The 71,455-nt window shown below is 43.2% G+C and overlaps 1 protein-coding gene and 1 long non-coding RNA gene across 5 annotated transcripts; both read left to right on the top strand.

Annotated features, from left to right (window-relative positions):
- SMAD2 (SMAD family member 2) lies at window positions 7,368-49,446 on the top strand. 2 transcript variants are annotated; one of them, XM_021380815.1, is made up of 11 exons: window positions 7,368-7,517; window positions 15,799-16,087; window positions 34,848-34,937; window positions 36,073-36,266; window positions 36,886-37,020; window positions 41,212-41,286; window positions 41,760-41,813; window positions 42,417-42,629; window positions 43,753-43,890; window positions 44,059-44,203; window positions 47,508-49,446. In XM_021380815.1, exons 2-11 carry the CDS (start codon window positions 15,852-15,854, stop codon window positions 47,629-47,631), a joined length of 1,404 nt encoding a protein of 467 aa, XP_021236490.1. In that variant the 5' UTR covers window positions 7,368-7,517; window positions 15,799-15,851; the 3' UTR covers window positions 47,632-49,446. The 2 variants fall into 2 exon arrangements, with proteins under 2 accessions (XP_021236490.1, XP_021236491.1); XM_021380816.1 differs by lacking the exon at window positions 34,848-34,937.
- On the top strand, window positions 56,529-71,314 carry LOC110390286. Of its 3 annotated transcripts, none has more exons than XR_002433666.1 (4): window positions 56,529-56,688; window positions 65,235-65,635; window positions 67,798-68,466; window positions 70,426-71,314. It is a non-coding gene; the product is annotated as an uncharacterized LOC110390286 (long non-coding RNA). The 3 variants fall into 3 exon arrangements; XR_002433665.1 differs by lacking the exon at window positions 56,529-56,688 and adding an exon at window positions 63,562-63,725; XR_002433664.1 differs by lacking the exon at window positions 56,529-56,688 and having other exon boundaries at window positions 65,110-65,635.

Raw genomic sequence — 71,455 nt, forward strand, 5'->3', positions numbered from 1 at the left:
CTTTTTTGGGTGACCCAATAGCCCCACCACCATTTCCAGCTGAGGCCATTATGGAGCTATGTCATATTGTGGAGTCAAACCAGCTGCTGTGCTCAAAGGAAGGCAGAAAGTCAGGAGGGGGAAGGAAATGGCTGGACTCTTTCCTGGCCATGGTTTTATCTGTCTGGAATTGTAAATTGTAAAGATGATGACTGAAAGAGGATTCACAAGGAAAATATTCTCCCCTATCATTTTGTTAACTCTGTGAGCTGACAGCACATCTCCATGACTGGACAGCCTTGTGGCAAGGCTGACAGTCGTCTGTCGGGGACACAGGGGGGTGAGATGCTACACGCACCTCTACTCTAGATCCAGGGGGAAAACAATGTCAGCAGCAAAAGGATGAGGAGACAGCAGCCAGAGAGGGGTGATCAGACAGCAGCCCAATCCACCATGTGTCATTTTTTGGGGCACCACTAGGACAAGGCAATTCCTACATGAAGTCCATCAGCAGAGGCATTAGGATACGTGCCGGGTATTGCCTTTTGCAGGATGACACCAGATTCAAGGCATGTCTCTGTCTTTCTTAAGAGTGGACTGAGTTCAGACTGATTTTCCCTCCCCAGACAGTGCAGTCACCCGTAATGCCGAGTGTTCTGCATTGCAAAATCCAGCCTATCAGCCCTGAATTCTGCCTAGAGCACCTGGAACGCCTAAGCTGTTGAAGTCAATCAGCTGGGTTCTGCTTCTTAATTATAGATATCCTGGTAAGGATCTTCCAGACAAGCTGCCAGGGAGCTGTGGGTGCCCAAGGCTATGGATGGGGTCCTGGGCATCCTGAGCTGGTGAAGGGCACCTAGCCCACAGCAGGAGTGGGGCTGGGGGGGCTTTGAGGTCCCTTCCAACCCAAATGTTCCTTGGTTCTCCTGCCTCCTTTAGCTTCAAAAGGGCTTTTATTTTCTCTCATTTTTGGCCCAAATGCAAGCTGAGCTTCACAAGATTTAATACTAATTATTGCACCCACTTCACGATCCTTCAAGGCTTTGCATTCTCAGGCCACTCAAGAGGATCACCTGAGGCTTCTTGTGGTCAAAATGGTCAGTCTCTGCTCTGCAAAAGCACTAACATCTATCACCTGTATTACAGAAATGAATCGCAGAATCATTTGAGTTTGAAGGAAAACTTGCCTTAAACTTGTCAAAACTTGCTTTCAATCCTTACTTTGTGCAAGATACTTGCATTAATGATGTAAAGGAAGGGACGAGGTCCTTGGAACACTTCTGATATCATGTTCTGCTGAGTCTGATGTCCAAACTACTCTTGTTGCTTTAACCTTCAAGCCAGAGGCTGGGCAGCAAGGCATTGCCTCTCAGGGTTGGCACTGTTTGCCTCCAGGCACTGCTGATTACAAACTGCTGCAGACCACTTTTTGTGTAGACTTGGAAACTGATTTATCTTGGAATGAACACATACTGCACTATTACTGCTTTATCGGGGGGTGGACCCAATGATCTCTCGAGGTCCCTTCCAACTCCTGCAGTTCTGTGGTTGTGTGATTACTGGGCATTAATCTCTTTGATTTTTTTTTCTTGCTCTTTTGCAGCCCACTGCTTTGATTTCAGTTGGTGCTTCTATTGACTTGGAGTTCATCCTCCCTGTTCTCTTGTAGCTCTTCCTTGCTTTGCTCCCTGCTGTGACACATAACAACAGCCTGATCAAGTTCTGAATCTGCCTTTTGCAGGCTATGTTCTCTGCTTATCTTATCTCTGGTGCTTAAAACTCCATGATCTGTAATATGTATGCCTGCAGTTGTGTCTAACTTGCAAGAAGAGGCTAACTTGGGTTGACTGCAGTTGGGGATTTGGTTTGGTCACATATCATCAGAAGACACAACACTATTTCCATCCTCACTGCCAGTATTACTTGCATTTAAGATCTCATTATTATCTGTCCTTTCTTCACCTGTAAATACCAAAGTCTGAAAACTGAGAATCTGTCCTCACCTGTGGCTGTAAGCTGTTAGGTTTTCCTACTGCCACTTTTCTTAGATGTTGACACATTTCCTTTATAGAGCAATCTGCAAAGTGCAGTAAGGGCAGTCACTCCAATGGGTGTTAAGATGGCTGTTGCAAGAAATCAAGGGTGCACATCTCAACTTTCAGACGTGGGATTGCATTTTGAAAAGCAGTGACTTTAAAAAGGATTTATGGATCACTGTCAAAAGCAATGCGAGCAATACATTCCTTTTTCTTTCTTTCTTTCTTTCTTTCTTTTTTTGTAACAGACAAGAGAGGAAGGAGACAAATGAATAAAAGTAGAATCCTAAAATCACAGAATCACTGAATCATGAAAGCTGAAAAGACTTCCGAGATCCCCAAGCCCAACCCCAAGGACACTAAACCATGTCCCCAGGTGCCACATCTCCACTGTTCTTGAACACCTCCAGGGGCTGCAACTCCACCACCTCCCAGGGCAGCCTGTGCCAGTGCATTACCACTCTTGAGAGAAAAAAATTGTTCCTAATATCCAGCCTGAACCTCTCCAGGTGCAACTTATGGCCATTACCACTTGTCCTAAAAAGAGAAGTGTTATAATACAGTATAAGTATTTAAATATAAGTTTAAGTGTCTGTACTTTAAAAAAGACATTGCAGAAGTAAAGAGGATTTGGAATAAATGTCAAAGTCTGGAAACTTTCCTTGCAATGAGAGACCAAAGAAACACAGCCTCATTCATTTATTTAAGAAAACCACTGAGATGTAATTCACTCTCACTTGTCAAATCCTTATATGCAATGGAGATGTCTACTTATGGACACAAGTCTAGCAAAATGAAACCTCCCCACGAGGTACAATGAGCTCTAATGGCATAAATTTGAAGCTAAACAGATTCCTTGCAGATAAACAAGAAAGGCTCTTGCTTTCATGCCAGGTTGGTGGATTTCTCCCACCTCAGGCTCATGGATGGAGCTGAGCTGCCTTCTCCATAGCTGATGGGCAGTAGCTCCGAGCTAAGAGATTGTGAGCTTGAAAAAAAGGGATTCTATTGAGAAAATGATTTTAAAATAAGTAACGTAGATGAGATGATTGTAATGGTCTGTCTGCATCATAAATTTGAAGATTCTGGTAAAATGTTGACTTTTAACCTCTTAGTGCCTTAAATCCTGCAGCTAGAACATGGCATCAGGACAACATACTTCGCCATATGGGAGAGAAGTTTGTATGTGTTGTTAGAAAGGTACTTTGTAAGTAAAACAAGACAACATTTACTTCTGCAGACAGTAGATTTCCCTTTCCCCAGTTGAAGAAATCAGACTGACCCTCGCAGTGCAGAGCCAAGGGATGGAGGCTCAGCTGTTCCTTTCCCCATGAAATAGAAGCCATTGGTTGCGTTCAGGTGTTGTGAGAAGGGTGGAAGTTTTTGCATCAGTTATTTACTCATCATGATAAATGCTGAGTTCTGAAATAAACAAAATGACATTTTTGTAATGACAAACTCCCAGTATATTTCTAAAGCCCTGTTTTTTATTATGGCCGTATTTTTATTTTGTGATGCCTTCACCTGCCTAACAGTAATGTATGTTTTGTATCTCTAAATAAAAATAAGCAAGGGAGATTTTTGCAGCTTCTCTGAATGCTTACTTTATCTGAGCTATTCATCAAAATAACAGCAGCTATTAAGTGATATTGCTCTAAATCACCAGTTTTTGAATTTACAAATATTCAAAATTTGCAACTAAATATTGGCAAGACCAATAATAACATAACGAAAACTTCTATCTCAAAGGAGTCTAGATACTTCATAAACTAATAGAGAAAATATATGGAGAAATCACTTCCAACTCCGCTACTGAGGTTGCACAGATGGTGTAGAAAAGTGGGGTAAATCTCATTGAGACTAATCTATACAAACATATGCTTAATTAGCATAGTGCATCTCACACAGGGTAAAACAGAAGCAGACTGTATTGCAATAACCGATCACAGCATAAATTGGTTTATTTTGATCCTTCCTAGGGAGGCACCAACTATTTTTTTTTTTAATTGTGCAAATTTCACTGTAATGATGAATTAATTTCAGTTTACTGGAAAATGAAAACAGAAGGAATGGGAATGGTAAAAAAATTAATCAGAAGAACGATTGCATTTATGCTGAATTATATTCTTTTGACTGATCCCACTGCCTTCAACAGACCCATTCACTATGCATATTTAAGCATGTACACAAATCCTTGCTGGACTGAGTCCTGCCATTAATTCGGAAACAAAGCCATTGTCCCCCAAGCCTACTCTCAATTACTCTTGTTTATTTAAGTCAATAAAGATAAACGAGTGTAAATCTTTCTGTAAACAAGGCTATTTCACTTTAACGATGGCTTACTTGGGGTTAGCATAAATGTGTTTCTAATCAACTCCAGCTAATCCAAACTGAAGGACACAGGCAGGTAAATGGTGTTGTATTTGGGATAATAGGAAATGATGGACGAGCAATCTGAGAAAAAACAGAAATGTTGACAACACAAAGCATGTCAGATCTACACAGATCAGATAGGCAAAGGAAAGAAATGCTATTTGCAACTGCTATGGGCAGCTGAGAGCAGACAGGCCCTCGCTAGCAGGGTGAATGAGAGAATCATGGAATCACTAAGGTTGGAAAGACCTACATGATCACCAAGCCTAACCTCAACCCATGCCCACTGACCATGTCCCCACGTGCCACATCTCCATGGCTCTGCAACACCTCCAGGGATGGTGACCCCACCACCTTCTGAGGCAGCCTGTGCCAATGCCTGACCGCTCTTTCAGAGAAGAAACTGTTTGCAATATCCAACGTGAACCTCCCCTGGTGCAACTTAAGGCCATAATTAAACTGTTTTGAGTTCAAGCAGTGGAAGAAGTTCCTTGGCAGCGGCAGACCACACCTACAGTTAGGTGTAAAGCTGGGGCTTTGAAGCCAAGAAACTGCCATGTGTTGAGATGACCAATTTTAAGGTATGTGTAATGTCCGTGATTGCATCTGAACTACCAAGCCTCTGTAACTTTCCTGTATCAGGACCTTACTGCCTTGACCATATGGAATTCCTGACCCATTTCAGGGCACAGCAAAGCAAACTGGCACTGGGTGTTAAGATATATGGATAAGTTAAGATAGTTTCATCATTTACTCATGAGAATTATACCATGCAAATCAAGAATGAGAATAAATAGTGGCCTTCCAGTACCTGAAGGGGGCCTACAGGAAAGCTGAGGAAGGACTTTTTATAAGGGCACGTAGCAATAGGGGAAATGGCTATAAACTGGAAGCGGGTAGATTTAGACTAGATACCAGGAAGAAATTCTTTAATGTGAGAGTGGTGAAACACTGGAACATGTTGCCCAGAGAGGTCATGGATGCCCCCTGCCTGGAAGCATTCAAGGCTAGGCTGGATGGGGCTGTGTGCAACCTTGTCTGGAGGGAGGTGTCCCTGCCTATAGCAAGGGCATTGGAACTAGATGATCTTAAAGGTCCCTTTGAACCCAAACAGTTCTATGATTCTGTGATTCTATGATAAATACATAAATCTTCTGATTGTGTTATGACTATCTTCCAGGAGACATCACTTCTGAATATCGTTGTCCAGCTCCATTACATCTGATAGATGTACTTTGTAACAGGAACACCAACCAGTTTGCACTCTGTTAGGTCAGAAATACTGCTTTTAGTGTGTTATTTTACACTAATTATTTCTTAAGCCCACTTTGACAAGCTTACATTAAAGGCCATCAAGTCCTTTGCACTGTGGGACTATTCCTTTTTTATTGTTGAGTTGAGCTTTTTGCTTTTTTTTTGCTTTGCTTTGAAATCTTCAAAGAGCCTGATCTGAAACTAGAGTGATTTATGTAGTATAGGAAACATACTTCTGCATTTTGGAAGAGGTAGTGAACAGGTTAGAGTTTCACATTTCAGATACTTCTCATTACTGAAAAGATAAAAAGAAGAGCAGGAAAACGAAATGTCCTTTTAAGTACTTTACTGTTGCTTCCAGCTTTAAGTCTCGGAGTTTTTTAAAGGAAGAACACTGTCCCTTCGCACATATGACTGAGAAGTTTCTGGGGAAGCAGCACTGCAGCCACTGATGTAAGAATCAAAGCTCTCATTGAAGGATATCATAGAGCTTCAATAGAATGAGTTTAAGAAACTTGGGAGCACTTCGCAGTGCTTCTCCATGGACTCATGGTCGTTTTCATCATATATCATTCCCTGTCTTGAGCATGCTGGCCGATCCTTTTGTACCCAAACTCTGTTTGGAGCTCTCCTTTTTGTTATTTTCAGTTGAACAGATCATTTTGACACACTGCTAAGAATGACCTCAACATGGAAACTATCTGCCGTGTCTCCAAAGCCCTGCCTTCCTGGCAATGCACTTCATGCTTGTCTTCATCTTCACGGTGATATCTGATAGTGTCTGGTCATTTAGAAATCCCAGGTGTCTTTGAACTTATCTGATATCGGTGTTTTCTGCCTTTTGTCTTTTAGGGGATTTGCTCACAGCCTTTCGGAAGCCAACAGACAGCAAACGCAGCCAATCATCATTTCATCATGTTGTCTTTAGATCACAGATTATTCCCTTTGTTCTTTCTAGCAGACAGGTGAAACAGTGGCTGGGAAATAAACACGAGAACGTCATTTGTGAGGGTGTTGATCCCTGTGAGAACCCTTAGAACCCTTCCTAGAGATGCGGTCCGCATCTGATTCCTCTTCGCTTTGTCAGAAGTCCCCCAGTATATGCTTTTTTACCTATTTCAACCAAACTGCACAGACATGCAGAGCTTCTGAAGAGACCATGCCTGCGAAGTGGCTGCAATAGAAAAGCGGTGTTAGTGATCAACCGTGGAGAAAGGCAGAGGAGGCTCTGAGGAGACTGTGGGGCTGAGAGGTAGCGAGGGGCTCTGAGGGGGCTTCGGCTGGGGTCTTAAGGGGCTTCTGAAGGGGCTCTGGGGGGGCTCAGAAAGGACGACGCCTCACTACTCCCACAGCCCCCTGACCACCGCTACACCAGGAATACACAGCCACCACCGCAGCCCTCAGCGCGCCCGCGTGCTTCGCGCCACCCAAACTCTGCCCCTTCCCAGCTCAACCGCCCTCAGCGGTCGCGTCGGCCGAAGAGTGACAGCCAGAACAGCCAATGACAAGCGCTACTCTGCAGCACCGCCGTGTGCCCACCCACCCGGCTCCCGCTCGCGCCTCCTTTTTCTTTTTTTTTCTTCCCTTAACACCACTCCATTGGCTGCGCAATCCGCCAATCGGCTGCGTTATCAGGATCGAGCCAATCTTCGCTCTCTTTTCTTTAAGTGACAGGTGGATAAGCCAATAGGCCACCTCCCCTCCCACCTCTGTGGGCGGACCGTGGCTGTGACCAACGGGGAAGGGGAGGGCGGGCGCACAGGGTATAGAGGTAAGGGAGGAGGTGGACGGGCAGCTTCGACAGGAGAGGTCTGCGTGGGACACTCCGGTCGAGCGTGGAACGGGACTGAGAGTCAGTGGGAGCGGCGAGGAGCGGTAGGAGAGCCGCGGGTACTCCGGGCGGCGGGGCGGGCCTGGTACCGGCTGGACGGGCCTGGGCCCGAAGGGGGCCGCGCGGCGCCTCCTCCCCCTTTGTTGTGGTGGGGACGCGGCCGCGCTCGGGGCCGGCGGGAGGAGGGAGGCGGGGGGCATTGGAACCAACACCGGGGCCACGCAGCACCACGCGAACCCAGACCGTATGTCTGGCAGTGGTGCCTCAATGCTCCCTGAGCTCCGGCAGCTCGGGGCCGTGCCCACCGCCCTCTGGGGTAGGACCTTTCTCTCACACCCCACTTACCCACCCCGTAGCCCATGCACGGGAGAAACTGCGCTGTGATTCAGCAGCCCCTGTAAGAACAGCGTAGCAGTCCGCTTTACTGGTTTTTTTTTTTTTTTTTTTTGGAAGGGGAGAGAAGTGCCTCCGTGCTGTCTTTCAGCCTTTGCTCTGGGGAAATAACGGGAAGAAAGATGGGTGAGGAGCCCTTGTGACATCCGACAGCCCCGGAAAGCTGTTGGATTCAACAGGGTGCAGCTTAGTTTTGTGTCTTGTTGGTTGAACGTCATAATCTTTGACTAAAGCAGGCATGTGTGCTGTGCTCCCTTCAAATCTCTTTACATTAAGTGGATAGTATTAAGGAAAAGTTCTGTTTGCTGGGTCCACTGCAGAAAAATTTCTGAAAATGCTGTTTGTGGTCATAGATGAATAACTTCCATCTGCAGTGAGAAGTTAGTAGTGACAGCTTATGAGGAGCCCACACCTAACAGCAGATTTTTCTGTCCATAAGTGTTCCACTCTTAGCCTGGAGAGCTGCACTTTGAAACTGATTCATGGCATTACTTTTGTGGGGTTGGAGTCTGCAGTAAGGCTGATTAGTCTTTTCTCTGTTCTCCAGACTGGAAGAACCTCCTGTTGTTAAGGCAGAAGGCATCTATAATGGAACACAGTTGCTGTTTAGACTTTAAGAAGCGTTATCTCAGTGTTGTAGCTGTGGTTGTGTGGTCCATGAGTAGCTTTATTGTTTATTCTGAGGGATGGCTTTAAAACTTCAGTGTTCACAAACTCCAGTGAATTACAGGGGAATGAGAATATAAATAAAGAAAGGTTTGAAGTTTGCAATTCCTTCTCCTTGCCTCGCTCCATTTGCTTAGCACTATCGTGGTGAAAGATAGCACTGGTTATCAATGCCTTTAGAAGAGGAAAGGGGGGAGGATTTGCAGTTAGAGTAGCTCAAACTTCAATGTGTTCTTAGGATCACTTTTAACAGTGATTTGTGATGTTTCATAACTTGTTAGAGGATGGATCTGTAATTCTGTGGTTCAGGACTGCTCTGACAGTCACCAAAATGAACAGGAGTGAAGGTTCAATTTTCCTTATGGAAGAGTCTGGTCACGCGTAATATAATTTTGGAGGAAACTTGTCAACTTTCCCGAGGTTCTGTTTGATCATAATAATAGTTAAAAAAAAAAAAAAAAGCACAACTGAAAAAAGTGAATTAAAAAAATTTGTCTTTTAACTGATCTCTTTTCTCCACTTAGAAACTAGGGTCACGAGCAAAATCAGATGAGCGTGGGTTACAGTGCGTCTCTAAACGTAAGGCCCTCATGGGTGCTCCTCCACCTTCCTGCTCCACTTGATCTTTTAGAAGTGTTGAGCACTGGTTGATGTAATTGAGTTTATTGGAGCTCAGAAATCTCTGCTACTGAGCCCAGATTTAAAAAACAAAACTTGTCTCCATCTGTCTGATCTCTTTCCCACAACCATACTGGGAGAACAGGCTTGGTAGTAGGTTCTGGCTAACAAAGAATATGAATTCTGCTTGAGACTGAAGAAAATTCCCAAGTTTTCTTTATATAAAGAGCAGCGCACAGAGTTTTAATTATTATAAAAGTATTCTAGAGTTTTCAAATGTACTCAACGCTGCCTTAATGATTGGGCATGTAAAGGCCCTGTAATTGAAAGCAGCCATTTATGGGCCTGACTTGCTAAGTGAGCTGTAAATTCTGCTTTTCAGATTGGATTTAATGACTTTTATCATAAAGCCACAAACTGGTTGTGAGCTGTGCCGAGAGGCAAACAATACCTAAGCTTACTTTGCCAAAATATTTGTAATTGTTGATTTGTTAAACTGAATTGCTGCAGGTCATGCGATGGGATTAGTTTTTTGTAATAGAATGGAGAGTGTGGGCAGCGCTGTGCTCAATACTCTCTGGGCTAGAAGAAATTGGCGACTGCAGAAAATCTTGCTAAACGTTGGTTTCAACTTCCTGCAGAGTTGCTGGATTATGGAAAGGAAGACTTCGTTCCAGATGACTTTTTGTTGTGATTAAGTGTGTTTGACAGCCTGGGTGTGAAGGAAGACCAAGAAGAGACTGCGAGAGAGCAGTTCCTGGGTCTGCTATCAGTGTAGTCTGGGGCTTGAGCTTGATTTAATTAAGCTGGAGCAAGATGAGCTTAATGGAAGACACTCTCAAGCTCTGCTTGTAGTGAAGGAAGGAGAGTTTAACGAAGTTGGGAAACTGTTAAGTTACGCAGATAGAAGCTGAAACAGGTACCCAAGTAGCTGCTAATCAGTTCTGGGACTGCTCCTTTCAGATTTACCCAGGAGCATTTCCTTTCTAACCTAATGGAACTGACTGTTGCCTGTTACACATGGAAAAGTTTAATCAAAACAAATTAGGTGAGAAGAGCTTAAACTGCTGTGGTTTGGAATGCTCATTTGGTGCTTTTGTGGCGCTGTTGAGGTCTTTCAGTATTAAGGAGCAATGCTGTGAGTTCATAAATAGTAAGTATGTGGGAAAAGTGTGCTGTTTTGCAGACAGGTGAATTGGCTGCCTGCAGCCGTGGTACATTTTTCTGGCTTCTAAGAGAATTGCTAAAATACATCACTCTTACAAGTATTTTAATGAGAGGTCAGTGAAGTTAACATCTTTGCTTCTTTCTCATATTTCTGGTTGCATGCAATTTAGTGTCACTGGGTGGATGTGTTGCTTCCAATCTTTTAATTTTCTTATAACGATATTTCTTCGTTACTTTGTCTGTAATTTTCAGTACTACTTAGTAACTGGAGAAAAATTCAACTTCTGAAGCTTTCCTGTCATCATGTTGGTGCTTATTTTAGTTCTGCATATAAGAAATGTGAGTTTTCTCATTTGATTCATAATCAAACTTCATGAAATGAGTGAGAGGAAAAATGTGTTCAGAGTAGTTGTATAGTTCTCACCTCAATGAGCTATATGGAAGAAAAAGTTGTTCTGCAGAGTTTTGAGATCCACTGTGATACATGAGCATAATAAACTTCAAAATCTGTGTGCACATTGAGACTCTGTATTGGCATGTTGCAAAATCCTCATTCTAAAGTTGTCCCTGAGAAGGAATTCTCTTTGCTGCTGACCCCCTGGATCACAAGCAGCCTGCCTTGAACTTCAGCAGCTCATGTCGGAGCTGAGCCTGGAGCTTGGCTTTGCCAGATGGAGCCCCTGGGGAGGCAGTGTTTCCGAGCCCTCCCTGCTGCTGGTTAAATTGGCTGCAGGGCTCAGCTGGGGGTGGGCCGTGGCTCAGGGCTGGGCTCTTCTGCCCCCAGCTCTCTGCTGCCATTGGCCTCACAGCAACAAACTCCAACACCCCAAACGCAGGGAGGAAACACTTGAGGCTGTCCTACTCCAGCCTGAGCGTAAGGAGAGAAGGAGGTGCATCACCTGAGTTCCATGTGTGGTTGTTCTTCAGAAACCTGTGTATGTACAGCAGGCTTGAGCTTCTCCAGAACGATGAAAATGGTATCTAATATACCTTTGGAGGATAAGAAGGCCTCACTGGGACTCAGGACATGTTTTGGGGGGGTTGTGGGTGCAGGAGCAGAAGTGAAATGTCTTCTCTTGTCCATTCCTCTAAGTTCTGTAACTAGAATGCGTTCCCTCTGCAAGGATAAAGTAATTTTAGTTACTCTGTACAGAATTCAGGTTTCCTGCAGGGTGAAATAGTTAGTATTGGGGAAATTTGTTTCAAATTCAGCTGATTTGTTATTTGGAATAACACAGCCTAAAGATTCCAGAGGCAGGCCATATATTTTGTTATGATTCAGTTCAATGCATGATGAAATGCTGCGTCTTTTCTCAAAGTTCTCAGTCTTAGTGGCTTTGCATTGATATAGGTGACAGAGAATACTACAGAAGCTACAGATTTTAAAGCTTTATCTCTCGGTGCTGTTTGGCGTAATGTAAGGTCTTGCTACTGCTTTAAATAGACAGTGCTTCAATTAATATCTTTATTATGAAGGAGTTGTTACCACAGGGAGGCATGTGGAGGGGAAAGGTGTATATTCCATCTTCCTCTGAGATAATGAAACATAGTGCACGGGGTGAAATTAGTGTAGACTCTCATCCAATTTCCAGGATTAATGAAAAAGCCTTTGAAAAATATCACAAAATGGGACTAAAACTGGAAGGAAATAAACTTGTAGACTCTTTTAAGTGCCACAAAAATTTTTCCTCGATCTTCTTTTAGTTTCTGTCCTTTTTATTCCAGGAGAGCACTTGAAAGTGAAATTATTCTAAGCCAGAATACATAGAATAAAACCAGGAGAGGTCAGATTTCTATATTTCAGGTTTATGTTGAATGAGCAGACTGATATGAAATATGTTGTGTAAGGCTTTAGGATAGATTATCCAGAAGTCACTTGATATTTTTGATAGCACCGCTCTGTTTATAGTGTATACCTGACACTCAGGAAAGGAAAATTTCCCTTGAAGATTTTGGTCTGCTAGCATACTGCCCTGAAGTTTTCCTTCATCTTTTACGCTTGGTTATTGCTGGGATCATGGACTTAATATTTAATCCCTGTTCCAGAGAACCACAGCAGAATTGAATAATAGCAGACATGATTCAAACTGAGACTTCAGAAGTTGCCAATGATCACACTGTTTGACCAACTATAGAAACGTTTGCATGAGGAAGCGGAATATACTGTGGGGGTAGAGATGAAGCATACCACCACTGTTAGACAACCTGCGAGTTTTCCAGTTATAATCTCTTGGGTAAAACAGCACATGTTCCCTGTGTGCCAGCAGTCTGACACTGGTAGCTCTCTTTGAAACCCTTGACTACTCAGAGCTGCAGTTTTAAGGCACAGTCTAGCAAATGTGTTAAGAGTTGAAGTAGTGACAGCTTTCTGCTCCATGTCACACTTCTGCCTTGATACTAGTAGTTCAACAGTAATGAAACTTGGAAAGGTCTTGAAAGTTTCCCACTAATTACATATGGTTCTTGAATACCTCCAGGTACAATGCCTGACTGCAGAGAGGAAATTGTTCTTAATATCCAACCTGAACTTCCCCCAGCATAACTTCAGGCCATCACGTTTCATCCTGTCACTGTTACCTGGGAGCAGAGGCTGACCCCCACCTCCCTACTCCCTCTTTTGAGGGAGCTGGAGAGAGCAATAAGGTCTCCCCTGAGCCTCCTCTTCTCCAGACTAAACAATCCTAGTTCCTTCAGCTGCTGCGCTTAGGCCTGTGCTTCAGACCGCTCACAGCTCTGTTGCCCTTCTCTGGACACACTCCAGGGCCTCGGTTTCTTTCTTGCAGTGAGAGGCTCTCACACTGAGGTGTGGCCACGTCAGGGTTGAGTACAGAGGGATGGCCACCTCCTGCTTCTGCTGGCAACACTATTTCTGACACAGGCCAGGATGCCGTTGGCCTTCTTGGCCACCTGGGCACACTGCTGGCTCATGTTCAGCCGAGCATCGACCAACACCCCCAGGTTCTTCTCCTCCACATAGCCTTCCAGCTGCTCTACCCCAAGTCTGTAGTGATGCCTGGGATTGCTGTGGCCGAAGTGCAGGACCCGGCACTTGGTCTTGATGAAGCTCATCCTGTTGGCTGCGGCCCATTCATCCATCCTGTCCAGACTGCTTCTACCCCCAGGCAGATTGGCACTTCCTCCCAACTTGGTGTCATCTGCAAACTTCCTGAGGGTGCACTCAATCTCCTCCTCCGGATCATGAGTAAAGGTATTAAGCAGGACGGGCCCCAGTACCAACCCCTGGGGAGTTGCTGGCTGGTTGTAACTCCTTTCACAACCACTCTCTGGACTGTAGAGAAAATAGTACACAGGCAGGAAAAAGATAGGATTTGCTGCTTTTGGGTTAAGGCACTAAGCTAGATGCACTGTCTTCTGACACATTAGGGTTTTTCTTAATTACTTTATTGCTGCTTTTTCACTGCATAATTGTGGTTTATTCAACCCTCAGCCTAGCTTTGCCATGTACTTCAACATGCCTCCTGTAGGCATGGAGAAGTGTGCAACTTCTGCATGCGTGAAGCTGGCTGAAAGATTGTCCTGTGTGTATTCATCACAGTTGGCTGCAGTGTTAAGGTGAACAAAGTCCTGTCCTACTTGTGTCATGTTCTCTTTGCTCACCCAGAAATGAGATTGCTACTGGAACAGCTTGTTGAAATGCTTACTGATACTGGCAAATCCCTGACATGGCATAACTGTGGCTAAGAAGAGAAGCCAGAGCCTGCCAGAATTGTACTAACAATGCAGCCATGCCTTATATATTTTTTACTTAAATGGTAAGGTGTGAGAATCAGTGTAACAAGGAACCTGTTGTGTATGTCCTCCTATTTAAAAATAAACTTTTAAAGTAAGTATGACCATGAGCCTAACAGGTAAACTATGCTTTCTGAAAGCATGTATAAAAACTAGTAAATGTGTGTAAGGAAAGTAGTAGAAATTAAGAAAAGAATCTGGAAAATGCTGATTAGTTAGGGCTGAACTGCCAGTCTTTTGGAAATGAGGAGAGGAGGATTTTTGCCTCAGACTATCTGAAAAATGTGAGAGTTCAAATGTAAAGCAAATCTGAGATGCACAGGCTTTCTACATTTTAGCCTGTTTCAAGACTTAAATCAACGTGCATTTGAGGCAGAAACACAAATTGTGGTATTTCAAAAAGCATCAGAATACAGAGAATGGTGTATAGATATCAGTGTTATCTCTCAAGGGAGAGAATACTGCAAGCTTGAATACATCATCTCTAGGGGTATTGTAAAGCTGAAAATCGATAAAAACACAGAGAATGTTTAGAAGGTTTGGAAGAACAGGCAATTTAACACGGTGGTAAATGAGACTACTGAAGTGTGTGCTTTACAATGCTGACAATCAGGGCAATTGAAAGGTGACAAATCAGAAGCTAAAGAATAGACAGTACCTGTATTATGTGTTAATGAGTTCCATAAACTTGAGAAGAAAGGATATGTGGATGTGCAGTGATAGTGGTATTTGGTTGCCTACTTCTGTCAGTATTAGCTCCTAGGGAAAATATAGCTCGAGTGTCCTGCTCAGTGTTTGATTGAAAATGTTGGCTATTGAGATTGCTTTTCTGCTTTGCTGTAGCTGGGGCTCCAGTGTAACGCTTCTGAAGTCTGCAAAATTTGATGTGCAGGCTGATGTGTTGGCCACAGGTCTGTAATAATTTAACACCATTGAAAGAACAGGTCTCCTCATGTTATAGTCTTACATGAAGATGAGCACTTTGATTGAGGATAGGTGCGTTATTAGTTAAAGCTACCTGTGGAATATAAGCAGCTTTTGTTGTCTTGTTGGTTATCATTGAAATTTTGAAGGCGTGATGAAGCAGAAATCAGCCATATAGAATACCATAACCTGAAGTGCCCCAAGTGAACCACTGCTGTTTTGCAGATGGGAAACCTTACTAGGTGAGATATATTTTGGATAGAAGTGAGGAGTGTGCCTGCACGGTGTACACATAAGCTGCCTTGAAAGCTCAGATTGAGTAGCCTGAAGTTAGCATTTAGTACTTGGCTACAGCAAGGTACTAACTCTTACAGCTAAGAGTGCTGTAGTTTGACAATAGGATAACTTTGTGGAATTCCAATACCCAGTTACTGCCTGGAAATAAGACTGGGTAGTTGATACAGAATGAAACGGCGTCAAAATTCAAAACAAATGCAACTGCGCCCCTTGAGTACCTACAAAATGAGATTTTGAATACCCTTTAATGGATTTTGAGAGACTTGATGATTTCAATTAATGATGTTTAGGAAGGTTGATTATCTGTAGGCTGTTGAGTTGTAGATTAGAGCCATGGGATAAACTCATCACCAAACTTTAAAGTGAATTTCAGATCCATGTCTGGAACTATTACCTGAATTGTTTGGAGGTGGCGTGTTCTAAAGCATTTGATAATGGAAGGTCCTAAGCAAGGAACATTCTCAAGTAAAACCTCAATGCTAACATGTCTGTTTTGGTCTGTGTTTTTAGGGATCCAGTGGGAATCTCTAAGTGTGTGCTGAGCGTTCTGTCTGGTGGAAGTCATGTCCTCCATACTGCCATTCACTCCTCCGGTTGTGAAGAGACTTCTTGGCTGGAAAAAATCTGCTGGTGGCGCTGGAGGGGCCGGTGGTGGTGAGCAGAATGGGCAAGAGGAGAAGTGGTGTGAAAAAGCGGTGAAAAGCTTGGTCAAGAAGCTAAAGAAAACTGGACAGCTGGATGAGCTTGAGAAGGCCATTACCACTCAGAACTGCAATACAAAGTGTGTGACAATACCAAGGTGAGTTCTGTTGCATTTGACATTCCTTGCAACCACTTACGAAGTGACTAAATGGATGTTAATTTGTGTGAACAAATTAATAACAGAATCAGTTGCGTGCCTTTGATTCTTCGAAAGTTCTTTAAAACGTGTTTTGGTTTTATGTACTGCTTGCTTCAATTCTTAGAACTGAATCACATGCTTTGTACGTTCACCATTTCTAGTAAGTTTACAATTCAATTTTTGTTACTACCTGGATTCCAGTTCGTGTATGTTCTGGTGGTGCCTAGCACAGCTCTTAGCTCATAACACTGCCATATGCTTTTATTTTATAACTCTGTATTTGGAGGGGCTTACTTGAACTTCCACTTTAAAACAAACCAAAAAAAGACTAGTTTTTCCTTGGTCAACACTTCAGTTCTCTTAATTACTATTTGCAGTTGTAAATGGAAGTTTTGTTGAAGTTTTACAAACTGCATCCATTTTTGCATTTGAAGGGAAACGCCAGTGGAAGCAGGTTGTCTGAAGACTAATTATTATTTGTTGCTGGTTAATGACAGTGCTTTTCATTCAATAACTTAAGAGTACTTTTACATTTTCTCTTCTGCTCCTTGCATGTATATATATTTAGGTGATCTTGCATTCTACCCCTTTGACTTTCTCAACTTAATTCATAGCAACTGCTGTGCGAGAGGCAAGGGTTGTGTTTGTTAAGTGTATCTCTAGGTTCATGTTGTACAGAAATACCACTGAAGGTGCACGTGTAAGCTCATCAAGGGTGCAACACGAATCTCAAATCACTCTATGGGATGTTTCTACGAAAATGTAAGAGTCTGGTTACAGGAATGTTTTGGGCATTTAGTCCCCTGACACTTCAGAACAGTTTCTAAAAGAGAAAAACTGCATATTTTATGACCTTCATTTCTGTATTACTAGCACGCCGACCCCAGCTCCTTTTAAGCTTTGCATTAATTGTAGTCCAACTACATTCAGCTGGTGTCAGTAGTGGTTGCCACCTATCAAATGTGTTATGGCTGTTACCTGATCATGGTTTTAGCATTCTTCTTTAGGTTTGACATAGCCTTCTCAGTAATCCATACACATGGCTGCTTTTATTCTGTCCTCTATTTTCTGTTCGCTTTTTGTTTCTAATGTCTCCTCCTGCCTGCAATTTCTTCCCAAATTGTCCCCAGATTGTCTGGGTTTCTTGTCTGCTTCATATAGTCTCCTTGTGATGGACAGTTCTTGCTGGACTATTCTCATCTATCTGTGGGTCAGCTGAAGGGCAGCTCACCTACATTTTCCTTTTCCTGACTACCATGTGAGTAAACTGGTAGCAAGGGAGCTCTTCAGGTGGTGTTGGCGTAAGGGTTAGTTTTAAACTAACAAATGGCTTTGGTGCCAACAGGCGAGATGATATCAGTACACAGACTTCAGTTTCATAGCTGGCTTTTGGACTGTTGCTGTTATTTCACTTTGACAGCAGTAGTCTGGGTTCCCAGGAAGGACCAAATGTCAGCTCAGTACTGTAATGACTTCTGGAGTTTTTTGTTTTTGGATTTAGTAAGTGAATAAAACTGCTGCTTGAGACCCACTCCAGTGAATTTCTTAAAGAGCTGCAGATCAGCAGGGGTAAACAACAATGAGCTGACTTAAAACATTTTGTTCCTTTGCTGTGGGCTAGAAGTTTGGGATGCTCAGTTGCTGAGATGCACTTCTGTCATGAGTGAAGGTTTTTGTTTTTGTCGTTTTTTACCAATTTTAGATTCAATTTATGATAATTGCTTAACCCAGCATATCAACAAATGCTGTGGGATGCCTCTTTGTGGAGCTGTTGCTTTATACAGGTGCTAGAAGTTTCATTTGCGGTTTCAAAAGTTTCTGATCCCACTGAGAATTTCCATAGTTTGATAAAATAGTTAATTCTAGTGTAGTTTTTTCATCTCAAAACTGAGAGTGGCTTGGACAAAACTGAATTAAGCTGCCCCTTCAGAAATCTGTGTGCACGTGGCTTTTGGTAATCCCATTGCGTTGTTCTGTTTCTGGCTGTTTGTCAGGGTGGCCACACAAAGTGGGGCTGATGCTGTGCGAGCTCTTCAAGCTGCTTGTGTGAATTACCACAGCTTCTTACGCAGACTGATCGAGGTTCTGAGAAAGCAGAAGCAAACAGATGGAGTGGGTGTTGGCATCACGCAGCAGGGATGCTGAGCTCCTCAGAAGTGGGTCAGTAATCTAAAGCAGAGGCTAAATAAGTGCAGAGGTCCGTTTCACACCAGCCCTTGGAGTAATTTGGAGTTATCTTCCTGAATCCTCCCGGAAAGCCAGTGGGATTCTAATCCCATAATCCTTGGGTATCCTTAAACTAAATGTTGACACTTGAGTTCACTTTTCTAAAATATGTAATGAATTGAGGTACATTTAAGATTGTGTCTTTATGCTCTCCCTTGCAGTTCTGATCCTAATGGAGCACAAGAAACAGTCAGTGAAGAAACATTTTATGTAAGACTTCTATTGGAGTAGTTTCTTCCTCACTTGCGTGGATTGAAATTAGTAGTTTGTAAATAACATTAACTAAAATTTGTGTCCTTAACAAACCAAGCCACACAGTGCAGTGAATAGCTGGCTAGCATGTTCATAGTCTGTGTGCTCGTTGTTTAAAAAGTTGTTTCAGTGGTGACAGAACCTTTGTGCTCAAGGTAGGGAAACACAAATCCCTAGTTTCGGTATTTTGACAGTATCAGCTGTGTGGCTCTCCAGTCTTAAAATGTATAGACACGCTCCTTGTTCTTTTGTTGCTTTTCTTTCTTTTTTTTTTTGTAATAAGATCTGTTAAAATCAAGTTGCTTTTATAAAATACCAAATGATGCAGAAATAGTATCAACAGAGATTAGCCAGAGTAGGTTTTGGATAATGTTGACTGGAGTTTGTAGCTCCTATAGTTATTAGAGAAGGGAAAAAAAAAAGCCAGGGAAGAAGTAGTTCTGCATCAAGTTTATACTGTTTTGTGATGTCTTATGTTCTCTGGGGCAGTATTTTGCAAACTAGTTGTCCTGTGTTGTGCTGGCAGTTCCACTGCTGGCACAGTCTGCATGAGGCAGCGCTGAACTGAGGTATATGATATCGCAGAATGTAGGTGCTCTTTTTGTTCCAGTATATGTGGGAGGATAAGGAAGGGCTGGGTGCCTCCCATCAGTCTCAGCATCTGCAGCCTTCATTCATTTCAGCTTTGCATAATGAATAGAGCTTCCATGCGTGCCCTGACAAGGAGATTGCTAACTGGGAGGAAGGAGCAGCTAAAAAGTGTCTGTAGCAGTATACATGTTTCCTTTTCCAGATGTTGTGTCCTCATATGGGTACTCTAGGAAGGCTTGATACAGTTTAGCTTAAAGACTTCCTGCTTGAACAGACAAATTTTTTCTTGCCTCTAATAGTAGTGGTTATATTAGAATTACTATGTAAGTTTCCTTTTGTTACTATGCTTGGAACACTACATAGCATCGAATTTTTGTTGTGATGGGAAGTTGAGTCTCTACAGAGGAGGTAAATTTTATCACTGCTTTATAGTAGAGGAATCTGTGGCTCAAAAGAAAAATACTGAATGCGTTGACAAGTGATCTGGCAGAGTACTGGCTGCAGGACGGTTTTAAGACCAGCTTCCTTAAGTCCCAGTCTAGGCATTTTTTTTGCCAGGGTGCTGTAGAGTCCAGAGTGAAGTGAAACAGCTGCTCCCTGTGCAGAGAGGAGGATAACACCTCTGCAAGCCCTTGTTTTCCTGCCTCCTGTGCCATTAGAGTTTGTGAAGGTGCTCTCTGGGAAATGGTAGCTCTTTCTCCAGTTCAATATGAATGTGGAAAATGTGGTCTTATCTTTGCCCTCTGCCCTTCTTGCTTCACATGAGGGATAGCATCTCTGTGCTGTTTCCTGATTTTCAGACACTTATTGTTACTTGTTTTTCAGCAGCCTCCCAAATGACAAAAATAAGAGAGGCTCAAATCCTGCTGTTGTTTGGGTTGTTTTTTCTTTTTTTTTGAAGACTATAGCTGAATTGTGGAATTTGCAGTCAGTAATTAGACTTCTGAAGCACCTGACTTCTGCTTCAAATATGAAATGAATTCTGTGCTTTTACCATTCAGAGGGAGAGAAGGAAACCCAACAGTGGACTCCATCACTTTGGGAATGTGGAAGATTTTGAGGAAGTGCTGGGTAAAATGCAAAGCAGACAATTGAAAGTGAATTGGTTGCTTTGCATTGAGATTACAAGCTGCCTACTGACCGATTCCTTAATTTTGCTTTGTTTTTGATGTATTCCACAAGGATTGAGATACTTAAAGCTGTACAACCTGGTGAAAGTTCACCAAGCACCTAGAGGCAAGATCATGTGACATGGTATGAATTCTCCAAAGGAACTAGGAATTTCTCAAGCATGCCAGTGTTTTTCCTTTGCTTGCTTGCCCTGCAGCCCTCTCTTCAACTGCTGCAGTGAGTTATAGCAGTATGCCTAAGATAAGTAGCTTAGGCATAGCATATTGCATGTGTTAAAATTGTTTTCTGATAGTTGGCTCTCGTGTTACTTAATGTTAGCCTCCGTATGTGTAACTAAAGAACGCTAATAAAATATTTACAAAAGAGTTAACAGCAGAAGTAAACTAGGCAAATAAAGGCATTTGTAATGATGGGACCAAGTAGAATGCTTGTGAGCAAACATATTTTAAAATGGTGAGATTTTGATGCCTTTTTTTCATATATATTAATAAAAAGTAAATGGTAATTTAGGTATGAAGCTTGCTGTTTTTATTTAACATAACCTGTGCTACCAGTTAGCTTTTTTTAACTTCCATGGGAATGCTTTTTGGGAAATTGCTCACACAGCTGCATGCAGTCACCTAGTTTTCAGGATGCTTTTGATTAGCAGTAGAGCAGAAGCTGTTGAGCTAACCTGCTTTGTAGAACAGATTGTTTTTGAGCTTTTAAGATTTTTCCCCAAAATATAGTACTTCAGAGAAATAAATTCCTTTGTTCTTTCTCAGATTAAGACTATAGAATATGGGTGATTTCAGCAGTCACCCTGGGAGGTGGCAAAAGGTTCCTCTGGAAATGCTTTTAGAATTCCAACATCTGCTGTGAAGCTGTGAGGACAAGAGCAGGCAGTTGGGTTGGCACAGCAGGTCCTAAAATAACATTGCCATCCAGACAGGGGTGAAGTGTGTTTTCCCAGCAGCACAACTTGGCAGCATCTGTTGGTTTGTAGCTGCGATTATTCACTACTCAAGTTGGGGACGGAAATTAATTTTTAATCATAGCTCACAAACTGAGAACTGCTCTGGATAAAGAATGTCCTCAAACCATATCCTGTATTTCAGTCCATATGCATTCACTTAGACATAAATCAATTCCATAAATGTTTGAAGACTATAGTCAAACATCTTATGTTTCTAAAAACATGGATAGACATCTAAGACAATACATCAAAATACACAAAAGCACCACTTTACAGCTGAGATTGCAGAAAGAGCATGCTTATAAATTGTTTGCTGTTAAACGGACTCTTCTCATTTTGTGGTGATAGCTTTCAGCTGACTCTGTTCTGTAGTGCTATGTTGTGTAGTCTGGACTTGGGCACCAACAGAAAACAGCACCAACAGAAAACAGCAGTGCTCTGATACTGAGCTGCCATCCTCAGAGCCCTTTCAGAATTGGATGGCAGTAGCTGGAACCTGGTTTTCCAAGGCCATCTTGTGCCCAAAGGTAAATGCACCCAGCCCTTCTTGATTTCGAGACCCAGGATGGTATGTCTACATCTGTAGGCAGAAGGAAACTGTTCTTAGTTACGCACATCATTTCATCTGTATGTAAGTATGAGATTGCAGAAGCCTTACATGCTGCATGAACATATAATGAGAAATAATTCATGCCACGTTTGACTTCCAGTCTCAATGAAACTTAATTTCTAAACCTAAAGTAAACAAATAGTAAGGCAGTATTGGTGACACTACTTGCATCTGCTGTGTGAAAATTTTTACGTGTTTCCTTGACAGCTTACTTGGTGTCTTTCCCTGAAACTAAACTTAAAAAACAGGATAACTCAAGTCCTGCTGGTAGTCGTTCCTAAATTCTTGATTTCTTTCAGCTGATGAAGGAAAAATAACTTCAGATCAACCGAAGTTTGATCAGTTCAGGTCAACTTCAGATCACCTGTGAAAGCATCCAGCCATGTGGAAGTGCAAATTTGTTTGGCATTGATGCTCACGACTATATATTTTTAAGTGCTTACTCAAGGGAGTGCAATAACTACACAACATGTGTTCCTGTCTTCAGAAACTGGCTTTATATGAATACCTCTTTGAAGCCTCTTTGCAGTGAGCATGGCACTTGGAGCATTTCTTACTGAAAATCTTCTGTGAACTGGTCGATGCTGTTTTGTAGTGCTGTTTTTTGAGAGGAGCCATTGTGGGTTGGGATGGATGGAGTATCACAGAGGGCAGTGCACGCTCAAAGCAAAGCAAGGCAAGCAGTTGAGTAATATCACTCCTATTTCTCTACCCCTTTCTACGTGGCCTATGTTCTAGTATAGGTAAGTCATTCTTTAAAAGATGAATTTGAAGATTTACATTTTCTGTCCTTCTAGGGCACTGATAATTGAAATTAAGAGTAATAACTATGTTCATGTCCAGTTGAGTAAGGATTTATTAAATATACTAAAATATTACTCTTGAGTTTTGCACAGCAGTGGCGATGTTGAGGACTGAACTGCTGTTGACTAAGATTAAATTGTGCTTTAGCCATAGCTCAGATTGCAGCATCTCATAATATTTATGTCATCCTGGAAAAGAAAGTCTTAGAGCACTGAACAAAGAAACTCAGGGCTGCCAATTTTAAGCTCGTGCAGCTCAGGAAGTCACATGGCTTACCCACATAATTTGTTACTGAGTTGGCGTGCCAAACAGAAAGTATTGGCATGTCACTGGAGTCAGATCAGCTTGTGAGAATTCAGATGCGTGAGATACTCAGCCAACAGCAAAATGCTCTAGTTAAAGGAGCTTGCCTCTTGAAGCAGGAGGAAAAACTGCTCAATTTTGAGGACCTTGTTAGTTTTAACTGACACTGGATAAAGGCTCAAGACGTGGATTCTAATCTTAGCGCTGCTGCTCTTCCCAGTGTAACCTGGTGAACTTTTAATTTGCTGTCACTTTTCAGGCTAGGTAAAAATGAGTTTTTGTTATGCTTGCAGTAGTGCCACCTCTTCACTGACATAAACTGAATTGTTTGGTTAAAGACTCTGAGTTTAAGACATTGTTCCTAATGCAGCACCACTGATGTGGAAAGCAAATTTGGAAGTGAAAACTTGCTGGCATCTCTGGAAGTTCCTTTGCTTCCTGTTATGTTGATCCTCATTAAGATAGCTTTGGTGGCAAGAAACAGGAAGAAATAGTCGAGGCAGAATCAGAAATTATGTGTTGAAATTAAATGAACTTGTGTTGCAGTAAATGTTTGTGCCAGGTTAAAAGCTGATGCTGGGCTTCAAGTACCCATTGAGTGCAGAGGGCACTTCATTAAAAATAGCTGTCTGTGATTACTTCGGCCGTTGTCCTGCTTAGTGTATCCCAGCATGAAACTGCAACCACAAAGAATAATACCTGTCTGATACCTTATCTTACCATTCAGAAGATGTGTTGGTCACTTCAGAACAAGTTGACTGTGCCTTATTGTCAATATTGAGCTGTAAATTACCTCATAAAGACTATTTATTTTTTCTCCAGTAAAGGAATTGGGGCTGTAGTCAGCCCAAGTCACCGGAATAGTGGAAAACTTGTGAGAGTAACTGTATACAATGCTGTGTTCTCATCACGAACAGCTCTTGTTGGCTTCTGTCATGCTGCATTGTTTGCAGCAGACCAGCAGGATACAGGAGAACAATCAGAAGCCAGAGCAGGTTCACATCTCACTGCATGTGCTTCAAAGTTGGCAGAAGAACAATGAGCTTTGGGAAATCCCCTTGGACGGGCGCTGCACAGTGATCTGACTTCAGCATTTGTTCAGAAAAAGATTCCCCAAATGGTGGCTTTTTATTCTGAAATGTGTAAGTACATTTCAGTAGGTCAAGAATTGAAGGTCTTTGCTTGAAACCTTTGGCTGTAATTTGTAGGAAACTGACCAGTTCTTTGTGTGCTTGGGTAATTTTTCTTGCCTACTGGGTAGGTAAAGGCCAGTGCAAAAGAAGCTGTTGCTCACTGTCTCTTAAGTGCATGTTTAAAATTACTGCTTGGTTAAATTGATGAGTTCCATCCCAGAACTGGTCTTCACTTCCTCTTAGTTTCATGGAGGGCTTCAAGTCAAGTTCCTCTGCTGATATTTAAAGTAATTTTAACATACGCTGTAGTTCTGAAATCTTGAATGTGAAGAAAGCGTATTATCAGCCAATGGGGAGACTTTCAGCTTTATCATGGGAAGTTGTGTTGAAACATTACTTGACTCTGGTGCTTGGTTGAAGTCTTTTCTCTTAAGTAGGTCACTCAAATGTTAGTATCAAGGACTCCAGATATATTTTCCAAGAGCACCTTCTGCGCATTCATGTGTTTGTAAGTCTACAGCAGCTCAGCATCTGCTTGCCAAAGCTTATTCTTTTCTGTCCTTCTTTAATAAGGATGTCTCCTTCTGTGAAAGTGAGGGAGAGTTGAGTATAAACTCAAGGGCTGTGTAGAGGAAAGAATTCAGCTGTGTCCCTTCTAATGAATTCCACAAAACTAAAAATAAAAATGCCTTTTTCTGTTTTTTCTAAACGTGAAGTGTCTAATGTTTTGCTTATGTCCCATATACCTGTCTTGTAGACTGCCTTGTCAAAGCACCGTTAGTATCTGGAGAACCATGTTTTGCTGTCTCCTGTATCTTTCAATTAAATGAATGTAGTTGCAGAAGATAATACCTGCCGGTAGGATTGTCCCTGGGGCAAATTGCATTGATGGTAATCCTTTAAAAATGCTGTAATATCGTGCTTGCTTTTTTACTTATCATGTGGCAACTGATTTGTATTTTGTCCAGCAGCCTCCCACACCTTACGATAAGGATTTAACTAGCTCTCCTTGCACCAGGAAGCCACATAACTGTTTTTAATTGCATGCTAATATTCTCAAGCCTTTTAAACTCTGATCTTTGGCTGCATTAGTACGGGAAGAGAGCTGCCACCTCAGCGCAGGGTAGATGGTGGTAAATCAGAGTTGCCTCCTGACAAGTGGAAGGAGGAAGAGCAAATTGTTGGACGTCCTGGGAAAGTACTTCAGCAATTAAGCAACTGCATGTGAGGCAAGAGTGCTTGTGTGCATCAGCTTCAGTTGCATGCTCTGGGTGTGGATCATGAACAAGATGCTGAGGACTTCAGGACTTGTCTGTAACTGTAACGCTTCCTTTTTGTCTATCTTTAGGTAGTGGAGCTCAAGAAGTAGGCTTTAATTTCCATTTTACAGGATCTGTCCCATGTATACTCGTGTTTTAGGACCATAATTCAGTGGGCATGGTGGTGATGGCTCGACAGTTGGACTTGAGGACTTTACAGGCTTTTTCCAACCATGATTCCATGATTTCCGTTATGAATATCTAATATGGAGCCCCATATTCTGGCCCTGGAGTAGTTAGGCACCTTGGCTGTCAAGCTGCATTCTTGATTTTGCCTTTACTCACCTTTAAGGCAATGTAATGTCTCAGCACACAGAATTCATTTAAAAGAAACGAAACATGCTTTCCTGTACCTGAACACTGTTACTTCATTGAGCCTTTTTATGGCTTTTCCTCAATAGTTATGAATTTTATTTATTATTAGAAATATAGTACAGGTATTGCTGGGAGCGAAGGCAGTGCCACTGTCTGACTTCAGTTAATTTTTGTATTTATGTGTATATAAAAATGTGCTGTAGCAGTTGTGGTGCAGCTACCATTCAGTTCTTCTTCCCAGTATGTTGCCTGGGGAGACTTCCTTTATGGCTGAAGTCTTAAATCTTCATTTGAATCCTGTGACTTAGGAATTCTTCATGTGCTGTGGGCCTTAATTATGCAATATCCGACTTTCTTTGAATTTTCATATTCCTCATTTGTAAAGATACTCGTGTTTGGATTAAGATCAATGTGTTCTCTCACTGATTTTCTTTTAGGTGTACCCACACAACCGGTGTAGACGCAACTGGAGTCATTCTAGCATGGCATAGAGGCTTCCGTGCATTGAGTGCTAACTAATACACATCCCATTTTCGTTTTGGCTTTCTCAAGATGAGTATGTAATCTGTAGGGTTAGCACCATCCCACATACCTGCTGGTTTGAGGTAGCTCATCAGAATGTCAGATCTTCTGGTTTTCTGCTGTCCACCAGTTGCCACGCAGCACTCTCAGCTGCTCACCCACTTGGAGGGTGGCAGACTGCTGGAAAGCAATGACTGGGCTTTGCCTTTGGTAGCTGTCCCTCTAAGCTGGTGGCAGAAGCTTCCATGTCACCTGCAGTGATTAACAGTGGTTGGAGAACTTCAGATGAAGGTCATCTTTAAATGCTTGTTTGGGGTCAGTCCTGAAACACGCTTGCTGTTGATGTCTTTTGAAAGTCTGAGCTGTGGGACTGCTATCAGCTGATTACAGGGCAATTTGCTGTGGACAGATCAACAGAGTTATGATGAATATGGCTTCCTGTAAAGATGCTTTGTCCTTTGACACTGATTCTGTTCAGGTCTGTCTCCATGTTAATGCCTATTCAGATTGATACTGGGCATTGATCTATGAAGTTGCAGTGGGTGTCAACCCACTGTGTGATATTGCTCTAAATACAATACAGAGAAATGAAAAGGTAAGGACACATGGTGTGAAATGAAATTGAGATGAATCTGATAGGTTGTCCATTCCTTACATAGCTTGTGAAGGAAAAATATATTTATTGGTTTGATGTAGCTCCTGTCTGGTGCTAGTCATCTGTAGTTGGAGCAATTCACCGACGATTTAAGTATTAGAAAGGAATTGCTCAATCACCTCTTTCAGTAGGCGTGGTATAAACAGACTAGAGAACAGAGGCATTTCTCAGCTGGACTGAGTTGCTGAGCATACTTTCATCATAGCTGCATGCATGATCTGGTGCAACACCTCTCTAGCTACGTGGAGCTCTGAAAGGTTCTTTTCCTAATTGTCATTCTCAGAACGTGTGTGCCTGGATAGCCTTTCTTTACTCCAGTGATAGTTTGGATCCTTTCCTTCCTTTAGGATGTGATATCTGAAATGTCGCTGGCCTTTCTGACAAAAGCTTTTCAGTGTGTTGTTGTCAGATGAAATACAGATTTGTTAATACCAGTTCACTCAGACACACAATGAACACAGCGCTTCCAGTGGTGGGAATTTCAGAATTACATCCTTCTGTCCCAGTCGAGTGCTGTGTTTTCATTTCAGAAGATAGTGTGATAAACTGCGAAATAATGTAGCCGTCAGAAAGCTTTTATTGGATATAACTGCATTACAGATGAAAGCAGTGCAGGAGTTGCAAGGTAGCATTTTGGGAGTGCCTTCTTAACACACAGAACTGCATCCCTAGAGCTTATGGAGCCATGTCTTGGTCTGTTTGTTAATACCTGGCTAGTTTCTGGGACTTCCAGTAGTCACTTTTTGGTGGCTTTTTTGGTATTCCATTGAGAGGGATAAATCCACATTGTGCTTCATCTTATCAGCAGTAAGCCTGCTGCAGAGATAATCAGATATAAATTGCAGCTGCTTAACACAGTCATGTTACCTTGGAGCAGGGAACTGCAGGGCAGGTTTCCCACCAAAGCTGTTAGCTCATGGTTTCCACTGGCTGCTTGTTCATGCTCTGTTTTCAGCCTCACCAGCATAAAACCTGTGGCCAGCTCCCTGTTGTGAGTGAGGCTCAGCTGTAGTTCGTGGCCTTTATTTCTCAGTCCTGAACACTGGCTCTCTGCAGAACTGAAGAACCAACCTGCTGGCCATAAGCAGAGAGATGTGCAGCTCCATGTTGAGCGATAACAGAGGGTCTTTTGTACCTCCCCCTTCACTTTGCATCCCCTGTAGATGTCCTCAGAGTTTAATCTAGAGTAAATGACGTTCAGTGACTTTTTCCCATAGTGTTAGAGAAGTGAGTTGTATCCTAGATCTCCTGCTTTTCTGGTTATTTTGATGTGTTAATGTTTTAACATGGATCTGTTTATAAGGAAGGTAACTTCAGGTTTTTTTTATTATGTAGAATTTTGTATGACTTTTTTTCTTGAAAGAGTTTTGATTAAGAGGAGAGTTGTGTAGAGGGTTTGCAGGCAGAGAGGAAAAAACTCACAGTTGTGGAAATGGAGCACCCAGCTGCCAGTGTTGCCATTGTTTGGTTCAGTTTGTTCTGGGAGAAACTTCTGCTTTGGTGCAAGCTTTCTCTTCTGGAGCCCAGGTCTTCTTAGACATTACTTAATATCCTTTTCCTACACTTAACATGGGAGGATCTGCTGTCTGCCCCCCTGTACTTCTGCTCACGTATCTGCTTGCTGTGGTTGTTAACACTGTCCTGTAACAGAACTTGCCATCTTTTTTCTTCCTTTCCTTCTCTATTCCAGTGTCTGTCACAGAATGGATCGCCGTGAAAGTGCCTTGTCTGACTCCTCTTAACAATGAGTGGCACTGCAGATTTGTATAAGTGATTTTTTTTTAAGAGGAATTCAGAGTTATGCTTTTTATTCAGCCAAGAGATTAGCTTGTCTGTCTAGCAGACACTTAGAAGCATTTCATGCTAGGTTCCCAAGTCTTTACACTTTCTGTAGCACAAAAGTTCTGATCTTCCCTTCTTGCAAACTGCCATAGTATAGAAAGGACCGTCAGGTCAGAATACGGAAGTAGCTCTGCAGGGTTTCATTTGAAACGTGGAATTAAGGAAACCACAGTCAGGCAGATTTCATAGAAACCGTCTTCTGTGCTGAATGCAATACTGTTCGCAAGCCATGAAACTTGTTAATTGGTGATTTTGATCCATCTCTTTTATATCTCAGCCTTTCAGATCCATCTTTTGGTTGCTGTTATTTTCAAGGCCCTCGTTCCAATGGTTTGCTATACCTCCCTGTGTATACCTCCCTCTGAGCTTTATGGTTTCTTGGACCCCAGTGTCATCAGGAAGAAAATACTGCAATAAAAGAAAGGTTCGCTTTCATTCGCCAACTGATCCTTTTTGTGCTAGCAGTGAAGTAATGAGTGGGGTCTTCACAGGAGTACAACTTCAATGCAGCTACATCACGGCTGAACAGAAGCCTCAGTCAACAGAACTGTCCTTGTTTTCCAGCTCTGTATGTTGTGTATCTTAGATCTAAGATCATACACAGCAAAACTCAAGGCTCGTGAGTATAACGTGCAAGAGGAAGATGGTCAAGATGGTCTTGAATATGACCTCCCAGGCTTGTTATTGGGTGTAGACTCTGAATGATATCATTGATTTAAGGAAATTGTAAAGGATTCATTGTTAATGCTTTACAAATATGGAAGATAAGTGTCCAGGACCATTCTGTAATGACTCCTGAGTAGCATCATCTTTGACTAGTGTGATGAAATCTGCTTTTCAGATTTTTTTTTCCCTCTTTCTAATGCTACTGCATTAGTTGGGGAAGTCTCCATGCCTTCTGGCTCCTGAAAAGCCATCCCATTGCTTTGCAGGACTGCAGAGAAGAAAGTGGAATTGCAGTTATGTTTGAGCTGTGACAATATTTAACAACTTCTCTATAGTGTTTCTGCTACTTGGTATGTAAACACCTTTGAAGTGGTTCTGCCTTGCTTGCATCTGATGTGGTGCTTGCTGCAGGTTCTTCACTGCACACAAAGAAAGTGCCTGGAGGTTGCCAGTGCTGTGAACAGTTTTAGTGGTAAAATGGTTACTTTGTTCATTGTTTCTCTCCTATTATTGAGAAGGCTTACTTGACCTACCACCTTTATCCCAACTTTTATCAGCTGTTTTGCAAATACACTTAGGGCAAGTACAGGGCTATCTTGGAGGGCTGGGTCAGCGTCCTTTGCCATTAATCATATTGCAGACGCAGCAATCTATCTTCAGCCAGTGTGTTCCAGCTCAGAGGTGGTCTGTCTGTAACTTGTACCCTTAAATGTTGCTTTAGACTGTTGGATGTTTTGTGGTTTATATCCGATTATTATGAATTTTGATACAGATGTAGATTCCTCTAGTTAGAACATAATGTGTTAAGTAAGCAGTGATTACTTTTTACTTTAAACAGTGTGGCTCAAACCACTTCTGTCCATGTTCATTCTATATGGGCAGGTTAAAAATTCATTTCCATTTGAAATAATGTCCGGTTTTTAGTAGGCTTATAGACATTCCAGTTAGATGGTTTGTGCTGATTGGAAACATAGTCTGTAATATATGTACACATAGGCAATGCAAACACATTTTTGCCTATCTTTGATATTTAGGTTCTTCCTGCCCCCACATTTTTTCCTATGTGTCAGTACTTTGTGTCTTATAAAGAGAAGCTGTTTTGGCACTGGGTCTCAGAATTGTGAAGTACTGCTGCAGCTTTCTGCTGTTTAGGTCATTTCTTGCCCAGAGTAGGGTTTTTTGGAGCTCGGATTTTCCTGTTAGAGGAAATGATGAAATGGAAGAACTGAAGGCATGCTCTGTGCTGCTGCATAGTGATAGCCACATTAAAGATTCTTCTTGCCAGAAATGTTGAATATCATCTGAGATGCTGCTCCTTATAAGTAGATAAAAAGGGTTGAAACACCAACTCCTTTCCTTTTAGGGAAAGCTTCAGGCGGAAGTAGGGCTGGTTCCACCCGTTGCAGTGTGTCTGACCCTTTCTTTTGTGATCAGTCCTGAAAGGGGATTGCAGGACTAAATTGTCCCAGGTTAACTGTGTAACAGCTGAACCATATATGTGCTAGAATATTGACTTTCCCCTGAAAATCGCAGGACTTAGCAGTCAGTAATTGTGAGTATGCTTTGAGTGTTTCTCTATCTTCTAGGAAATAATCTTCCTACTCCTAGAACTTCGGAACACATGGCGACTGAGGCCAGTTTGATTCTTTAAGTCCCTTAAAATAAATGCAGTAATTTTGTAGGGTCTGCAGAGCAGCAATCCTGACGTGCCATGAGTGCTGAAGGCCGCAGAATGTTATTTGCTAATCTAAATCAGCATTGAAAAAACTGAATAAATAATAGTAATAAAAACTCCCTAGCATTTGTATAGTTGACCTTGTTTATGTCAACAGTTAAATTGTTTGGAGAACAGTGGTGAAAATGTTCCTTTTAATGAAAGTGTCCACTCTTGTGGGATGAAGTACACTAACTTTAAGCTTCTTTTTTTTGGAGTATACTGAAATCGTTCCTACGTAGACAGGGCTTCAGTCCCGCTTGGGTATGGGAGGCAGATTATAGTTTGGAAATAGTGGTGGTTTACCAGTGCTGCAATATACAGCATGTTCTAAACCGAAAACTCAAGTTTTGCGAAGCATGATGCCTCAAGTGTGCTTAAGGCTGCTGTCTGAGTGCAGCCTGCTTCCTAAAGGTGAAATGGAGATATGTGCTGGCTCCTTCCCTCCTCATAAATTCAGTGTGCCTTGGAATGTCCCCAGCAGTGTGGCTAACTGTCTTCAGGGCTGTCTGCATCCAGTGCATCTATTCTCTTGAACTCTTCCTTGCAGGGCAAGGTGGCTGCAGCAGAGCTCCAAGCACATGTGGTCCCATTGGGTGGCAGCTCACCAAGCTGGTAATGATGTAGGAGAGCATAACTGGGGAACATCCTAGCTGCTTCCTAGGACACAGAATCTTGGTCCAAGGGCTTGGGAATGTTTCCAGGCAAGATTTAACTTAAAATACATATGTTAGTCCTTTATTCTTCCAGAATCTTTATGGATTAATGCAAACCTTCATCTCCTAAGGGATTTAGGATGCTTTAGAAAGGTAAGTTTTTAGGAGAGAACGCCTCCTATTTTGAAGGGAGGCATAAATCCTTTGCTACTCGAGTCTGTGCCTTCATTTATATGGTATTAGTCATTGCTTAAATATCGTTCAGAATGCAGAGGCCTTCTTTGCAGCCACCTGCTTTCCATGAGTTTATTGTTTGTGTTTGAATGAACCCACTGTGTAGGTGTAGTAAATACAGCCTTTAATGGAAGCTCTGTGGATGGAGAATGGATTTGGGATGTGTTTGTGACTTACAAGAGCCTTGGTTTACTTAGCTGGGTGACACGGAGTGAGGAAGTCGTAGAATGGCCTGGGTTGAAAAGGACCTCAAAGATCATCGAGTTTCACCCCCCTGCTGAGTGCAGGGTCGCCAACCACTAGACCAGGCTGCCCAGAGCCACGTCCAGCCTGGCCTTGAATGCCTCCAGGGATGGGGCATCCACAACCTCCTTGGGCAACCTGTTCCAGTGCGTCACCACCCTCTGAGTGAAAAAATTCCTCCTAATAACCAGCCTAAACCTCCCCTGTCTTAGTTTAAAACCATTCCCCCTTGTTCTATCACTATCCACCCATGTAGACAGCTGTACCCCCTCCTGTTGATACGCTCCCTTCAAGTATTGGAAGGCCACAGTGAGGTCTCCCTGGAGGTCTAGCACCCTGTGGGCAGTGGATCTTCTGTGTGAGCAGGAGAATGGAGAGGCCATTAAGTAAACCACAAATCTGTGTTGAGCTAACTGTTTTTGATCTACAGGACTATTTCCTGCGAGCTGTGCAGTGTATTTGGATCTTTGGACCTGGAATATCGTCCTAGTGTAGATGAGCTAGTAAGCCAATATTAATCCCAGCCCTAAGCAGACGTATGTCCGAGAAGACAGCACTGTAAAATGCTGAGACAACGCTCTAAAATGCGGAGTAATGGAGCAGTTTTGCTCTCTGTCTAATCACTTTTTCTGCACCTCCTTTTCCAGCACCCCCATGTGCTTCCTCACCACCTTCCTTCTCTGTGGTGTCTTGGCTCCCAACTTACACCTCCATCATACAGTCACTTCAGGGTACTGTTTGTCTTTTCATAGGTTTTGGACTATGGAGTCAACTTTGATAGTTCAAATACTTACAGAGAAGAGGTTAATAATATAAAATACTGTTCCTGTTTGGCATGCTCTAAGGCTATAACACTTCTGTATGTGTTGTGAATTAACTGTGTGGCACGTGGTGCTTACACCCCACAATTTTGGGAAGGTGGAATCTATGTGACAGCATCAGCTTTGGAGCTCGGTTTTGTTTAAATGATCTGTTGCTTCAGGGAGTAAGCTATTAGAGATGCCTGTGTCAGTTAAATGCAGCATGCTGTGTCTGCTGGTTGTTCTTCTAATTGGGTGTGTGATGATTGTCTTACAAGCAGTAGTGGTGCAGATTTAAGGATGCAGTCCTTGCACAGCTGCTGGCAGCCCACCATGCTGGTAGAGGCACATTAGAAGTAGCAGAGAGGTGGCAGGCACTGCTGATGGAGTGATGGTCACTATCCCTCTTCTGCTCCTGAGATTCTGGAGAGCTGTGAATTGTCTCAGAGCATCTCACCCTCCCTGGTATGGTATTAAAGTGAGATACGTGGGACAGGCAGGAAGGGGACTAGAGCCATTCTCTCCCTTTCTCTGTGGCCCATGCTTCAGTTTTAATAAAGTGTCCGTGGAATTGTGGTGCTTGTCTGTGCAGAAAGTGCTGTTAAGAACAGTGTATCAGCTGGGATTGGTAACTTAATTGTGAACAGCAAAGCCTCTATTTAAAACCAGGGTTTGGGTGAACTTCTGTCCATTTCTTCCTGGTGCAACTTTTCAGAGGTTAACTCCAAAAGTGAAATAGTGCCACATTTCTGGCTTTGTGCTGGTTGTAAGTTTGGGCTTGTTGCCCAAGTTTTTTCAATTTCTGAGTCATCTTGTGTGTTACTCATATAAAATGTCATTTCTCAGTGGTCACAGAGAAATGTGGTGGACCTGAGATGGACCCATGCCTCTGAGAACACGCTGCCCATTGATATGCTCATGCTGTTCTTTGCTTTGTTTCAATCTGCTGCTCCTTTCAACTTGTGCTTGTGTCACTGGAGGTTCCTTTTTCTGAACTTTCGTGCTTGTCACTGAACTGGTTTCTAAAACTTGTCTCTCATTTCCTCCTGCTTGATTTCACAATTAAAGTTTTATTGTTCTGTAGTTGGGTCTTAAAGTACAATACTGTAAAGCTATGTAAAACATACATCTTATATGCAGTAGAAAATAACAAAAATAGCACCAGTTATTTAATCAAGGAGAGCAAAGAAATTAGAGAAGCATCACTACCATATGCTTTTCTACAGAACCGAAGTTCTCCTGTATTGAGAAAAGCAGAGTATAAGAATATACATGGAGAATGCAATTGCTGAGTGGTAGCACCTTGGAGTCAGGCTGTGATGGTTCAATTCCAGATGCACATGGCCTGTGGTTGTAATTGCAGGGCAGCTTGCATTGAAAAACAAACAAAAACAAAAAAGAAACCAACCCAGAAATGACCCTTGAAAAGAGAATTTTGGTAGGAGCTAGGCTGAGGAAGTTTTGCCTGTTTTAAGGAGCATTGCAGCTGAATCAACTAAAAGTCAGAATTTGTTCACTCTTTAAAAACATGATCATTTACCTTGAATCACGCGTTCCATTTTGATAGCCTCCTTCATATAGAAAATATAGCATGTGTTGTCCGTCTAAGTGCAAGCCTACCAGTGCTCTATCTTCTATGTGGAAGGAAGTACTCTGTACATTTCTCCATGTTTGACATCATGGTGTTTTGAATAACCACGTTCCATATTCATACCGATTTTTGTTTTTGTTTTCAATTTATGCACAGCACTTGCTCTGAAATTTGGGGACTGAGTACACCAAACACGATAGATCAGTGGGACACAACAGGCCTTTACAGCTTCTCTGAACAAACCAGGTGAATATTCTGCCCTCTCTCCATCATAGAACCTTGTGGGAGGGATTGGCTTTGGAGGGTCTGTCATGGGATGCTTTAGCTGTAAAATAGACTAAATGCTTCTTAGGCCTCTCACGGTACAGCATTTTAAAACATTTGCTTGCCAGTGTAGCAATCCAAGTGTTCTCAGCTGATGTTTTGACCAATGAAATCCTAATTGTGGAATATTCATTTTTCACGCCAGTTGAAAGAATGGGAAGACTTGTTAATGCAAGCTCTGATGGGATTTGGTATTTCTATTAACAACGTTGGGCTACTTAATTCTTTAGACCTAATCTTACAAAGTGTTTAAACTGCTTTGTATGCCATGAGCTTTCAGTTAAATCTCACTAATTGGCTCTGATACGAGCTGCTAAAGAACTGCTTGTAAATTCTTCAGTAGTTAACGGCGGGCAAATTCTAAGCAGGGTCTTTATTTTTTCATATCACATTGTTTGATTTGTGTACTGAGGTTTGTCTCCCATCCCATAACAATCATAAACATCTGCATTTGTGTAAGCATATGCAGTCTGTCTTAAAACTAGCAAAACATTTTCAGCTGGTAGCAAGGCAGAGGAAGGCAAGAAGATAAAATGTACAGCCCCTATGAGATGTGTGTTCACACTTGTTGCATCACAGCCAAACTGCCATGTGGATCCCGTGGGCAGCTGACTGCTTAGAGGCTGATTTGCAGTCCCCAGGGAATGGTTAAGCTTAAAGCCATAAAGCATCCATGCCATGGCAAAGCCTTGAGGTTTAGAAACTGAAGGGACTGTTAAGTGTGTGATTTTCTTTCAACAATTGTCTTCTACTTTTAAAAAAATGTGTATGAAGCGATCATCCCAAATACTTGGCTGGAGGTAAAGTGGCTCTTAATGACCCCCAGAATTCACTGGCAATAATTTGAGCAGCTCAGAAGTGAGTTAACACTGTTTGATGCCATCATTTTTTCTCCCATTTGAAGCATTTTAACACGAGTACACACGTCACTAGCAGTGTCAATCCACTGAATTCTGAAAATGAGCAGACTGCCCTTCCTGTGTGCGTATGCTGTTGATTGAGTGATTATGAGACAGTGAGCAACCTGTAAATACCTTTCACCATCTTTCCCGTGTAGATCTCTTGATGGCCGACTACAGGTGTCGCATCGTAAAGGACTGCCGCACGTCATCTACTGTCGTCTGTGGCGCTGGCCGGATCTTCACAGCCACCATGAACTTAAAGCAATCGAAAACTGTGAATATGCTTTTAATCTTAAAAAGGATGAAGTATGTGTCAACCCATACCACTACCAGAGAGTGGAGACACCAGGTAGGAAGACTGCTTCTGGCTCTATAGTACCATCTGTGTGTACGTGAGGGGCATGGTTTAGTAGGGATGAGTTGGGGTTGGTCTTGTTGATCTTGGAGGTCTTTTCCAGCCTTCACGATTCTCTGAGTGGGCATGGTGGTTGATTTTAGTGGTCTTTTCTAACCTTAATGATTCTGTGATTCTACGTACTTGTTCAGCATAATGTTTCAAATGAAAAATAGAGAAGGATGGTGTGTTCTTGTGCCAGAACTGCATGATTAAGGATACAGGTTTGGAGAATACCATCTGCTGAAAGTTTTTAGTAGGAAAGATACTGAAAAATCTTTATCGATGTGTTGAATATCCCGGTAAATGCTTCCAGCAGTGCTAGCAATTTCCAGCTGGCTAAGGATGGTCCAGCAAGAGCATGAGAATAGAAAGACTTACTTGTGCTAATATGGGCTAGTCATGTTCGAGAAGAATCTGCTTTTTCTAGTAATTAGCAGTACAATTGCAGTATTAGCAGTACTGAGACACACCTGAAGAAATTGTTAGATGGTTTAGATTTGTTTTTCCTTTCACTTCATAGAAGTGTGAGGTTTGGAGGGTCCTGTTAATACTGTGACTTTTTCTTTTCCAGTCTTGCCTCCTGTACTAGTGCCACGGCACACTGAGATCCTAACAGAGCTTCCTCCACTTGATGACTACACCCATTCCATTCCTGAGAACACTAATTTCCCAGCTGGAATTGAACCACAGAGCAATTACATACCAGGTATTTTCTTACCTCCAAACATGAACAGTACGCTTAACGTTGCAGTAGTGGAGCAAAGATAGTAATTTCATCCTCCTAAGTGATCAAATGAGTTGAAAGATGTACCAATAAATTAAATCTTGTTGATTTCTTTTATTAATTACAGTGGAACACCTGAAAATAAAACAGTGACTTAATTGATTATGAGCTACAGATCAAAAAATTGAGATCTGCTTTGTGTATTTGTTATTACAGCGTACATACAGTTTTGCTGTTACTATTCAATATTACTGTACTGAATTAATAAAGAATTATTCGTCCTTCTCTTTGCTTCTTCCCCACTCCAAGACAAAAAAAAAAAAAAGCTGAACTGCTGCAGTGCACACATAAGCCTCTATTCTTAATGAAATGTGAAATGAGTGACCTTTGTTTCCAGTCCCAATTTCCTGTTTCATAGAATCATAGAATGGCTTGTGTTGAAAGGGACCTCAAAGATTACCTAGTTCCAGCCCCCATGTCGCGGACGGTGCTGGCCATCTCTAGATCAAGCCCTGGATCAGGCTGCCCAGGGCCCCATCCAGCCTGGCCTTGAACACTTCCAAGGATGGGGCATCCACAGCCTCTTTGGGCAGCCTGTGGCAGTGCCTCACTGCCCTCTCTGTGAAAAACTTCCCTGACATCTAACCCAAATCTGCCCTCCTTGTCCTATCACTATCTACTTGGGTAAGAAGTTGATTTTCCTCCTGTTTTTAATCTCTGTTTAAGTAGTGGAAGACTGTAATGAGTCACTCTGGAGCCTTCTCCAGACTGAACAAGCCTGGCCCCCTCAGCCTGTCCTTGTGGAGAGTTGTTCCAGCTCTCTGATCATCCTTGTGGCCCTCCTCTGGACCCTTACCAAAAGCCTCATTTCTTTCTGGAGTTGAAGGCCTCAGACCTGAACACTGTGTTCCAGATGGGGCCTCACAAGGCCAGAGAAGGACAGTCACCTCCCTCGGCCTTCTGCCACCCCTCCTCTGATGCAGCTTAGGATCCTGTTGGCCTTCCGGGCTGCAAATGCATACTGCTGGCTCATGTTAAGTTTTATCAGCCAGGACCCCAAGTCCTTCTTGACAGGGCTACTCTCAAGGAGTTCTTCTCCCAGTCTGTATACATACCTGGAATTGCCCCAACTAATGCTTTTCACTGGGCTTTGTTGAACCTCATTATGTGTACATGGGCCCTTCTTTCAGGTTTGGTAAGGTCCTTCTGGCTGGTGTCCCTTCCTTCTGCCGTATCAACTGCACCACTCAGCTAGATGCTGACTGCAAACTTGCTAAGGGTGCACTTGATCCCACAATCTATGTCATTGATAGAGATGTTAAAGAGTGCCAGTCCTAAGACTGACCCCTGGGTTACCACTTCCACGTGGACATATAGCCACTGACCACAACCTTCTGGCCGCAACCATCCAACCAATTCCTTATCCACTGAATAGTCCAGCCTGCAAATCCATATTTCTCCTATTAAGAGATACGGATGTGATGCAGGACTATGTCAAAGGCCTTCCCCAAGACCAGGTAGATAGCACTAGTTTTCTTTTATTTGTCCACCAATGCTGTTACTCCATCATAGAAGGCCACCAGATGGGTCAGGCATGATGGTGAAGCTGTGCTTGGATCATCTGCTTGTCCCTTATGTGCCTTAACATGTCTTCCAGGAGGGTCTGTTCCATGAACTTCCTGGGCTCACTTGCCTGTAGTTCCCTGAGTTTCCTACTACTTCAGGAAGATAAAACTGAGCCAAGCTGCCATTTTTCATAAATGTTTAAGGCAGCTATGTTACAGCACCAAGGACTGAAATAAGGACTGAGAAATCAGATCCTGACTCAAGAGGAATGACTGCCTTGGAAATCAAATGTGTGATGTACAAATTTTATCTGCATGTCTTATGCAGGATGTTACATGTGTTTCCTGTAAATCTATCTAGAAACTGAAATAGCACCAAGAAAATGGCAGTGAATTTGATCTCCTTTGTTTAATGAATGCCAAATTTGTTGCCACATAAAGAGGTTGTAATTGCATGATCTTTAAGATCCCTACCAACCTAAGCCATTCTGAGATTCTCTGACAAGATTTTTAAAGAGCTATTCAAGATGCTGGAACTCACTGCTGCTTCCTTCATTTATGTATGCTTTTTTGACTCAGTCTGAGGGCTTTTGATGGTGTTTGTGCACAGCTTACTGCAAAGGCACCATTTGGAAATCTAGGAAACGAGCTCAGGGAACTCTGGGTAGCTATTTGCAAGAAGCCCGCTCAAGGTGATTGCAGGTACTCACATGATCTTCACTTGATTATGCAGCTCACCACGCCTTGCCTCCTTCTCTTTGTCACTGACACCTTGCTCTTGTGTTCAAGAATCATATCTGAATCTCACTTTGTTTGATGTTGATAGCTAATCTTTCGTGCTTAGCTAGGTTCTGATAAGCCTTCTGTGTCTGACAGCCTGGTTTGGAGAACCATTTTCTGTAGCAGGAGGCCAGACTACTATTGATATTATTGATCTACCAAGAGATTGACGTCACCTGTGTGTGCTTCATGTGCTTTTTCTGGGCAGGTGGTGATTGTGGAGGTGTAGGATAGCTTTCAGGTCCCTTCCAAGTTTGAGCTGCAGTGTCCAGACTTCTGGTTAGGAATTGTTAATAGGAGTTGTTAATTTATTTCCAGCTGTGCTGTTGCTCACCTCTGACCCTTAAATAGTATTAATAGGTGGAGGGAGTCTGTGTTCAGACTGAGTGGATATGGAACATAACCTGTGCCAAAAAGCCCAGATTAGCAACTGGAAACTGGAAGTGTGGGTTGGATTGGAAATTATTATTGACCTTTACCGTGTCTGGGGGCTTAACTGTAACAAAAAACCAAACGATGGGTGGAGTCCTGTTTATCGTAATGAATTCTATAAAAATGTTCAAAACAAGTGTGATTTTTGTCATCGTTGTTCTTGCTAGTAAAGATTTCCCTCGATTTTCCTTTTGAGTTCTCACTTGAATTTTGTCACATCTCTATTTAGTGTGCTAGCTTTACAGAGTGAACTAAAGATGTAGTTTTTTCGTTCACTTTTATTTAATCTGATGACTTACTCAAGTTTCCTCTTGCTGACTTTCTTCTGTTGTTACTCTTCTATAAATCTCTGACATGATAGTAGATACAATTTGATTTTATTTCTGAAGCAGAAGACTTTATCTTTGTTTCTGCTGTTTGGTAATACGTAATTAAATGTATAATCTCTTAGTTGTTTCAGAGACAATTCTAAGGTGATTGTAGAGATCAGTTAGCATTTACCACTTCCACTAAAGAAACTGACGTTTTATCTTCAGTAAATAGGAAGAGAATCTTGCCTAGTTCAAAGAAAATTATTTCCTGAAAGGCAGTTGGTTAGCACATTGTCCGGATTGCAAAGTAATTTTGAATGGACGGAAGGAGCAGCCACGGTCTCCTGGGTTTTAAAGATATTTCTGTGAAATTTGACATTTTCTAGTATCAAAATGCTTTATACTTCTTACTGAGTTTACTTTGGTCTGTGATACTCCCATCTTTAAAGAAAGCTAGCGATGAGAATAGATGGGTTTTTTTAATAGAAGTTGGGATTTATCATAATAGAGCTTGTGCATCATAACTGATTAGATAATACCCTTATTGTTAATGTGTGAAAGCAACTTTTAGGTGCTGAAGGAAAATGGATATGGGGACCAGACTGGAAAATAACCTTTAAATCTAAAAACTTGTAAGGCGTAGGAGGCTGTCTGATCTGATGGTTATACTGCATGAAGGCAGCTCCTATTTTTTTGTAGAAGTCACCAGATGGTTTTTTCATTTGTAATTCTACTAAATGTGAAAGCTGTTGATCACAATTGCAAAATTATTACTCATTGTAGTGGAAGTATGTTGTATTGCCTGGAAAAACAAGGGTTATCCATTAATTATGTAACATGTTGGGGCAACTGACAGGCACACAGAGATGACGCATTTTACGTAGACAGTTGGGCAGGTAACGGGTTTGAGTTCCTACTGGAAGGAAGGAAATCCAGCAGAATGAAATTCCAGTTTCGTGTTCAGGTATCACGCAAAGCATACAAGGAGTTGAGGACCAAACCCAAAATGGTACATCTTACAAGTTTCTCATCCGTTTCAACAATAAATGGATTTTTCAATTTTTTTTTTTTTTTTTTTTTTACAGAAACTCCACCTCCAGGATATATCAGTGAAGACGGAGAAACGAGTGACCAGCAGTTGAACCAAAGCATGGATACAGGTAACATTTCATTTTACACCACTTTAAAGACTTGGGATTGCTTGTTGTGATCCGTGTACATGTAACGGCATGTCTTCAGCCCAAGTGATGATGGCAGCAGCCCCCTGTACAACCTGTTGTATTTCAAATTAATTCTTGTTAGGGAGGCTCTATTGAAAGACCTTCTTACTGGAGAAGTGCATAAATAAAGAAATGTTCACAGACTGTGCATGAAGAGAGCGCTGCCAAATGCCCCACTGAGATGTTAATAGGCTCTTTACAAGGAGAGGTACGTTCCCAGGAGTCTGGAAAATTAAATGTAATCTGAATTCTGAATAAAGATGGGACATGCTGGAAAACTGGTTACAGGTTTTTTGAGGTTTTTAAGTCCTAAGAGCTCCTAAGAGAAAGCTAGTCTGTAGATAGGAGTCATACCTATCTGTCTGAAATAACAAGAATCTTTTGCTCAGAACCAATCTGTGTTGCTCCAACAGGATCTCCAGCGGAGCTGTCTCCCAGTACTCTCTCCCCAGTTAACCATAGCCTGGGTAAGCTGGAAATACTTCTATGTGTTTTGGTGTGTGTGATGACCCCTCTTTATGTATACAAGTACACTAAAAATAAAGACATAATTTAGAAAAATGAGAGTTGTGCTAGGAGACTGTGGGTTGGCTTCCAGATGATAAACATCATAGAGCTGGGTAATAGCTAATTCGTAACTACCCTATTTCTGCAACTGAATCTCTATCAAAGAGAGTAAAACCTCTGAGTGGTTCAGTAATTTCTTCCTTTTAACGTTACCAAAGCGTTTTCAAGTTACAGAAAGGCAGCAGAAATGTCTCTCAGTGTCTGAACTCACCGTAACAGTGGCCTAATTATTGTGCTAAGCAAAGTGCAAGTGCTAAAGCACGTGAGCTGTGCTCATTTTTGATCATCCTTTCTCCTCTTCCCACCCACCCCTTCTCTTCCCTTGTGTGAAACACTGAGTTCCATTCTTTTTATTGGGGTAGCTAAAAATGACAGCAAGCAGAATTGTAGTTTATGTAGCTTGGGGAGACTGTCATTTTCTGGAAGAGAAGAACAGCAGGGCAGATAGATTTCTTTTCAGGCTCAAATTCTTTGGTAATTTTATTTCTTGTTTAATTTTTCAGACTTGCAGCCAGTCACTTACTCGGAGCCCGCATTCTGGTGTTCAATAGCATATTACGAATTGAATCAAAGAGTGGGAGAAACCTTCCATGCATCACAGCCTTCCCTGACTGTAGATGGCTTCACAGATCCATCCAATTCAGAACGGTTTTGTCTAGGCCTGCTTTCCAACGTCAACAGAAACGCAACAGTGGAGATGACAAGACGGCACATAGGTAAAGATCTGATCTTTTCACTGCTTTAACACTCCAGGCTCCAAATTTCTCTCTCTCAAGGCTCAATCACAACATGATCAATATTTTCTCTTTATTAGTTAAGGAATACTGTTTTCCACATTGCAACATCTTCTTCCAGAAATTATATTTTATTTTTGTTAGAATCTTTTATTTAGAAGTGTCCACTATTTTTTTTTTTAATACTGCTACATCTTGAGTAGAACCTTCTGATTTCCTCCACCCCAAATCCAAATGCTTGGGTAATAAAATTATAGGTTTGGAGAAGCCCAGGATGTGCCTGTAATGAGTGATCAAAATGGTCAGTTGTGAGGAAAAGCAAACATGTCAGGGATTCTCCCTTTTTTTAGAGAGTAGTCAATGTTTTGTTGGTAAAATGGTTTTAAAGAAAAAAAGGGAGCAGATATTATTGTCTTTAAAAGACCTGTTAATTATAAATAGCTTCTGGGGGGAAAATCAATTGTACATTCATTCTTACATGTGCCAGAAATAATCCATACAAATTTTTTTCACTCTGAGACAGAATGAGATCACAATTCAAAAATGAACAGTAGAATTTCATATTGGTTTCTTCTCAGCAATAGGTCTAAATGAAGCCCCATTGTTTTTGTCAAAGCAGTACAGCAAAAGGGGTATGCAGTGGGTTGGGAAATAGTGTGGGTGCATGCAAGAGGAAAGACTGTGCAAGTGGTACACTTGCTCTGTTAATTTTTCCCATCATCTTAGCAGCATGAGACACTTCACCTGCAGCACTTCTTATTGGCACTTGTTTTAATTACACTGAATATAATCTTTTCTATTTCAATTGTGCTATTTCTGCATGTGAAAAAGTTCGTGTTTGGTTACTGGGCATTACTTGGCTAGAAAATTCCAGATCACACTGGACTAAAAATGACTCTGCATTTACTTCAAATATTGTGTGATAAAAAAGCAAGTTAATGGTGTTCTGCTACAGCTGTCAGCCCAGCAATATGCTCATCCAGATAATTGATTTCTGTTTTCGTTGTAAAGAAAAAACTTGGCCTTCTCTGAAACAAAATATTCCCTTGTTTGTTAATGTGCCTGGGTCATGTCACAATGAGAGTTCCTTTGAATTCTGTTCCAGGAAGGGGGGTGCGTCTCTATTACATCGGCGGAGAAGTTTTTGCTGAGTGTCTCAGTGATAGCGCAATTTTTGTTCAGAGCCCCAACTGTAATCAAAGATATGGCTGGCATCCTGCAACTGTCTGCAAAATTCCACCAGGTCAGTCGCCTACCGAAGGCCTCCTACAAAAAAAGCCTACTGAATGGATTCACAGGATGTTGTTTGCTTTCCTTTTGATACGTAGCGAGGGTTTCTTCATGGTTTTGATCTTTGGTGTAGCAAACACAAGTATTTGTTAAGCGTCCCTTTTTGACCTTTCCTTTGTAGGATGCAATCTGAAGATCTTTAATAACCAAGAATTCGCTGCTCTTCTGGCTCAATCTGTGAATCAGGGTTTTGAAGCAGTTTATCAGCTTACCAGAATGTGTACCATCAGGATGAGTTTTGTTAAAGGATGGGGAGCTGAGTACAGGTAAGAAAAAAACTTCTCAATGTAGAGTTAACAATTTTTTCTTTCTCTAATACACTTTTTGTGTCTTGATTGAAGTCTATACATTCACTACTGCAGCTGTGCTGTCTGCAAGTTGAACCCACATTTTTCTTCCCTTCAACTGTAGGACTCCTCAGTCATAAAGACCAGTGAACTGATTTTCATATTTCACTGAAGTACACTGAGCAAGGAATTTCATCAAAATTCCCTTCCTTGCTTCATTCTGCTTTCTGGCTTATTGTGGTGAAACCACTGACAACATCTCGAGGTTTCAGAACTCATTATACAATTACTGGTAGACGTACCATTGTTTAGGTCTCTGTGCTGTTTCGTGTGGAGTAAAATGAATTTGTTAGGGTGTGGAGTGGGATGCTGTTGAGGAGATCCAATGGAAAGTGTTGGAGTGACTCTTGAGTGCACTATGCAGACTACGACAGCTGGAAAACATGCTCTTAGGGGATGGGAAATGCGCTGGGACTTGTAGTGGAAAAAACTTTGCAGGAGTAAGCTGTGCCTTTCTGTTGTAAAATTGCTAAAAACAGTTGAATGGGAAAAAAAAGTCTTTTATCTGTTTTTGAATACAGTCCCATTAAATTATCTCTTAGGACAAACTAAAAACTGTCATCTTGGATGGTGCCTCCTTTATAACGTAGGATGGGAATTTGGAAAGAGGAGAAAGCAACTTCTAACTGAGCAGTTCGAAATACTTCATTCTTTTGGAGAGCTACAGATGTGGTTTTAAACAACAACAAAAAATCTCCTAAACATCCTTAAAAATTGTTTACTAGAAGAATGGAAGTCTGACATATCAGTACCCTACTGCAATACAGAACATTACGTCTCATAATTTCTGAAGTTAAACAATGCCAGGTTGCGCTGTAGATCCTGGGGTTTGGATTCTGTTCTTGCGATATATCCACGTAAATGTGAGCTGTTGGCATGTGGGGGAGGATTTGCAGCTAAATGAAGCCAATTTTGTAAAAGCCTAATTAGATGAAATGAAAAATTTGAGTAATGGAATAAATGGTACCTCTTTGTTAGCAAGAGGTACACAAGGAAAAATCTGGCTCCAGTTTAAAGAACAGTTGGATTTAGCTCCAAAGGATTATGTATACATTCACACATAATTAAGTACAACATTCAAATCAGAGCAGAGGAAAGGCTCAGTCAGTCAGATTGCATGAGGACAGCTTGAAGTGAATGGAGTTATGTCTTGGGTTAAAGCAGAGTGGAGGCTTTTGGTGAAGTTTTTGCTAAGGAGGGAGAGTGTTGATTGTTTGTAGTCCACAAACCCTTCAGAGGTCATAGGGTTGAAAAAGCTTCAGAGGAAACTGCCAGAACAGCAAAGAATTTGATTGCTGACGGATTGCTGAATGAGTTTCTGTGCATCTCTGTTAAAGATGGTGCTGTTCCTCTAAAGAACATTAAGTAGAGGTAATTACAGCAAAGATTTAGCGATACTCGGATGGGAAATCCGTGGGTAAAAGAAACCAAGTTTCAGCTTCGAGATGGCTGCAAAGTGACTGTCACTATTTGATCTTTTGCCAGGGCTGCTGAACAGACCCAGTTATATTAAGGAAGGGTGTTGTGGAGCACATTGTAGGGGAGTTGACAGCGGTGGAATAATAAACTTCCTTCTTTGGGAGAGGATTCGAGACGAAATGGAATTACGTTTCCTGTGGTTTAGATTGTTCTTTTATTGGATCACTTTGTTTTGGCATAGGCACTCAGGGCTGAGATAACAATGTTTTTTAGAGCTCTGAGAGAGCGCAGACCCCAGCTGCTTTCTTCTAGAAAATGTAAAACCACAGACAGCTTTTGAAATCCATCTTTTCACTGGCTTGATTTTTCTGCCTTTTCAGTTCTTCTGCTTATATAAACATATTTCCTTCAAGCAAAGGGTTCCAGTGCTGGCTGTAAAAATGAAGGGGCTGGAATTGTGTCTGACTAATCTGATGTCTTTGAATCTTAATGCTCCCTCACTTTGATTTGGGAATAACTAGAATTACTGGGAAAAACTGGCTTAGCAACAGTAGTCTTGCCATTCTTGTTTGAGAAAACTCCTGTGCCTGGAGTGGGTGCAGGGAAATAACAGGAGTTCTCAGGCAGTGTAGGTCCAATACTGATTTCTTTATTTTGGAGATGAGAAGGAAGATGTTTGAATAACAGGTCTCTGAAACAAGGGTGGATGGGAAAGTGAATAGAACTTCTATGGCTGTCAAGCTTTCAACTTCACTGAGGCATTCTAAACGGTGTTTAATTAACAGCTTCTGTTGTGGGAAAATAAGGCAAGTTGATATGAGAGACAAGAGAAGCACGTTTTTTTTTCTGAGCTGTATGCGCAAGGATGTACAAAACACATGTAGAGGTAGAAATAAGATGACAGGAAATAAGAGATAAGGTTCAGCGTTCCTTTTGAGATAACATCAGGTAGCGCAGTATAACCACACACTGTGTTACAGTGTAGTGTTTCTGACAACATCTACCATGGTTTCCTTGTACATTTCTCTTGACAATTGCTCTAAAAATGTAGATCTTATGATTACCATAGCGTTCTGCTGTTATTCTGTACCACCTGTGCAGAGCCTTTCTGAGTATTTCTGTTTCTTATTTCTTTCACTGGTCCTTCAAATTCAAATGTAGTAATGCATGCAGACTCTCTTTTGACAGTGGAGATATTAGCTGTGTACAGCTGTCTGTGACATCGACACCAGAGTGGGTGCACAAATTTTCAGTTTGACTTTCTTTTTAAGAATAGGGCATTTGGTATGGCGCTTGTGACATTTGCCTCAGGTCGTATTTTATTCTTCAGAGCAGAATATTACAGAATCATTAAAGTTGGAAAAGACCACTGAAACCACTGTCAACCTATCACCACCATGCCCACTTAGAGAATCACAGAATCATAGAGTCAGTGAGATTGGAATAGACCTCTAAGATCACAAAGTCCAACCCCAGCCCATCTCCACCGTGCCCAGTAGTCATGTCCCCAAGTGCCACATCATGGTTCTTGAACACCTCCAGGGACAGTGGCTTCACTACTTCCCTGGGCAGCCTGTTTGAATACTTCTTGATAGTGTTATTATTGTTATTTCTTACGGATGTGGGGTGACTGTTTTTTCCAAAGACTGTTTCATTAACTGTTAGTGCATTTATGATAATGGTTGCAAATTTTTATCTTTGCATAGCAGGAATAGATGAACCATCATGTGCGGCATTGTGCGATGGAGAACTTCATGGTAGGCAGAACTGCTTTCTGACTTTCCTCTTCCACCTAATTTTTCAGGCGGCAAACAGTAACAAGCACTCCTTGCTGGATTGAACTTCATCTGAACGGACCTCTACAATGGTTGGACAAAGTATTGACTCAGATGGGCTCCCCTTCAGTACGCTGCTCCAGCATGTCGTAAAACTCCTTCCTCTGCTACCAGTGGGCTAAAAACCAAGGCCCATCAACAGACTTCATAGAACAGCTCGTCTGTCGTAGTATTTGTGTGTGGTCCCCATGAACTGTCTACTATCCAAAAAAGCTTTTTTTTTTTTTTAAAAAAAAAAAAAAAAAAAAGAAAAACAGCACTTGAGGTCTCATCAATTAAAGCACCTTGTGGATTCTGTTTCCTATACTCTGATACTAGATGAAAACTTAGTGTATAGAAACGCCTTCTTCAGAAAGAAGAAGGAACAGCTCTAAAGACTCTTAATGGTGTTTTTATTGGGTATATAATTGAGTGTCCTAATGGTTTATCAATAACATGAATAGCTAAGTATATGTACAGGTAATGCATCATGATCTCAGATATCGCAGTATTGTGCTGTTCTACATTTTAGTTCCCATAATTAGATGTTTGGTTTGTTTTTCGATTAGGGCAGATCTCTCATAAAATTCCAAGATTTGACTCCTTTATTCTTTTATATTTTTTTATATAAGCAGATTTTCAAGTTGTGCTAAACATAAAAAGCAGACTTTCCTTGTAGAAAAGCTTAACTTTTTGCTGCCTTCTTAAAGATAAAGAAAATGTCTCCCTTGGAAGGGAAAGAAATGTCTGAAATTTATCTGAAATCTCAAGACAATTTACATATGCTTAGTGGGGCCTAAAATGAATCTCTATACTCTAAATTCTGAGTATCCAGCACACTAGGAGTCTACTTTCCCCTACCTATCTGAGCTGATGCTTCTGTTGCCAGCAGTATTGCTGGCACTGTGTTATTTGAGACTTTTTTTTTTTTGTACCTTGAATCACTGAAATCAGTGTTTTTCTCATAGAGTGAGAATTGATGATAGCGTTGGATACTGGATTAAGTACAAAAGGGTATTGACTTACCCCTTACATCTGTACGCTTCCAATAAACAGATGTTACTAAAAATCTTGGTTTTAGTTTTTGGAGCCAAACACCTTGAAAAATCCTTTCCCAGGGTAAACTAGACTCTTTCTTATAGGTTTTAAATAGATGCAGCTTCTTAACATGTTTCAGTAACAGAACTTAAATCTCTGATCTGAGTGGCTTTGTATGGATTACTGACATACCAGATCATACGCATTCATTATGTCATAATGGGCCTTGTTATTAAAAGTAGTTGCTTCTGCAAAACCTTTAGGATAGTGGTTGCTGAGGTATGGCCAGCAAAAGAGGACTTCTAGGTTCTTCACAACCGTGCATGTTATTGTGAACCCTTGGACACTACAGCTGCACCATATTAAAAATATTCTGAAATATATTCTACAGATAAGTCTGGGTTGGGGAAGGGTTGGGAAACTGTATAGAAGGGTTATTCTGACTTGAAAAATATACATTTTACTAACAATCTTGTGATCAAGCTGTCTGTCATTCTTCTGTTACCGTGGCAGTAGCAGGATTGCCTTTGTCTGTTCTTTCCAATTGTTTCACACGTTACACTAGCTCTGTACTTTGTAAGTGCAGCTAGTGATAACTCGGAGAACAAAAAACGTGGCCAGTGTTACAGCTTTTAATCAGTTGACTGAATCGAGGATAGTCGTGGATATTTTTATGCCATAATGACTAGGACATAGAAGCAATACCAAAAAAATCAAGCCTTGAAAAAGAGGGCCAGCCACCTTTTAAAAATTGGCAAAGCAGTTACCAGTTTGTGCTAGTTTTACCAGTAGACTGATGTATTGGTAGAACTTGTGAACCTAAGAAATAAGCTTCATGAGTGTTGCATTTGCCTAATATGTGAATACACTAATAAAAGTTTTAATTCTCACGTTGACTGCTTTTTCGTTAATTACTGTCTGTGTTTTCTGTGGAAGTTTGGGAGTGATTCTAACCAACCCAGAGAAATGCCACGAATTTCCCACATCTTGTGGCTAGAAAGGTGTAATTTGGGTTGTAGCTACAGACCTATCAGTCTCACCTGGGTCCTGGGGGGGGGGGGGGGCGGATTATGGAACAGATAATCTCAGGAGCCATCATGGATCAGATAAAGGTCAACCGGGGGATCAGGCCCAGTCAGCATGGGTTCATGAATGGTAGATCTGGCTTGACAAACCTGATTTTGTTCTATGACAAGGTGACCCGCTTAGTGGATGAAGGTAAGACTTCAATATAGTCTAGCTGGACTTCAGCAGAGCCTTTGACACTGTCCCCCGCAGCATCCTCATGCAACATCCTCATGGAGAAGCTGGCTGCCCATGGTTTGGGTGGGCATACGCTCTGCTGGGTGAAACACTGGCTGGATGGCTGGGCCCAGAGAGCTGTGGTCAATGGAGTTAAATCCAGTTGGCGGCCAGTCACGAGTGGTGTCCCCCAGGGCTCGGTGCTTGGGCCACTTCTATTCAACATCTTTATCAATGATCTTGATGAGGGCATTGAGTGCACTCTCAGCAAGTTTGCAGATGACACCAAGTTGGGAGGGAACGTTGATCTGCCAGAGGGTAGAAAGGCACTACAGAGGGACCTGGATAGACTGGATTGGTGGGCCAAAGTACACCGTATGAGTTTCAATAGGGCCAAGTGCTGGGTCCTGCACTTTGGTCACAACAACCCCAGGCAACCCTACAGGCTTGGGGAGGAGTGGCTGGAAAGCTGCCTGATGGAAAGGGACCTTGGTGTGCTGATGGACATGGGCTGAATGTGAGCCAGCAGTGTGCCCAGGTGGCCAAGAAGGCCAATGGCATCCTGGCTTGGATCAGGAATGGGGTGGTGAGCAGGACTAGGGAAGTCATCCTGCCCCTGCACTCGGCATTGGTGAGGCCTCACCTCGAGTACTGGGTTCAGTTTTGGGCGCCTCAGTACAGAAGGGACATGGAGGTGCTGGAGCAGGTCCAAAGCAGGGCAGCAAGGCTGGGAAAGGGCTTGGAGAATAGGCCCTACGAGGAGAGACTGAAGGAACTGGGGCTGTTTAGTCTGGGGAAGAGGAGGCTGAGGGGAGACTTCATTGCTCTCTTCAAATACCTGAAAGGTGACTGCAGTGAGAGCGGGGCTGGTCTCTTCTCACTGGTGACAGGACAAGGGGAAATGGCCTCAAGTTGTGCCAAGGGAGGTTTAGGTTGGATATCAAGAAACACTTCTTTGCAGAAAGGGTTGTGAAGCACTGGAACAGGCTCCCCAGGGAGGTGGCTGAGTCACCATCCCTGAATGTGTTTAAAAACTGTTTGGATGTGGTGCTCAGGGACATGATTTAGCAGTGGGTTGTAGGGTAGTATGGTTAGGTTGTGGTTGGACTTGATGATCTTGAAGGTCCTTTCCAACCTGAGCAATTCTATGATTCGATGATCACTTCTTGGGCAGCTATCGTGAAGATTCTGTATGTGTGTTTTTAACGGTAGATTTCTACTTCAGATCAAGTTCGTTAAAGCAGTCACTTTTTTTCCTAACGACAATCAAATTCCATTCTCCTGGCGCAGGTGTTTACTTTCACCTGTGAAAACAGATAAGGCCGACTTGTCTGGGTGAAAGACGTTATTGCACGTATGAGCAGGTTGAGACTTGAACCAGCTGGATGAGCTAATTCTGTAGTCTCCATTCTGTGGATTCCTGTGTGTGTTCTCTCCAACAGCTGGGGCAATATTCCTTGCTTTGCCGTGGGCACAGCAATTGGCTATAGGCTTTGCTGGTATGCATTTCCAGCTCACGTACAAGGATACATGGTGCTGCTTGCAGACAAGGCCATCTCACTCTGTAGAAGTCAATTGTTCTGTCTCCCATCAGCATCACTGAACTACTCTCTCCTGCTGTGTTTCTGCCACATCTTGGTGGAACCAGGGAACCAGTCTCCATCTGAAATGTTTGTTAGCCCGTAGGTCGTTCAAATGCTTTTGGCAGCCCTGGGGTAACTTGAACGTGCTCCTGTTTCTTAACCCTGTGCCTTTCTGCCTTAATCCCACCCCTGCTCTGCTCTTCCTTGGTGCCTGGCCAGTGCTGCTGAAGCATCTCAGTGCAAAGTGCCTGTGGTGTGTAAGGAGCATGGTTTCAGCTCTCTTCTCTTCTGCCGGGCAAAGTAATCACTTCCAAAGCACAAATGAAAAGTGATTTTTTTTCCTTTTTTTTCACTGAGACTTTTGTTAAATTAAACACCAAGCAGAGAGTAAGCCAATTTCATTGCCAAGTTCTTCCAGGATTTGAGAACCATGCCAAATGCCTGAAGTCTTGCACCTTTAAACGGTGTGAGCTGAGAGCTGATGGCTGAATGTCATCTGTGTGTTTTCCCATTGCTTTTGTGCGTGATGCCTAAGGAGGTGCTCAGCTCTCTGCGTCAAGATTTTTCCGCTGTTATTTTAGCATATTGTGCAGAGCCCTCCCACCTCCTTTTGCCTTCCAGGTGCTGCTGTACAAACCTACAAAATGGTGAGAGCTGCGGTGTCTTGTTCTTACGCAGGGCTCTGTGCTTAATTGGTGCTTAACCCCTTTGGGACTGATTGCAGGCAAAGTGTCAATAGTTGACAAAACTTCCAACTCTGTATGCAATAACTGGGGCTCTGAATTGTTTAACAGCCAGAAATCACTCTTCTGTGATCTCTGGAGATCCCTTCCAACCCCTGCGATTCTGTGATCACAGCTACTGTACTTCACTAAGCTTATTTTCCTGTGCCCGGCTTGACTTCTTGTGTTGCAGTGGGAGGTGTGATGTTTGGGCCTTTGATAATCATCTGCCTCCAAATTGTTGGCACGCTGAACTGAAAGTGTTTTGCTTGAACCTTCCAACTCGTCATGCTTCTTTGTGGTTACGGCTTTTTTTAGCACTGCGAACTGAATTTTTTCCTGCAGCTGGGTTTTGAGTTAAAACATTGCGAAATACAGGATTTCACTCGACTCCACCCACACAGTGTCTTACTCGAGTGTGTTGCGGTGTTCCTCTTACCAAAACAAGACTGGTTGTAACCTCGTTTTGAGGATGCTTAAGCTTCAGCACCAGGTCTCAGTAAAGTACAGTCTCTGAGAGAGGAATTGCACGTAGCCCAAGCAACGTGCCGTGCTAGGAAGCGCTTCTGGGGGCCCACAGGGAATTACATTGCAGAAAGTCTGGAAGTTTATTGAGAGTAAGGAAATACTGTTGAAACGTGTGTTTTCCTGACTCCTTCTGCCTGGCTTGGAAGCAACCATCATGAACTCCTTATGTTCATAGAATTGCAGATCATAGAATCATTTGAGTTGGAAGGGACCTTTAAAGGCCGTGTGGTCCCACTCCCTGCAGTGCACAGGGACACCCCACAGCTCCATCAGTGCTCAGAGCCCTGTCCAGGCTGACCTTGAACGTTCTCAAGGACAGGGCATCGATGTTAAAGAAGGTCATTTAAAAATAGCCTTTGGTAATGTTAGTCCCCTTTTCCATGTCTCTTTTGCATTAAAAAAAAAATCTTCAAATATTGTTTCTTCTCTTGGGAAAGCACTGCTTGTAGTAGAGTAAGTTTCTAGTAACACATTGTCATGGCTACAAAAACTGGAATCAAGGCTTCAAAGCTGGGAACAGTCTTTGATGTAACGTTGGCTGTTTCATTAACTGCAGTCAGGATTAAATCTAGGCAGTTGGCAGAGGAAAAGTGGATGGCAAATGATGGATATGTAAAGATCTCAGCCCTCAATGCTCTTGATCCTCTTCTCTCATGCAGAAGATGTATGAAGGATGGCTTACAGGAAAGCCCAGTTGCTTGTGGGACCCCAACTGGCAATAGACACACATATTCCTGCACTACTGTTTTTTTCTTCTAATTTGCAGCACTGAAATGTGGGACAAAGCTGCCAGTGTTTTCTCTGCACTAACAGTATCTAGCTATATACTTCTCCAAAGCTGTAGTAAACTACTGTAAAAAATACATTATGTATGCCTCATGAATTAATTGAGCTTATGAGCAATATGTACCTGAGGCTGCAAATTCCATTTTCTTTTAAAACTGATGTATGCTTTAAAGCCTTGCTTGTTTGCCTCTTCATTTTGAAGTAAAGTTCCAAGAGCAACCACTGCAACACCAAGCATAGAAGATTATTAAATGTAGGTTTAGCAGTTATGATTTATCTTTGGATAAAAAGGTGGATGTTGTCCATCAGCTACTTAATCGAGCCCTACTCTGGAGCAGGAAATTTGAGATTTCTTGGGGTTGTATTTCAGATACTCCAAAGTCCTCAAGGTACAAAGCAGTTTGATAGGGAGTAGTGTGTAGGTAAGCTTCGTTTGTCCAGATTGATGAATTATTTGAAATAAAACTGATGCATGATGAATTTGGAAGCACTTCAAGAAGTCTTGTCTCATCTTTGTGTTGAGTGCTCTTGAAGAGTTGATCTGCAGGTATAAATCTTAGTAAAATTTTGTATGGACCCAAGCCAAGATGTGTACCAGCATTTTCAATTCATCTCTGCGCTTCCTTACATCCTTGGTTCCAGTGTTAGCAAAGGCTGGTGAAGCGCAGGCTGCCAGTATAGATGGAAAGGGGCTCAACAGAGCCCACCCAGGGGTTGAATGTTTGTTACCCAGAAGGGACTTTGGAATTAAGTGTACATCCATATGCCAGCATGAACATAATCTCCTCTTTTTATTAAGCCTTGGAAATTATAATGCTAATTTAAGTGCAGTTATCCCCTTCTAGGCCAGTACGCTATCATAGAATCATAGAATCATAGAATGGCCTGGGTTGGAAAGGACCTCAAAAACCATCAAATTTCAACCCCGTGCTGAGTGCAGGGTCACCAACCACCAGACCAGGCTGCCCAGAGCCACGTCCAGTCTGGCCTTGAATGCCTCCAGGGACAGGGCATCCACAACCTCCCTGGGCAACCTCTTCCAGTGCATCACCACCCTCTGAGTGAAAAACTTCCTCCTAATAACTAACCTAAACCTCCCCTGTCTCAGTTTAAAACCATTCCCCCTTGTCCTATCGCTATCCACTCTTGTGAACAATTGTTCCCCCTCCTGTTGATACTGCCCCTTCAAGTATTGGAAGGCCACAAAATCCCTGGAGCCTTCTCTTCTCCAAGTCCAGTTCCCTCAGCCTTTCTTCATAGGAGAGGTGCTCCAGCCCTCTGATCATCTTGGTGGCCTCCTCTGAACTCGTTCCAAGAGCTCCATGTCTTTCTTGTACTGGGGGCCCCAGGCCTGGACGCAGTTCTGCAGATGGGGCCTCACAAGAGCTGAGCAGAGGGGGACAATCCCCTCCCTCTCCCTGCTGCCCACTCGTCTTTTAATGCAGCCCAGAACAAAGTTGGCCTTCCAGGCTGCCAGCGCACACTGCTGGCTCATGTCCAGCTTCTCGTCCACCAGGACCCCCAAGTCCTTCTCCGCAGCACTGCTCTCAAGGAGATCTTCCCCCAGTCTGTATAAATACCTGGGATTGCCCCAGCCCAAGTGTAGCACCTTGCATTTGGCCTTGTTGAACCTCATTAGGTTCACATGGGCCCACTTCTCCAGCCTGTCCATGTCCCTCTGGATGGCTTCCCTTCCCTCCAATGTGTCAACTGCACCGTTCAGCTTGGTGTTAACTGCAAACTTGATAAAGATGCTGAAGAGCACCGGTCCCCTGAGGGACACCACTTGTGAGCAGCCTCCACCCTGACATAGAACCATTGATCACAACCCTTTGGCTGTGACCAGCCAACCAGTTCTTAATCCACCGAACAGTCCATCCTTCAAATCCACACCCCTCCAATTTGGAAAGAAGGAAGTGGTGAGGGACCATGTCAAAGGCTTTGCAGAAGTCCAAGTAGATGACATCTGTCACCCCACTCCGCAGACTCAATGGAATCGTTTTAGAAGCAACTTCTGGTCAAGACTGAGGAAGTGTCACAGCTTGTCCTGTAGCATGGCACTGAATGGAAGAGACTTGAACTCAGCACAGGAAGAAGAATGAATTAATAGTAAGAGGTCTACAACTTCTGTGGGAAGAGAAGTGATGAAGTACCTAAATGGATTTTGATTCTGGAGATGGGAATTTTGCCTTTTCTTTGATCAGACTGCTGAAAGAATCTTTGAGTGTTCAAGTACTCCTTGGCAAATGATGCATCTCATCCTGCGCAGTGAAGGTAGTTTTAAGTACTTAGCAGAGACTTTGATGTACCAAGATGCTGCAGGACTTCTCTCTTTCGTTTTGTTTGCTTGTTGTTTCTAAAAATGCTTAGGAAGGCATAGGAAGGTCCTACAGAGAGAGCTGGATATGCTGGGTAGCTAGGCTGAGGCCAGTGGGATGAAGTTCACCAAGTGCCATGTCCTCCACAAAAACCCCAGGCAACACAGCAGGCTAGGGGCAGACTGGCTGAAAGACTGTGTGGAAGAAATGGATATGGAGGTGCTGGTTGATGCTTGGCTGATCGTGAGCCAGCAGTGTGCCCAGGTGGCCTAGAAGACCAATGGCATCCTGGTTGTATCAGAAAGAGTGCAGCCAGAAGGACAGGGACGTGAATGTCCCCTGTACTCAACACTGGTGAAGCTGCACCTTGGGTGCTGTGTTCAGTTTTGGGCCCCTCACTGCATGAAAGACACTGAAACCCTGGAGCGTGTCCAGAGAAGGGCAACAAAGCTGTGAGGGGTCTGGAGCACAGGTGTGATGGGGAGTACCTGAAGGAACTGAACTGTTCAGTCTGGAGCAGAGGAGGCTCAGGAGAGATCTGATTGCTTTCTACAACTACCTGAACGGAGGTTGTAGCGAGGTGGGGGTCAGCCTTTTCCCCCAGGTAACAGTGATAGGATGAGAGGGAATGGCTTCAAGTTGCATGAGGGGAAGTTCAGTTTGGATATTAGGAAAAACTTCTTCTAAATGGTGATCAGGCACTGTAACAGGCTGCCCGGGGATGTGGTGGAGTCAGTGCCCCTGGCGGTTCAAGAAACAGTAGATTTTGTACGAAGGGACATGGTTTAGTGGGGAAATACTAGTGGGAAGTTGATGGTTGGACCAGATAAACTTGGTGGTCTTTTCCAGCCTTCTCAGTTCTATGATCCTATGATGCATTGGCACATGTCATTGTGTTGTGTGGTTCCATGGAGCTAACCGTGTCTCGTCTCCATTGAAGACGCCTTAAGGCAGGTCAGACATCAGTTTAATTACAAGTTTTGTATTCTGTAAAGAATGAACTGGGAAAATAATTCTGATTTTGGTACCATCCCAAAGGCACAAAACGAATCCTATGGTCCCCTTTCTTGTGTGTTCATACCCACTTGGGACCTCAATTCTGATCATCCAGTAGAAATCAGAAGAGATTGACAGGAGACTTTTGGCTGCTGTAGTGATAGCACGATTACATGATAATGACCATAATTCGTGTTGTCTCAGAGCTCTACCTGCTGCCAGCAGAACTGTGGCCAGCTTACACAGAACATGCTACATGGAGCCAAAATCCTCTCAGCTATGAAAGCAAACACCAGATGTAAAGTTACAGGGATGTGTTTGCGCCCAGTGCTTACGGATGTACTCAGAAAGCTGAGATGAGCAAGAGGGATGGTGTTGTGACACTGATAGGGTGAGCAGGACTTTGATAACGTGGCTGCCTGATGTAGGGTAAGTGAAGGTGCTTCCCCCAAACCCTGCCCTACTTGTCTGGGGCTGCTGAAAGATCTATGTCCACACAGAAGAGTTAGTGCTCTCTTAGCTCTGCAGGAGGTCATCCTGGCCACACTAATTGCTAATGCTGGGCCTGTTACATCCAGCTCTGTGGCTTACCAGAGATAAATGCAGATGGCAGTGGATTTACTGATGGCTTGATTGTGGTTCAGATACTGACTTGAAGTGTACCAGAACTGCTGGCAGGGTAAATTTGCTAGGATATTGACAAAAGTCAGTTCAACAAATTATCTAGGTATTGAAATGCTTTTGTATTTCTTTATTAGTCGTCTCAATCATTGCAAAACACGTTTGGGAGGACAGAGCTGGATTAAAACATCTAGGCTGCAGGGAGGAATAGGTGGATTTCACTCCATGATTTTTAAGTGGCAGTTTCACTTCAAACCACAGCTCTTGAGTTGGGTGTTAATGAAATGGTTCAGCCACAGGGCTCTGGCTGCCTCACTTCTTGCCAGCAGTTACTGTGCTAATTCCTAGACTTTTCAGTTGCGCCTTTTGAGGTGTATAGGAGCTATCCCTCCTCCTTTGATACCCTGAAATGTCATGTACTCTAACTGATGTCTAGCTTTCCTCTGAGCAGCCTGAGGTCATCTCTGTGCTCTTATTACCCACGTAGTCAAGGCAGCAGTGCCTCTATCATAAGCCAAGTCACACTGAAGCTGTTTTCCGCAGAATAATTGAGTGTGGAGATTAAAAGGGATGAAATGCTGATGCTCATTATGATTGAAGTAACTTGTCCATCATTTCTGAAGTGAAAAATATGAAAATAGTAAGAAAAATGAGAGCTCTTTTCTCATCTTTTCTCACCCTAACTTGCTTGCATGGATGGCTCTGTCCAGAGAGGCATCGAGTTCTCTGAGTGGGTGTCCAACCTCCACAGCTATGGAGAAGTAAAGGGAAAATGATCTGCTAAAGGTTGTGTGGAGGATGGCCATGGAGTCAGAACCGGAGTATGACCAATGGTGTTTACATATGTGAAGATGGAACACAGACCACCACAGTCAGCAGGAGAAGCTTTATGCTCGAGTTTTGCTGGAGTCCTCAGGAACATCTCATGTTTGTCAACCCTACGTGATTTCAAACAACCATAACCTTGTGTGGAAATCCATGGTCCCCATTACCCAATGCTGCTGCAGCAGTGCCAGGATGAAAACCCACAACTTCCTGCCTTATTACACTGAGCCACAAGGTTTTTATTGGGGTATCACTGGCAGCCCATATCTCTGAGTCACAAACACTCCAAAGTCCTTTGCATAATGTCAACAGATACATTTCAGTGTGTCATCCTTCAGCCCGTGGAACTGATTTGGCTTCAGCCCACTCAAAAGCCATTGGGGTAGCTCTCTCATCCTTAATTAATGAGAGGGTGGTGGAGGTGCATGACCAGGTTGTAACTCGAGATGGGGTTGGCTTTCTGACCAGCTGCAAGCAGAAGGTATCTTCTTCAAAGGTGCAAAGTAATGAGAAACAGGTGTTGATATTTATGAAAGTAGCAGTGAGTCAGCTGACAGACTATTTTTGCTATTAGTGGCCATGGGATTTACAGATGTGACGTTAGGATGAGCTCCTCCTTATCTTTGTGGGGCTACAGCTGGCTTGTGCAAGGACAGAGGACCCTTGCCTTGGCCCCATTTGTAAGACAAGTTCATCTGACCTTAGGCACCAACCCCAGGGCACGTCTCTAACTGAAATGTTACATGGAAAATTGTTGATTCCATTGGACAGTTGAATAGAAGCAAAACAAACGAGTCAGCCCCTTGGTCTTCTTCCCATTTATGCGAGCTTATATCACTCCATGTGCCTCCAGTTATCTCAAAATGAAATTTTTTCTGAGAGGTCTTCTGCTGAATATTTCTCACCTTGAATTTCCTTTTCCCACAAATCATGGAAATGGATTGAATCCTTCCACATAGGGTAGGTGTTGAGTTCCCATGTTCCTCCAGCTGTTGCCATAGACAGCACAATAAGTTGTATGGATGTGTTTTGTTTTCCTAAAGCTGTTGTTTGAATTCAGGGCACTTCAGAAACCTCCATGGTTTTAAGTCCTTTCTCTACCACCCAGCAACAGGACTGCCTTGTCTTCCAAAAATTTCCTGTGTCATGCCACCATTTAATTCCAGCCTCGTTATCTAGTGATGAGGAGAGACAACCTCTTGATCTGGGGCACTGAGAGGGTTCACTTCCCCCTGTACCACAATCCTAAGATGTTATGAATGAAACCCTCTGCCTAACAAAGTCTAGGACAGCTAGAAACTGGAAAAAGCCCCGAAGAACAAATCAAAGATGTCTGCACTGGGTGCAGGTAAGACCTTGTTGTCCTAGGTAGGTTTCGAGCTTGATATGAATTATGCACTATTGTGAGCATGGAGGTTGTTGGAGCATCTTGTGACTCCTGACCAGGTGACCGTGACTTCCTATGGGCAAAACTTTCCACTATGCTGAACTTGATTCTGCAGCTGATGTCCCAGACAACACCATGGTCAAATGGTGTCTATCCCTCTTGGGCACACAGTGTTTGTTCTTCACAGAAGCTTTATGTGAAAGCTTTGCTTCAGGTGTTCCCAGATGGAGCTGTGCTCTTTACTCTCTTGCCAGACTTTCCCACAGCAACTTGGTCACCATCTGTGCTGCGGCAAGACTTGTTCAGCGGTTGGGAAGGAGAAAACACTGTCTCTTCAGGTTGGAGCAGCTCATGTAGGCAACATCACTAGTCTTGGTGTAGTCTTGGTAGATGGAGAAATTTCACATTCATGCCCTAAAGCTCAGGGCTGCTTTTTAAAGGCATTCATGCAAAGCTTTCTGGTCTGTCAACCGCTGTTACTATATCAAAACGATCACCTTTCGCTCTGTCAGGCAGCCCTGATTGCCCCGTGGGTTTGGTGTGAAGGCAGCAGGATTTGCTTGTCTCAGCATCTCTCCTCCTGCTCATCCTTGGACACCCTAAGAGATGTATTGAGTGCAGTTTTGCTTTTTTTCCTCTAGGTAGGAGAGAGTTGTTATTTTGAAATTATTTCAAGGGCATGTGATGTGGGAGTTAACCAAATCTGTCTATTTCTATTTCCATGACCAAGAATTATGGAATCACAGAATTATTAAGGCTGGAAAAGAGCTCTAGGATCATCAAGTCCAACCCTAAGCCATCAAAAGAAACACTGATGCTTTAGCTTGTTAGTAGGTGTGTAAACAGTGTCCTTCTCAGGTGTTTCAGTCTGCATGGCTCAACTCTTGGAGTTGCCATCTGGAGCATTGCTATTTCTCTGCAAAACTCTAAAGAAGACTCTGGTGAGATTCTGATGATTCCAACTGAAGCGAGTTGGATGTATTCTTCATATCACACTACTGAAGTCCCCCAAATCCCTCTGGGTTGTTCCTTGACCTCCTGAGACAGATGTGCCCACTGGATTCACCTTGCTGCAGATCATAGTTGGGCTGTCTGGGAGGTCTCCTTGCCCACCAACTCCTCTTCCAGTGCAGTAAAAATGTACTGTCAGAGGTAGGGGAAAAGGGTCTCTTTGAAGTGTCCAAATGTCCCTTGAGCTCCAGCAGGTGGGACCTTGCTCACAGCCCTGGGGAGCCTGTGCTATGCCCACCATCCTCTGTTGCAGAACCTTTTCCTAACACCCACTTGATGCTCCCTTGATGTAGCTCCATGCCAAGAATAAGCTGTAGGCTGCTGTGAGAGAACTGTAGGGCCGTGAGGGACTGTAGGGCATGAGGAGCTGTAGAGCCAAGAGGGACTGTAGGACCATGAGGAGCTGTAGGGCCAGGAAGTCTCCCATCAGCCTCCTCTCCTGTGGGCCGAACAAACTATGGGACCTCAGCTGCTCCTCACACACTTTGCCCATCTCCATACCCCTCTGCTGGACACTCTCTGGTAGCTTTATGCCCTTTTCATACTGTGGTGCCCAAACCTACACCCAGCGTGGGAGTCAGATGCTGGAGCCACATTTCTATACGGGAGAGGAAAATGGAAGGTGTTGAAGCAGCCTTCATCCATCCGTGCACTGAGCTGAGGGTACATGGGCAGCCCTGGTGCTGGCCCAGGTGCTGCAGAGGTCTCAATTTCTTACATCTGCATTGTGCCTTTCTTACATCTCCATTGTGTTTCTTGCAAGGGAGATCCAGAGCTCACAACACAAAGCTGTGCCATGCAGGAAATGCTCTAGCAGTGCACAGCCTGCAGATCTACAACATATTGCAAAGCACATTTACTCACTTAGCAACGCGAGGCAATTCCACCCAATGGTAACAAGGGAAAGAAAAAACAGGAAATAGTTCATGAAAGCACATTCAAAATACACAGTACGAAAGGCCACGGCGCACACATGGAATTTATGGAAATGATGCACACCAAAAAGAGCCCTCTATAAAAGGGATCTGGGTCATGGTTGGTTATTTTATGACGATCGTGGCTAACAGTTCTTTGTATTTAAATCACGTTTACTGGAGAGAAAATTTCATGGTAGCCCCAAGCCATGAAAATGTAGAATTATTATTTTTTTTTTGTAAGAGAAAGCACATGGCAAAACTTGAAACGAGAAAGCTCACGAGACCCATGCTCTGCAGAACATTTGCACTGAAACTTCATGAACAGGAAAGGAAATATTCCGAAGTAAGCTAATATTCGTTGAAGGGGGAAGAACTTTCGATCATACTTCGGTCTGATTTGAACTGTGTCTATTTCAGGCTGTCAGGAAAGTAATGAGATTTTTTATGTCAAATGGTATTTTTCAGACTTGTTACTTAAAGCAGTTCCTTCCAGATACCTCGGGGCCAGCTTTGTTGCGTCGTTTTTGTACGAGCTGTGGGGATTCAGTCTCCAAAAATTCTACATTTTGGTGTTGGGTAGTTTTGAATGTTTTATTTATTTATTTATTTATTTATTTATTTATTTATTTCCCACGAAGAAATGTGAATCTAACACACAGTGCTTCCATTGCAGGTAGGAGGGTAAAATAGGGGAAAGCTGCATCGCTGCAAACAGATGAAAGCTTGAAATGCGCAAGCATTATCGGCGTAACCTTAGAGAGGGGAGAACCATTGACGTGGCTCAGTGCTCAGTAGGAGAAGTGATTTTTATGGCTATGGTCAAAGGGGACAAAGTTATGTCTGAAATGCCCCGTGGCCTGCAGAAGCAGGAGCAGCCCGCAGAGCTGTGCGTGTGGCACGGCACATAAAACCACGCCGGCTCCGATGGCAGCGAGAGTAAATGAAAGGAACAGGTTTGATCGTAAAACTCCTGGAGAACGCGAGGATATCAAAGCAGGCTGGGTAATTAGCATAATTACATCATAGCAAATGCAAAGGAGATCATATCAAGGATATTGTATTGTGGGAGCTTGGCTTCAACTGGGAGTGCGTGTTGAGCGACAGAGTAATGGACCGCTCCGGGGAACGGCGCAGTAACATCTTGTTATGAATTTGTTTATCAAGAGCGCGGAGATAGGGAGGATCAGCGCTGGCAGTTAGCTGGCTGAGTTATTGCTTTTTTAACCTTGCTTTCTGCTGGTAGTTTTCTGTCAACACCTGAGCATCCGATTCACTCTCGGTGCAGAGGAGAAGCGCAGAGGCACTATTTGGGCCCCGGGCACCTCGTCTGCTGCCTCCTGGGTATGCAATTTTTGCAGCTGCCCCTTTCTGCCATTGCACAAGTGGGGCCACACCATTCTGCGTCTCTTCCCTCCTGCAGCCCCTTGGGTCTCCTCACCTGTTTGGGTTGCATTTAACAGAGTATGCTCAGATTTGTAGCATCTCCCAGAGCCACACAGAAAAAAAAGATCCATACCAGTATCTCACTGCTGTTTCTCTTCTGTTTGGTCTGTTGTCTGTAACTGCTGTACAAAAGCTTTGCACTGGCCCAGAATATAGAATCATGGAATCACTGAGGTTAGAGAAGACCTCCAAGATCCCCAAGCCCAGCCCACCCCACCATGCCCACTGACCATCTCCCCAGCTGCCACATCTCCACGGTTCTGGCACACCTCCAGGGATGGTGACTCCACACGTTGCCTGTGCCAGTGCCTTGCTACTCTTCTGGAGAAGAATTTTTTCCTAATATTGAACCTGAAGATGCATTGCATCATACTGCATCAGCATCAAACATCTTAGTAGCGTCCTGGCTCTGAGCAACGTCAGGTTGGTTGACTCTCTTCTCAGTGAACTCTCTGAGTTTTCCTCCGCGAGCATGGTATCCAGGCTGGATACTGGGAAAAGCTTCTTCTCATAAAAAGTAGTGATGCTCTGGCACAGGTTGCCCAGGGAGATGGTGGAGTCCCTAGAGGTGTTCCAGAACTGTGGGGACGTGGCCCTTGGGACAAGGTTGGTGGGCATGGTGGGGTGGGTTGAGGTTGGGCTTGGGATCTTGGAGGTCTTTTCCAGCCTCGCTGACTCTGTGATTCTGCGATCTGTCTGAATTTCAGTACTGAACGAATACTCTCATCTCGTGCTGCTGCAGCATGGAAAATAGTAATTTACATTGCTTAAATTAGCTGCTGCTTTTCGTCGTAAGTACAAAACAATTTCAAAAAACTTCTGGCAGAACGCAGTTGGGAGCAGTTCTCAGAAGTGCCTCAGGAGAGCACGTCTCTAAAAAGATGCATTTGTGGTATTGGATAGGAGCAGTCCTTGTCTGGTGAAGCTTTTGGCTGCTAGAAGGAAATGATGGAATGCTTTCAGTCTTGGTCAGCATCATCACTACTGTATCATTCAGATGTCCAAAGCGCTGCGCTGCTCTGCTGAACGTGGTCCTGGCCTGTTTGGGCATCCCCAATGGAGATTGCTGACTCGTGCCAGTTGCAGGGTCATGCCAAGGTGCATGCTGGTGGTGATCCTACACCTGCTTTAAACCATGGCCCTCCTGGGGTGGGGTTTGTAAGGGAGATGCTCGGGTGAGGTTGAATCCAGATCATTGAGTAGAGGTAATTCCCAGCACTCCTGGGTGCTCCCAGCCCTCTTTCGTGCCCCGCACCAGCTCGGTGCTGGCAAGGGGAGCACACAGGGGAATTTCCACTCTCTCTAGGCTGCAGTGGCTTTCCCTGTGTGACCAAAGGCCGTGGAATTCTCTTCCCTGCTTAAAACCAGGGAGACGCAGTGGGTTTTGCGACTGATAGCTGCAGGAAAGCAAACTTCCACCTGATGGCAGCAGAGGATGGGGAATGGGGAAGCCTGACTGGTACAGCTGGAGACGGGCGTTGCGTCCTTCCCACGGCCAAAGCCCGTGTCCTCTGTCCCCAAGGAGAGCAACCAGATGCCCTTCTGGAGAGAAAGGGCCATGCAGGGTTTGGGTTTTGTTGAGACACAGGCAGCACAAAAGTGCCTAGTGCATGTGAAAGGTAGTTTCCAAGTTGCAGCATCTCCCAGAAGCAATGGACGTGGGGCACAGGAGCAGGGTGGGTGGCTGCAGTTGTCTCCGTGAGCGGTGCTGGATCCAGCTGTGGTCCCTCCAGCCATGGGCAGCAATACTGGAGGTGCTGGGAGGAGCATGAGCATGGGGAATTTGAATGGGTACTCCCGTGCACCTTAGGGATGTGGCTATCTTCTCCAATTTTCACCTTGCTGGTAGCAGGGCCATCACTTTGCAGGACACCACCAATAACATCAAAGCCACGTAGTCCTCTGGTGCAGCTGGAACCGAACGCCTGCAGAGTGATGGATCTCCTGGCCATGGGTCTGCACCCAAACTCTCTCCTTTGGGGCTGGGTGCTGGGGAATAAGGAACAGGGGTGGTGGGGAGAGCAGAGAGGCAGCCCAGCATCCAGTCAGTGGGGTAGGACAGGGCAAGTCCAGATGACGTTTGATGTAGAAGAGCTGTGGAGATCTCTCAGAGTGGGAGAGACCAAGGTGCTGGGCTTTAAGAAAAGCTTCGGAGAATATCTCAAAGAAATGCTCAAAGCAAAATAAAAGATATTTTCAATAGGAATTTAGTTCTATTTGGGAAAAAATACACTGTTAAATTCTCCAACTGAAAAAAGCTTGACTTGCGATTTAACATTTGAAGTTGGTACTTTTTGCAGTTATACCCCTCAGATGAGCCTGGAGATGTGATTCCTTCACATCCGACGCTCCTTTAGGTCCAGGTAAAGAATCTTCAACTGTCAGCATGCAGGTAAGGATAAACCAGGTGTTACATGAACATGGAAAACTGAATTTGGATGCTCACCACTGTTGCTGTTTGCTTTAATAGCTGGCTGGTCTTTGTGTGATTACCAGACCATTTATCAAGAATAACTGGAAAATAGTGTGTATATCCATATGACCTTCTGGTGACCAAGTAATCAGAACAAGAGCGCATTGGTGACGTGGTTTCAGGTGGAAAGCTGTTGCCACAAATAGGTCTGTGCTCAGGGAATGCAGCACGGGCCAGAGGGCAGCGTTTTTTGAAGACCAAGGGAAGGCAAACAAGTGGATCTCAAAGGTAATCTCGTTCTGCATTCAAAGCAAACATTTAGCTAATAATACTAAATGCCAACAAAAGAAACTGGTCAGTTACAGGTCATAAACTATTAATTAGAGCTTTGCCATAAATGACTTTCGACCTTTGAGCCAAGACAATAAGCAGTTGAGGTTCCTTTGTTTCCATGCTCTTGACTCCAGCAGTGTCAAGTGTTGGATACAGGTGAGTTGTGTCCTTCTCCCCCTTCAGGAAAGGTGATGCCTGGTAATTTGAGGATGTTCAGCAACTTAGAAACTAATTAGCTGAAAATTAAATTTTCCACTCTGCCAGAGCGAGCACACAATAAGACAGGTCTTAAGACACAAGAGGCCATGGTGGAAAGGAATGAAGGGTGAATGGGCACACGGAAGACCCAGCACATGCTTCAGGCAGATACAGATGAGCTAATGAGGTGGAACACAAAGCCATCCTGACCCTGTGGTCCTCCTCAGCCCCCCGAGTCCTCCCCATCCACCTCCTTGCCATGGGCTGGCTTGGCTCCTTCTTACCATCCTCCCTTGTGTGGGGGCTCACCTAATATGTGCAGCAAACTGGAAGAGCAAAAGTTCAGCTGACCAACTGAAGACGATTCAAAATTAATTTTATAAATAAAAAACGAGTTAAATCAGGCTGAGGTAATGGGCTTGCTGGATATCACCATGTGCATTCCATCCTGTTGTTGATTTAGCTGAAATCTTTCTTGGAAGGGTAGAAGGCAAAATCTCATCTCTCCCTGGAGTTGGGATTTCTGTCCTCACTCCTCTTGCCTGCCTAGAACCTCTTTGGGTAGACCTCTTGTTCCCTGTTGCATGGACCTCTTGTTCCCCACTGGGTAGACCTCTTGTTCTCCATTGGGTAGGCCTCTTGTTCCCCATTCCCAATGTGCCGCTGTAGCCCTGTTTTGCTAGGGGAACGTTTTGGGATCCTTCCCACCTTGGGACACCCAAGGACAGATGAGAATGAGGCTGTTTGTCATAAATGCAGGACCATCTCTCCCTTTCTTGGCCAATCTCATTGTCATTGTGAGATGTGTCCCAACAAGCATGTCTGGATGCCCAGTGTTTTTGATGAGGGAAGGCGGGATTGGCTCATGGGGTGCGCTTCAGAGCAGCAAAACTTTGGAAGTATTTGCAAGAATTGGCTCCACTTGAGTAAATTCTACCGACTAGGAAGCCCCTTTCAAGGATTATCAGGTTGCAATTAATTTGGGTTCGTATAGGAAACAAACAAACAAAAAGAAAACAATAACAAGAAATCCCCACAACCTTCCGAATGCCCTCAGAATACTTATTTCAACTGCAACAAACAAACAAACAAACCAGAAAACATTTCCCCACGGTGAATTATCGTAGCTAAAATCTGCCCCTGCACTCCCAAAGCCCCCAAGCTCTACTCCAAGCCAGCTGTGCACTTCAGTCCTCTTGTCTGTGGTTAGCAGTGCTGAATGCCAGAGAAACTGTAATCATTCCTAACCAAAGTAACACTTCCCGAAGTACAGTATTTGTTCAATGGATCGTTAAACCAATATAAATAATGCTGAAGCATGCATGGAAGTAACAAAGATGTCAACATAATTACACAGGGAAAAGTGGAGCATGACTGTCCGCTTTCTGTGGCTGTGCAGTGGCATGTGCAATGGGATGAAACCAAGCTCAGAAGAGGTTTGACTTTTTTTCCTGAAATAGTTTCCTCTGTGATAGTTCCATCAAGATGAGTGGAGTTAAATTTAAAAGAATTGTGTTTCTCTGACGGCTATGAGAGGTGCTGAGAGTGAGTTGGGGGATTCCAGCTTTTGGGGCCAGTTTTGCCAAATGCTTTGGGGTTGGTTGTCCTTGTGAGTCCCCTATTGGGGTTCAGTGAGAATTAAGTGTGGATTGGGTTGATTTGGGCAAACCCTACCCAGAAATTGCACCACTGCTCCCTGGGGAGGAGGTGTCCTGAGCTTATGGTCACTGCCTGGCACTGGGAATGGCAAGCCACCAGGAGATATGGTAGCAAATTGCAGGGATTCTCTGCCTACAAGTGCTTTTGTTTCCTTGGAGAAGGAAGAGCTCATCGTTACTGCTGATGCAGTTGTGTTAAAGTGTGTCTGTATGCTGGCCTCCTCCAGTCACTCTGAGCTCATGTTTCTATCCCCTTTACAGAACAGAGATGTAACTTGGTGAATCCACATTGACTACTCCTGATACCTTCTTTTCTTCCAATTGCTTGAAGATGACATCCAGAGCAAAACACCATTCTAGGAATGGAGGAATTTACTGCTCCGGAAATGCTAGTTATCAACCCTAATGCAGCCTTAACAGCCAGTCAGTGAAAGCTTTTGATTCTGTTTGCTACTATGCAAGACAACATGACCAAATTTGCCGGTGAACAAAAATTCTATACAAGCCTGCAGGTCTCCTTGCTGCCCAGATCTTGCTCTGAGCCCAGGTCCATATTGCGACACAGAACCATGAGATCATTAAGGTTGGAAAGGAGAAGACCACTGTGACCACCAAGTCCAACCGCCAACTCATCACCACCGCCATGCCCACGCATGGAATCGTGAAGGTTGGAAAAGACCTCGGAGATCACCAAGTCCAAATCCAACCCCTCCCCACGGCACCCATGAAAACACGTCCCTCAAGGTGTGGATGGCCACAGCACTTCAACCAGCACCAAAGCTACTCCGTCCCATCGTGTTGGATGGGCCGTGGAGGACAGCTCTTCCCCTTGCAGGACCTGGAGAGGGCAGCAGAGAAAAGCGCAGCAGCCCCGGCTGCGAGCGCATGGAGCAGGAGCAGCTGCGTTGCAGCATCCAAACACACTTCTCGGTGAGGAGGGTAATTTAGAGCAATTACACCGATTATTATTGCTTTTCTAATTAGTGCTTTTCCTACAGAATTAGCGGAGTGTTTATCAGGAGCCGCTTGTTGCCAATAGCTTAACTACTTCAGTACCAGTTATTATCAAACATTAGAGGGGCTTAATTTTTTTTTTCTGTGCGTAACTGGTTTTGTTATCTGGTTTCACATAAAAGCCCCAATTAAATATTCATTTTGCTTTGTTACATATGGCATGAAATTTTCATGAGCTGTACATTCTTGAAATTTGGGGGGGGGGGGAGGAGAGGGTCGAAGTAAGCCCTTACACACAGGCGTGGGAGTGTTGGTGATGGGGCTCCTTCGGGAGGGGACAGAAAATATATATAAAATAGAGAAAAATATATTTCTTCTCTGAAAGAGTGGTGATGCACTGGCACAGGCTGCCCAGCGCGGTGGTGAATTCCCCATCCCTGGAGGTGTTCGAGTGCTGTGGAGATGTGGCACTTGGGAATGTGGTCAATGGGCATGGTGGGGATGGTTTGTGGATCTTGGAGGTCTTTCCCAACCTTAATGATTCTATGATTCCTTGGTGTCCCTCACTGGTTTCTCTTGGGGCATCCCCGGGTCCCCGTCTTCCCCAGCTCCTCTCTGAGGACAGCCAGAATGGGGATCATGGAGCAATAGCAGAGAAAGTCTATACTGAAGGTATGAGATTCTAAAAATTGTACTGTATGATGAGGGTAAAAGGAGAGAAAATGTGAAATTCATATATTCATACATACTTTATATATATATGTGCACATATCTGTATTATTTTCAATATAAAAGCCAGGAGATATAACTTCCAACAGTAAGCAGAAAAGGCGATCCAAAATGCTGTAATCTCAGTAGGAATTTCCCTGAAAATATAACTTCTTCATGCACCTTAGAGTGTTTCTATAGTTTTTGTTTTGTTTTGTCATGGTAAAAGTGTATTTTTGGCAATTTTTTTGATCAACTCTCTTCCGTCAATTCTCGAGTTACACCCTGACTTTCATAGAAATCAAGCATTCTTCTCTTTTTCCCTCAAAAAAATGTGAAGCCTTCCTACTTGTATTTGTAATTAGAAAGGTGAAGAAATTTTGAAAAAGGAGGGTAAGTGTCATTTTCAGTTTTTCTTCCCCTCTCCTTGCTCTCAGAGGACAGGTGGGTGATGGGACGTGGCGAGGACCATCACCGTGTTCCTCCTCTTAAGCTCAGAACTAGAGAAAGAAAACAACCCAATTTCCTGAAAGCTGATAGTAAAAGCAGTTCTGAGGACCCTTTAATGTCACATTTGTTTTATTTTACTTTTTTGCCACAAGACATGAAGGAATTCCCATGCTCCGGCTCCCCAAGAATGGGATATAAATTATTATCCCTAGTGAAAAACTACAATTCTAATTTGTTGTTTTGTTTTTAGTACATTTTCCTCCACAACAGCAGAGCTTGCACAATAACTACATCACAAAACATTGACCAGAACACCAAATCCTCTGAATTATGTCATACTTATGGGTTTCCAAAAGCGAGCTTTAGAATAAATTCCCGGGGATAAGTAGGATGGGAAATACACTGGCGAATATGTGCGCGCACACCGCGAGCGACGCTGCTGCAACTGCTCAGACCGAGAAAGGTGGGAAGATAAATGAAATTCATAGTCAATAGATCATCCCTTATCCCCCTCTTGGGGCAAGGGGTTCAGGTTTTCTTCGGTTTGGATTTTTATTTTTTATTTTGTTGCCTATAAGCGGCAGTGACTTCTCCGCGGCTCTCGCTGGGTGTAGGAGAAAGAGTGGGGGACCCGATGGGGCCATCCAGACCTTCCCATGGTCTCCAAGCATGTCTCAGGCACCCAACGTCCCCATCTTTGGATAATGTCATAAATGCCACATTTTTGTTTCTTTCTTTTGCTAAGGTTTATTAATTACTCCTCTCTGTTTCCAGTAGTGAAACAAGCATAACTGAAACCATGGAGTGAATGAAAGCAGGAGGAGAGAGAGGACAAATGGTCCCCATGTCAAAGGATGCACTCTGGGGTGAACAAAACAGGTAAAAAATGGCATCCAGTATTTCATCTGAATAAAAATAGCGCCTCAGAAATGAAGAGGTGGGACATCATTGTTAGTTATTCTGAATGATACATTTCCATTTCAGTGCAGTACCTCGAGGCTGTCCAAAATTAAGTTGAAAGTGTGCAACACGTGCTCCCATTGCCGTCTTGGAAAAGAACCAAAGAATCATAGAATTGTAGAACCATAGAATCATTGAGGTTGGAAAAAACCTCTAAGACCACTCAGTCCAATCCAACCCATCCCCACTGACCATGTCCCTCAGTGCCACGAATTTAAATGAATCCTACCTAGTGAATTTATGTGGAAGAATTTGAGTCGAATTAAACACTCATTTAATCTAAAATAGATGTCTTCACCTTTAAGGGAAAGAAGAAACCACACGTGGGATGGATAAACTAACTTTCCTCAAGATTTTGCAGGGAAGAGAAAATAAGGGAGAAGGGAGAGGTCTTTTCTGGGTGCAACATTCTCTGAGGTGATTCATGCAATCGATTTTGCCTTAGGATCAGGAAACAACTGGGGATCCGAGCATTACAGATAGGCTTGGGAGCTGTTTAGAATTTCCTGAATGAAAGGATTTTCACTGAAAAATATCATTTTTGAATGTGGTAAAGCTCCCTGCTCATTTTCTGCCTTGTCTGAACATTGTTAGAATGACGGTTTCCCCTGTCTAGAACAAAAATTTTTTGGAATTTTGCTTTGGATAGGTGAAAAACCTGGTGGGGAAATGGAAAAAAACATGTGTGGGTGAGTTCCTTGCTGTGTAAGGCTGGTCACTGGGTCATTCAGTTACATTTCAAAATAAAATAAAATGTCTTCTACAGAAAAAGCAGCATTGTCTGCAATCGCATTGGAGTAATACTATCTTTCTTCCTTTTTTTTCTCTCTTGCACTCCTAAGTATTT

Source organism: Numida meleagris, chromosome Z, assembly GCF_002078875.1.
Source record: "Numida meleagris isolate 19003 breed g44 Domestic line chromosome Z, NumMel1.0, whole genome shotgun sequence".
NCBI classification, from domain to species: domain Eukaryota; kingdom Metazoa; phylum Chordata; class Aves; order Galliformes; family Numididae; genus Numida; species Numida meleagris.

Coding starts and splice junctions, on each gene's coding strand:
- SMAD2 (XM_021380815.1), top strand. CDS start 15,852: ATGTCCTCCATACTGCCATTCACTCCTCCGGTTGTGAAGAGACTTCTT. Junction 36,267..36,885: donor CCAGAGAGTGGAGACACCAG/GTAGGAAGACTG, acceptor TTTCTTTTCCAG/TCTTGCCTCCTGTACTAGTG. Junction 41,287..41,759: donor GAACCAAAGCATGGATACAG/GTAACATTTCAT, acceptor TTGCTCCAACAG/GATCTCCAGCGGAGCTGTCT.